The 72,089-nt window shown below is 33.5% G+C and overlaps 5 protein-coding genes and 1 pseudogene across 12 annotated transcripts in view; 3 read left to right on the top strand and 3 right to left on the bottom strand.

The window, feature by feature from the left end:
• LOC114760002 (pentatricopeptide repeat-containing protein At1g62670, mitochondrial-like) overlaps positions 1-1,812 on the bottom strand; it is a 3,684-nt gene extending 1,872 nt beyond the window's left edge. For all 3 annotated transcript variants that reach the window (XM_028949239.1, XM_028949240.1, XM_028949241.1), the window contains exon 1: positions 40-1,812. In XM_028949239.1, the coding sequence (XP_028805072.1) occupies positions 46-1,362 (1,317 nt within the window). In that variant the 5' untranslated portion in view covers positions 1,363-1,812 and the 3' untranslated portion in view covers positions 40-45. The remainder of the gene's footprint in view (positions 1-39) is intronic.
• Positions 1,813-20,071: 18,259 nt separating this feature from the next.
• On the bottom strand, positions 20,072-31,096 carry LOC114760003 (pentatricopeptide repeat-containing protein At1g62930, chloroplastic-like). The gene is made up of 3 exons (XM_028949242.1): positions 29,440-31,096; positions 25,963-26,027; positions 20,072-21,274 (listed from the first exon to the last, which is right to left on the bottom strand). Exons 1-3 carry the CDS (start codon positions 31,094-31,096, stop codon positions 20,072-20,074), a joined length of 2,925 nt encoding a protein of 974 aa, XP_028805075.1.
• Positions 31,097-40,920: 9,824 nt separating this feature from the next.
• Positions 40,921-43,787, bottom strand: LOC114759999 (uncharacterized). Its single transcript, XM_028949236.1, has 2 exons — positions 43,635-43,787; positions 40,921-42,584 (listed from the first exon to the last, which is right to left on the bottom strand). Exon 2 carries the CDS (start codon positions 42,360-42,362, stop codon positions 41,172-41,174), a length of 1,191 nt encoding a protein of 396 aa, XP_028805069.1. The 5' UTR covers positions 42,363-42,584; positions 43,635-43,787; the 3' UTR covers positions 40,921-41,171.
• Positions 43,788-59,384: 15,597 nt separating this feature from the next.
• Positions 59,385-65,746, top strand: LOC114760009 (probable serine/threonine-protein kinase At1g09600). The gene is made up of 8 exons (XM_028949250.1): positions 59,385-60,884; positions 61,438-61,722; positions 62,169-62,486; positions 63,089-63,319; positions 63,491-63,591; positions 63,987-64,101; positions 64,210-64,677; positions 64,912-65,746. Exons 1-8 carry the CDS (start codon positions 60,414-60,416, stop codon positions 65,113-65,115), a joined length of 2,193 nt encoding a protein of 730 aa, XP_028805083.1. The 5' UTR covers positions 59,385-60,413; the 3' UTR covers positions 65,116-65,746.
• A 1,006-nt stretch (positions 65,747-66,752) lies between these two features.
• Positions 66,753-68,167, top strand: LOC114760001 (glucuronoxylan 4-O-methyltransferase 1-like; annotated as a pseudogene).
• Positions 68,168-69,954: 1,787 nt separating this feature from the next.
• LOC114760008 (pentatricopeptide repeat-containing protein At1g62670, mitochondrial) lies at positions 69,955-72,087 on the top strand. 6 transcript variants are annotated; one of them, XR_003742003.1, is made up of 3 exons: positions 69,955-71,674; positions 71,834-71,894; positions 72,001-72,081. XR_003742003.1 is itself a non-coding variant. In XM_028949248.1 (3 exons), the coding sequence occupies exon 1, from the start codon at positions 70,001-70,003 to the stop codon at positions 71,666-71,668; it is 1,668 nt and encodes a 555-aa protein (XP_028805081.1). In that variant the 5' UTR covers positions 69,955-70,000; the 3' UTR covers positions 71,669-71,674; positions 71,834-71,876; positions 72,001-72,087. The 6 variants fall into 6 exon arrangements, 4 of the variants coding, with proteins under 4 accessions (XP_028805081.1, XP_028805080.1, XP_028805082.1 ...); XR_003742004.1 differs by having other exon boundaries at positions 71,998-72,081; XM_028949248.1 differs by having other exon boundaries at positions 71,834-71,876; positions 72,001-72,087.
• Positions 72,088-72,089: the final 2 nt, after the last annotated feature.

Raw genomic sequence — 72,089 nt, 5'->3', positions numbered from 1 at the left:
TTAATATTTGTACAAATAAAAAGGACAAGAGTATCTAACCTTGTTTTATTGTTTCAAACTAGCAAACATTTCATGAAGAAGATTCTCTACTTTGTCATCCTCACGTTTTTCCAAAAAGGCTTGAAGAAGTATTTTATATGTTATGGAATCGGGGAGGAAGTCATTCTCTTTCATTTTTGGAAGCAAAGTCCTGGCTTCATCCAGCAATCCTTGTCTACATAGGCCACTGATCATAGAATTATACGTATAGACGTCAACATGATAGCCTTTGAACGAAAGGTATTCAAAAATCTCCCAAGCATCATTTACTCTATCAACTTTACACAAACCATTAAGAAGTATGTTATCTGTGTACAAACTAGGTTGAACTCCCTCAGCAACCATTTGCTGAAATAATACAACCCCTTGATCGATATTCCGGCTTTTGCAAAATGCATTTAACAAAATGTTATAAGTGACTACATTAGCGGCATGACCAGTATCACGCATATCATAAACAAGATCTCGCACACATGACATTCTTCCCAATTTGCACATGGCATCGATACGAGAATTGTAAGTCCTAGTATTAGGAGTGATGTTTTTGGCACACATTTCTTTAAAGAGACCTATAGCTTCATCAACCATTTTGATCTTACGTAACCTGTCAATCAAGATATTGAAACTTATTACATCGGGCACCAATCCACTTAGGACCATCTTATCAAATACATTTTTTGACTTGTTGACATTGCCCATCGAACAATACCCATCCATTAAAGAATTGTAAGTTACAAAATTAAGTTTCTCACCACATTTCATCATCCTGCCATGCACAGTTTCAGCTTCTATGATCTTTCCTTCTTGAAAAAATGCACCAATCAATATATTAAATATACAAACATCAGGTTCGATGCCTATCAATAGTACCATTTCATGGAGCAACCAGTTAGCTGCTTGCCATTGTCCCTTGCTGCAGTGACCATGGATTAGAGAGCAGTAAGTGCCAATATCTGGTAAAAATCCTTGATCAATCATTTTACAATACAATTCGTGGACCTCAATAACATGTCCACATTTGCAAAGGCTATCAATGATTGTGGTGTATATGACTACACCAGGCTTAACCGAATGCCTCTCCATCTTTTCGACCAATGTAATGGCAGACCTTAATTGGCCAAGTTTGCACAGCCCATTAACCAAAGTTCCATAACTAACTTCATTTAATTGAAATCCTTTGGTCATGAGGTCATCATACAAGTCCAATGCTTCTCCAACCCGGCTCCTAATGCAGAGTCCTTTTATCAGCGTATTCAAAGTCACAGTATCCGGTTGAAGACCCATCTTGTGAATCTTTCCCAATATTGAGAAAGCAGAATGCATGTCACCCAAATGGCATTAACAATTGAGCAAGATGTTCAGTGTAAATAAACAGGGTGTGAACCCCCTGAACTCAGCTTGTGCTAACAATGAGATGGCAGTGCGATGATGTTTGGACTTGGCAAGTGATCCTAAAATCTTATTAATTTGGCATATGGAAGGTGGGGGATACAGACGGAGTAAGCGATTGAATGAAGCTACCGAGTCGTGAATGCTATTCACATTTGGGGTTTGAGAATAAGCAAAGAACGTGTGGGTGAGGGAAAAAGGGAAAGAGAGAATGATGGAAGATGAAGAACATCGAATACAGAGAGGAAGTTGGGGGAAAGTGTACCTTCTAGCGGCACGCAGCGACATCTTCGCCGATAAGAAACCTCGCAGCACTCAACGCTGAATGGAGGCGGTGATTTCCTTCCAGCAGCCTTTCCCGGCGGCCGTGACCCTATTTGCTAAGGTGGAAAATGCTATTACAATTTACACAAAGTGGGAGAAAAAAGGGGGGATATGAATTACAATCAAATCCTACACGATCAAATCTCACAAAAAAATAATTATTAAAAAGTTTTAATAATAATATGAACAGTCTGTAATAATAAGTCCTTCTTACAGTAGAAAAAAGGGAAAATGACACTAAAATACCACTTGAATTCCAAAAAGACAAATAAGGCACATGAATAAGCAAAATGACAAAGAAGGCATCAGGTACCAATCTGGAATTTTAATTTTTGGCCTAAAGACTAAATTGCCCTTATTGTGTTTGAAAACTGAGGAGATAGAGAAAGGTAGAAATCGCCTCCTCCCAGCGAAAGCAATTCCCCCCACTCGGCGAAAGAGAAACTGCCCCCACTTGGCGAAACCAATCCATCTACTCGGTGAAACTAATCCCTCCCCTCAGTGAAACCGAATCCCTCTACTTGATAAAACCAATCCCTCCACTCCACGAAACCAAACCCCCTCCAGTTGACGAAACTAAATCCTTCGCATCACCATTCTGTAGAGATTGTTGATTTGGTGGGTTTTGGTTATGGGAAAGAGGATTTGTAGTGAGAGAGGGAGTGAACCGAAGCGGAAATCAGAAAACAATAGCAAGCAATTACGTAACGTAACTGCTGTCATATGCCTGCTGGTTTTTGGTAAATCCCATTACGTGAATGGTAAATTTCACTATACATGTAGTTAATTATGAATTTTACAAAATACATATTGTGATTTACAACTTTTTAGTGAAAGTGACTACTTTGTTAATGGGTTTTGCAACCTGTTTTCAGGAGATAAACAACTTGTTTGTAAAAACTAATAAAATTTCACGTTAAATTTGACAAAACGTATAGTGAGATTTACAACTTCCGTAGTAAAAATGACCACTTATTGAATGGGTTTTGTAACTTGTTTTCAAGAGATGGGCAGCTTGTTTCTAAAAACTAATAAATTTTCCTACTAAATTTGACAAAACACATTGTGAGATTTACAACTTTCGTAGTGAAAATGATCACTTCTTCAATGGGTTTTGTAACATGTTTTTAAGGGATTGACAACTTGTTTCTAAAAACCAATAAAATTTCATGCTGAATTTTACAAAACATAGAATGATATTTACAACTTTTGTAGTGAAAATTACCACTTCTTAAATGAGTTTTGCAACATCTTTTCAAGGGATTGGCAACTTGTTTCTAAAAACCAATAAAATTCCATGCTAAATTTTACAAAACATAGAGTGATATTTACAACTTTTGTAGTGAGAATTACCACTTCTTAAATGAGTTTTGCAATCTCTTTTCAGGGGATGAACAACTTGTTTCTAAAAATCAATAAAATTTGACGCTGAATTTTACAAAACACACAATGATATTTACAACTTTTATAGTGAAAATGACCACTTCTTAAATGGTTTTTGCAACCAGTTAATTCAACGTGACTACAAAAGTTGTCACTTTTATTAGTTTTTACAAACAAGTTGTTTATCTCCTGAAAACAGGTTGCAAAACCCATTAACAAAGTAGTCACTTTCACTACAAAAGTTGTAAATCACAATATGTATTTTGTAAAATTCATAATTAACTGCATGTATAGTGTGAAATTTACCATTCACGTAATGGGATTTACCAAAAACCAGCAGGCATATGACAGTAGTTACGTTACGTAATTGCTTGCCATTGTTTTCTGATTTCCGCTTCGGTTCACTCCCTCTCTCACTACAAATCCTCTTTCCCACAATCAAAACCCACCAAATCAACAATCTCTACAGAATGGTGATGCGAATGAGTAAGATAATAGCATTTCCAACATTCTTCTTTCCTTCTTCCCGCATTTCATCAGCGTCGGTCTTCCTCTCTCCTTTCTCTCACTACGTCGGTCTTCCTCTCTCCTTTCTCTCACTTTCAGCGTCGGTCTTCCAACATTTCATCAGGGCATTTTGGTCTTTTGGCCGAAAATATGAATTCCAGATTGGTACCCAGTGCCCTATTTGTCATTTTGCTTATTCAGGTGCCTTATTTGTCTTTTTGGAATTCAAGTGGTATTTTATTGTCATTTTCCCTAGAAAAAAACTTCTAAGATTTGTTTTATTAATTTTTTTAATGAGACTTGATTATAACTCTCTCTTAATTTTAATCATTAAGTAGTTGGGACTTTTTTTTTTCCCAAAAAACTGGTCACATATTGTTTAAGATCAGCGTAAGTATTGCTGGTAAATAAAAGAAAAGGGTCAGCGTGAATATCACAAAAATTCTTTGACAAGAGTAACCCATGGTCAGTTTAGTTTGGACTGGTAACGGGAAAAGTAATTTATTTTCAATTTGATTTTAAAAAAATTAGATTGGGTAAAAATAAAAAAAAATGAAGTATATATTTGGCCTTTTAATTTTACGTAAAGTTTTAGTTCGATCTCTTAACTTTAAAAAATATATTTTTAATACTTTAACTTTAAAATTGTTAGTTTTAAATAATATTTTTTGTAACTATCATTGTTGTTTTGAAAATTAAACTTAATATGTTAACATTTAGTAATGTTTTATCAATATTTAATAAGTTAATATCATCTTTTTTTGTTAACAGCAAAAAAAACAACATCTAGGACTTGTTTTGTTATTTTTTTCAAGAAAAATATATGCACGGGTTCTTATAGTTTAATTCAAGTTTGAGTCAGGTCCTCAAACTTTTTTTTCTTCTTTTTATTAAATCTTTATACTTTATGCAGTTAAAGCCATCCATCCTTAAACAAGCGGAAGTTATAACACCGTCTACTTTAGGTGAGGTGGCAGATGATTATTCACAGGTGGCTTCTCACTAAGCCATGACTGGACTCCTCCAGGGCTAGGCTGGCATATGTTAAGTAGAGGGTTCGAGTTCAATATCGGAGGAGACAAGCGGGTAGATAAAGAGAAGGTCTCCGAGCATCATACAAGGTGGTTCTTCAAGTCTTCAAGCTCGAACACGCTCTCATCTCTCGCATCATTGTTGTGGCTCTATTTGCTTGGTTCTCCAACACTCAAACCAGAGTTGGTCAAATCTTCTCCGTCTACTGCAACTCTTTCATCAACTCCTTGTATAATCAAATTATCCATGGTTTATTCTACAAAAGCAATTGGTTAGACAAACTCTAAGCTCTTTCATCTACCATCCCTTACTCCGCTAATTTTGCTTTCCTTCAAAAAAAACTACTCCCTTCCTTGAATTGTCTCTTTTGTGCTTCTCTTTTCTATTTTCTTTCTAGACAAAGTTGGAGTTAATGTCAAAGTTAAAACTCACAACATGAGTATATGCTGTTGGTGAATTGTGTTGAGTTGAGGGATTTACGAGGCAATATTAATCATCAATCAATTGCTTGGTATTTAATTTAACATAACAATGAGCCTCCATTTTCATCATCCGCCCAAACCCATTTCCCTCATCGAGAAGAAGAACAAGAAGAAATGACGCCATAAACATTGAAGGAACATGAATTGGAGACTCATCATATTGTGTGCTTTGATAGACACTTCAAAATCTACATCAGACCTCTCTACTGTCGAGACTTATGTTCGCTCGCTCATTCATATTTTGCTAAGGCCTGGGTGTTTGCTTTGCCGTTCTTTTTACTTGCTTCAAGTTTTTGCCTGCTCCTTTCAGCGTTGGTCCTGCATTTTGCTTGTTCACTCCCCACATATTGTCAAGTCTTGACTAGCTCAATTGTTCTTCCAGACGTTTGCTTGTTCATTTGCTTCGTCCTGCTTTCTTCCTTTTCTATTCTATGATGGGAAGAGAGGAGTCCAGTCACAGCCTAACTGGACTTAAATATCCACCTATGTATATAGTCATTCGCCATCTCATTCAAATATAAACGGAGTTATACACAGTTAGTGCTTTAATAACGGTTTTAAACTTGATGGATGGATGCCTCTAACTGTTTAAAATATAAGGACTTGATAAAAAGAAAATAAAGTTTAGGGACCTAATTCAAAAGTTAGTTAAACTATAAGCGCCTGCATATATATTTTCTTTTTTTTCATGGGACTTGATTATAATTCTCTCTTAATTTTAATTGTTAAGTAGTTGGGTTTTTTTTTCAAAAAACGTGTCACATATTGTTTAAGATCAGCGTAAGTATTGCTAGCAAATTATTTTTTTTAAAAAAAAAGGTGAGCGTGAGTATCACAAAAATACTGTGACAAGAGTAACCTGCAGTCAGTTTAATTTGGATTGGTAACGGGGAAAGTAATTTTTTTTCAATTTGATTTTAAAAAAAATTAGATTGGGTAAAAATAAAAAAATAAAGTATATATTTAGTCTTTTAACTTTATGTAAGATTTTAGTTTAGTCTCTTAATTTTAAAAAAAAATACTTTTAGTCATTTAACTCCAAAATTATTAGTCTTAAATAATATTTTTTGTAACCACCATTGTTGTTTTGAATATTAAACTCCATATGTTAATATTTAGTAATATTTTATCAGTATCCAACAACTTAATATCATCATTTTTTTGTCAACGGTTTTGGAGTTAGAGGACTAAAAGTTTATTTTTTATAGTTAAGAGACTAAAGAGAAACATCGTTTAAAATTAAAGGACGAAAAGTATACTTTAGCCCATATAAAATTAGGCAATCTGAATTATTTTTAGATTCGATTTTATAAAAGTTAGCTTATTTTATGCTAGGAGAAAAAATAAGGTGAATGTCATGTCTGATTTTCGCTCCAAATTTTTCTCCATATATAGAGGGATTTGGGGAAAAAAACAAGATTTTTGTGACTACACATTCTCTCTCTTTCATTCTATATTTATTTTCTTTTATTTTATTTAAAAAATATTCACCTTTTATTGGGAAAATAACATATAAAGAATGTGGAATATATGATATTCCAATTTGAAAAGCTAAGAAAATATAATGACAGAGAGAGGAGTCCTTCCCAAATTAGAATTTTGAAATTCAGTAAAATAACAAAAATATCCTTTTTAAAAAAACAAAAACTCAGGCCACCGGTTCAGTGTGGTGGCTACCGTTGGAGTTCTTTTGTCACAGTACTTTTTTTTTTTTGCATGGAAAAATATTGGTTCAAAATGGTGGGATAGGATTTGATCCCATAACCCCTTGCCTATTTAGACCAACAAAAAAGAAGATGACTATTGGGCCATCAAAAACTTCTTAATCTTATAATGCAAACAAAAATATAAGTTGATTCTTTTACTGTGACTCCAACCTGTGATAACAATTTACTTGAGAATGAAAAGTCTTAATTGAGAAATAATAAATCTAAATTTGATATTAACAAAGTATTTTTTCCCGATATATAACAAGAAGTTTAGACTTGTCATTTTTCAGTAAAGACGTGTCATTTTCAAATAAATTATGATCGTTTTTAATTAATGTACATGCTACTTCTTGTTATGTATCAGGAAAAGACATATTATTAATCTCAAGTTTAGACTTGTCATTTTCTAGTAAAGACATGTCATTTTCAAATAAATTATGGTCATTTTTAATTAATGTACATACTACTTCTTGTTATACATCAGGAAAAGACACATTGTTAATATCAAGTTTAGACTTGTTATTTTCCAGTAAAAACCTATCATTTTCAAATAAATTAGGATCATTTTTAATTAATGTACATGCTACTTCTCGTTATATTTGAGAAAAGTTGTTTTGTTAATATCAAATTTAGACTTGTTATTTCTCAATTAAAACTTGTCATCCTTAGGTAAATATTGTTGTCACGGGCTGGAGTCATAATAAAAGAGTCAACTTATATTTTTGTTTGCACTATAAGGTTAAGAAGTTTTTGATGGCTCAATGGTCATCTTTTTTTTTTGTTGGCCCAAATGGCCAAGAGGTTGTAGGATCAAATCCTACCCCCGACACTTTGAACCAATATTCTTCCATACAAAAAAAAAACTGCAGGTGCCTGGGAGTGGCTGCCGGCCACTGGTGAGGGGCTGAGGTTTTTAAAAAAAAAAAAACAAAGGGCACTTTTATTATTTCACTGAATTTTAAAATTCTAATTTGGGAAGGACTCCCTTCTCTGTCATTACATTTCCTTAGCTTCCCAAATTGAAATATCATATATTCCACCTTCTTTATCTATCATTTTCCCCTTTTTATTTCTTATCTTAAAATAATATTTTTATTAAATAATTTGGTTTTACAATATAATAATCTGAAAAAATATATAAATCAAATAACTTGATTTTAAATTATTTGATGATGCTAATATTAGTATAATGTTTTTTTCCAGATTACAAGTATAATGTTCCTATTACAATTTGTAATTTGATTTAATTTTAAATATGATATATTTTGATAAGAATATTTTAATCATTTTGATATTCATTTTCTTTCTTTCCTATTTTCTCTGGTCTATCTAAGCAAAAAAGATGATAATAATATCTTCTGTTTAGTTTTTCCTTCTCTTTATTTTCCCTCTTCTTATTTTATTTCCTCTTAACTTTTGAGAGCATAAAAGTTAGATTAGGCAAAAAATTGTTTGGATTATGATTGAATAAAATTAAGTATAGTTTGTAAAATTATCAAAATGAGTATGATTTTGATTAAATAATAAAAAATAAATTTACATAATACTATCTCCGATCCTAATTATAAGATTTCGTTTGTAAACTACGAATGAGGTTTTATAATTAGGACTCGAGGCAATATAACAAGTTTAGCAAGGCAAATAACAACTTCTGATAAACAATTCATAGAAATTTGAGTTTCTGTGTTAAAATGACAGCATTTTCAGATTTCTTTAGCAGATGACAAGTTCTGATACACAATTCATGACAAGTTCAGTAAAGCGAATGACAAGTTTAGTAAGGCGAATGATAACTTCTGATAAGCAATTCATAGAAATTTGAGTTTCTGTGTTAAAATGACAGGTTCCCATTAGGTTTTCATACTTTTTCTGTTAAAATGACTGAATTTCCACATTGATTTATGAAATAACAGGTTCACAATAGAAAATGACAAGTTCCCATAAGATTTTCATACATTTTCACACTTTTTTTGCTGGAATTACAGTTTGTACATTTCTGACAGTAACTACTTCTGATAAACACGAAATGACAAGTTCACAATGAAAAATGCCAAGTTAAGTATGGCAAATGACAAGTTCCCATAATGTTTTTATAAAATTTCATACTTATTCTGTTGCAATTATAATTTGCACATTTCTGATAGCACCCACTTTTGATAAACACGAAATGATAAGTTCATAATGGAAAATGACAAGTTAAGTATGGCAAATGAAAAGTTCCCATAACGTTTTCATACATTTTCATACTTTTCTGCTGGGATTACAATTTGCACATTGTTGATAGCAACCACTTTTGATCAACAGTAAATGACAAGTCCACAATAGCGAATGACAAGTTAAGTATGTAAAGTGACAAGTTCTCATAACGTTTTCATACAATTGTAAATTTCTCTGTTAAAATAACAATGTACAGATTTCTGATAGCAAATACTTCTAATAAACAATAAATTACAAGTCCATAATAGCGAATAACAAGTTAAGTGTGTAAAATGACAAGTTCCCATCACGTTTTCATACAATTGTAAATTTCTCTGCTGAAATAGCAATGTGTAGATTTCTGACAGCAACTACTTCTGATTAACATCTTTCATCATCAACTTCACCTCTCATTTCCTCCTAATATATAAAACTATAGCACCAGAACTCTCATAAGCCCCTCAAGAAGCATGCTCATATCAACACCAGTGGCAAATGCACTACGATGATCATATCCACTCACAAGTGCATCTTCAACCATGAAATCTCAAATGTAAATTTTCATATCATTTGAACAAAAAACTATCAAATTCTACATATAAGGCGAGAACTTTATTCGTTTAGCACTGTATTTAGGGCTCGTTTGTTCCTCACATCCCACACCTTGATTGATTTATCCACTGAAATATAACATCATACTTGATTTCCACAATTTAGAACTTGTTTGCAATTGTCAGAAGTGGGTGCTATCAGAAATGTGTAAATTGTAATTCCAGCAGAAAAAATATGAAAATGTTATGGGAACTTGTCATTTGCCATATTTAACTTGGCATTTTTCATTGTGAACTTGTTATTTCGTGTTTATCAGAAGTGGTTGCTGTCAGAAATGTATAAACTGTAATTCCAGCAAAAAAAGTGTGAAAATGTATGAAAATATTATGGGAACTTATCATTTTCTATTGTGAACCTGTTATTTCATAAATCAATGTGGAAATTCAGTCATTTTAACAGAAAAAGTATGGAAACCTAATGGGAACTTGTCATTTTAACACAGAAACTCAAATTTCTATGAATTGCTTATCAGAAGTTGTCATTCGCCTTACTAAACTTGTCATTCACCTTACTGAACTTGTCATGAATTGTGTATCAGAACTTGTCATCTGCTAAAGAAATATGAAAATGCTGTCATTTTAACACATAAACTCAAATTTATATGAATTGCTTATCAGAAGTTGTTATTTGCCTTGCTAAACTTGTTATTCACATTACTGAACTTGTCGTGAAGTGGGTATCAGAACTTGTCAACTTGTTATTTTCAACAACTTATCAAACTTGTTATTTTCAATTATGAACACAAGCTGAAAATCAAAATAGAAATAAAGAATAAAAATCCAAATTTGTTGGATGTTGTCTCAGCACCAAGCAATCATCGCACACATTGGAAGCAAACATTACAAGCATTGTAAATGGCTGTCACTCTCCCTCAAACTCCCAGAATTGCAAATGACTGTCACTCTCCCTCAAACTCCCCGACTCTCCTCTCCTTCCACAGCAACAGAGATAATGATGGAAGATGCTTCATTGTAGACGAAAGAGCAGCTAAGCAAGATAAGAAGAAAGTGACGAGGGATGACAATAAAGAGAGGATTACCAAAAGATATTGTAAATTCCATATACTTTGGAAAAGAGTGAGGAGATGAAAAGAAATTTGGAGAGGAAAGAGAGAACGAAGAGAGAGAGGAAAAGGAGGAGGAAAGGTCGGGAAGAAGATCTGGAGAGGAAGAAGGAGAAAAACACAAAAGGGCATTTTGGACATTCCTCCACCATTTCATATTTGCAATTTGGGATCGGGTCCTTTGAAGCTATTTTCCAAATTCAGGGTCCCTAATAGCTATTTTATATATTGGAGGGTCTTTATTTGCAATTTTCCCTTCATTGTATTATAACAAGGTTAAACGAAATAATATTATATAATTAATTCATTGATAAGCTATGGACAATTTAGTCTCTGATCATGTCATGGATGGGATTCATATGATGAAGACTGTAATATTATATTTGAAGATGATACTTAACCGGTTTTAGGGTGATTGTTTTCCTCAACTATAATATCAGTTGCAGCTTTTAGGAAATAGTTGTCAGAGTTCGATTTTCTCCTTATAAGATTATAAAGGACCATTATTGCACAAACTACATACACTTGTGTTTGAACTCGTAACTACACATATTTCATAAATGAAAAGTATGATTAAGATTTAGAGGTAGCTTTGCAAAATTAAATTGAGGCCAAAATTTTGATGAAGAGTCATCAATTAAAAAAAAAAAAAGTAACTACAAAACATATCCGATGCAAATTCCCACAGAAATCAAATATAACTTCCCTATACAGTAATCCACTTAAGTTTGGAAATAATCCGGATTTAAGAACAATGCTCAAAACATCATTTTAAAGTCTCCAAGCTTGATTCAACCATCCAAAATTATTGTTCAGCATTTAGAACATAAATAAAAAATTTTAAATTAGTTTCAATTTTCCAAATTCGAAAAGCTCCCAGGGGGAAAACTCCAGATTCGAGCATCACTTTGACACAACAATGACCAATGACTAATCCATCAAACAACCTATATATTTTGTCTATTATAACTTGTGCGCATTTCCTTGCAAGTTTCAAAGAAAAAATTAGATGAATTCCTCTTAAGCATAAAGTTTTGGATTAGAAATGCTACCCCTAATTTCAGATTAAAAATGCTACCTCTTATCATTAGAGCTTAATATTTAAAATTTTTTACACAAATGTTTCCTTTATGCACAAACTCAATATGTTATTACAATTTATACATACTAAAAAAATTACTTTTAAAAAAGTGTCGCATTGTTTAAGACCGGCATGAGTATAGCAAAATAAATATACTTTGACAAGAGCAACTTACCAATCCGTGACAGGAAAAGCAGCTTATTTTTAATTTAATTTTTAAAAAAATTAAATTAGATAATATGATTTTTTTTAGATTTTGAATTTTATAAAAGTTAGCTTATTTTATGCTGGGAGAGAAAATAAGGTGGACCTCATGCTTCATTCTCTCTCCAAGTTTTCTCTCCATATATAAAGAGATTTGGAAAAGAAAATAAAATTTCCTTGACTATCCCTCCTCTGTCTTTCTCTCTATATTTATTTTCTTTTATTATATTAAAAATATACTTTTTATTTTTATCTTAAAATAATATTTTTATTAAATAATTTGGTTTTAAAATATAATAATCTGAAAAAATATATATAAACCAAATAATTTGATTTTAAATTATTTAATGATGCTAATATTAGTATAATGTTCCTATTGCAATTTGATTTAATTTTAAATATGATGTATTTTGATAATGGTATTTTAATCATTTTGATATTTGCTCATTTTCTTTCTTTCTTATTTTCTCTGGTCAGTCCAAGCAAGATGAATGTTAATATCTTCTCTCTAGTTTTTTTCCCTGTATTTTCTCTCTTCTTATTTTCTTTCCTCTCAATTTTTCTTTCCATCCAAGAAGGCATAAAAGTTAGATTAGGTAAAAAGTTGTTTGAATTATGATTGAATAAAATTAAATTTAGTTTGTAAAATTATCAAAATAGGTATGAACTTTATTAAATAATGAAAAACGATAAAAAATAAATTTACATAATATAATAAATTTAAATTATTTTAATATAAAGAAGTGAAATTTAATAACCGAAATCAATTTCAAAAAATTAGAGATACCATAAAATAATTTTGTAAATATATAGGTTAACATAATTTTAAAAAATTAAAAATTATTTATGTCAAATTCCCATAGAAATCAAATATAACTTCCCTATACAGCAACCCACTCAAGTCTGGAAATAATCCGGATTTAAGAACAATGCTCAAAACATCATTTTAATGTCTCCAAGCTTGATTCAACCATCCAAAATAATTGTTCGGCATTTGGGAACATAAAAAAAAAATTTTTAAATCAGTTTCTGGTTTCCAAATTCGAAAAGCTCCCCATGGGAAAATTCCAGATTCCAGCATCCCTCTAACACAACAATGACCAATGACAAATCCTTCAAACAACCTCTATACTTTATCTATTATAACCTGTGCGCATTTTTACACAAATGTCTCCCTTTTGCACAAGCACAATATGTGAAACAAGAGAACCAAACAGGGGAGACCAGAGACACAAACCACAAAAGGGGTTCTTCATAATCAACAGCCATCAATCAATAAATATCCTATAGTCCTTTTCAAAAGCAAAAAAGCATTATCATAAATGGGTAGGATCCATTAACTAAAACCAGATGGGGACCTAGGGTAAAGAACAATATCAACGACACAGATCAGCCAAAACAGAGGACAAAAAACGTTGAATAAATCAGCAAAGACACAGACGAACAACGCAAACAACTCCACATAGAAGGAACAATCAGATTGAATCGAAACTTCAGGGACTCTAATGGAAAGGGCAAGGGAAAAAAGTTTCTACAAACTTGAACCAAGTCATTGACAATGAACGCTGACAGAAGTGGATCAGAGAGTGTATTACAATGAGAGGCCAAGATATCTACGCACAACTCACATGCACAGGTCAGACGGCGGCGACCGCGACTTGGAGGCGGCGACTGCAAATTTGACAAAGGAAGAAGAAAGGGTAGAAAAAGTCAGTTAAACACTGTTTAGTAACGCACCAACTTGAGCTTGGCTTGTAGTTTATAGTAGGTTTTTTTTTGTTTTAGCCTGAACCTGGGTTGTATAAAAGCCTGGCCTGACCTGAGCTTGTTAGAAAAGCTTGTAATTTTAAAATACATAGTAAAAAATGCATAAGTTAATAAAAAAAAAATAAAATATACATACTACATAATAATTATTTTTGTTATTATCTTTTATTTAAATTTTAATGTCATAAGCAATATTTTAAATCTTAATTACAATTAATATTATTGGAAGCAAGTTATAATTATATATTAAAATTTAAAATAAGACTAAATATAAGAACAAAATAAAAATAAAAAATAAGATAAAAACAGGTCAGGCCAGACCTGATAGGCCTAATAGGCTTTTTTAAAAGCCTATGCCTGGCCTATTAGACTAAATAGACTATTAAAAAGGTTTGAGTCTTTTTCTATTTTAAAATAGGCTAGACCAGGCCAAATACAGGCCAGGTACAAGCTCATGACAGGCCGTCTAGTCTATTTTCACTTCTATCTACCAACCATAAGAATAATTTTCCAAAAATAATGGGCCCAAAGCTAAAAAAAGCGCTCAAAATAACTCAAGCGAATCAAATCCCACTTTTGACCCGTAAATATGATAGGCCCAAAGCTCAATCAAACAGGCTCTAATATTTCAAACATGTTTCTAGTGAAAATTAAGTCACTTATTGGCCTTCAACCGGTGAGCGAAACAGGCTCTTGGTAACTCATATTCTACAAATAGTATACTTTTAACTCGTTTTTCAGAAGGGGGAAAAACATTTCTCTCCTCAAGAATTTATGGATTTTCGTTGCTTTAAATATTGAATTTTATTTCTCAATTTTGCGTGCCACTCCAACCACCCAAATTTTGTGGGTTTTATTTCTCAATTTTGCTTTTCTTATAATAATTGATAATTTAATTTGAGAATGGATGATCTGCTTGATTTTGTCTTAGGATTGTGTAGATTGACTTTTAAAGGAATTGTTATTTGTTATGACACCATTTTATTTTATTTTATTTTTTGCTTGTTTTGTGAGTAAAAGATAAATTTGAAATCGTGTTAAAAAATTATTTTCTACTTGTGTGTGAGTTTTTCCAGTTTTTAATTTCAACCATATAATTTGAAATTTTATAATGTAGTTCTTAAAATTTGAATAATATCTCATATAATTCTTATAGTTAAAAATTTTATCAATATCTATAGAAGGTTAATGTTCATCAATCATCCTAAAGTATTTTCTCCTGTGCACCTAATTTCTTAAAGTATTTTATGATTCATTCAATATACTGAAGTATTTTTTTTTTTATATGGATGCAGTAATCCTAAAGTAGCTTTTCAGTTGTATCTGGTATGATAAAATAATTTGTGGTTCAATTTTATCCTTAAAATATTTTTAGAAACAATTTTAACCACGCTTTTAACTTTCGAAAAGCCTATTAAGTCTTGATTCTTATCCTCCACGTTATGTGATGATTCTTATCCTCCACGTTATGTGATGATTCTTATCCTCCACGTTATGTGATGATTCTTATCTTTCATGTTTTCAGTACTGAAAATAATTAAGGATAGTTGACTATCGAGGCACCAATAATTTCTTAACATTATAATACAAATATATATAAATTAACTCCTTTACTCTAACTTAAATTCGTGATAAGAATTTATCTGAGAATAACAAGTCTTGATTGTGAAATGATAAGTCTAGATTTAATATTAACAAAGTATTTTTTTTATATATAATATGTGAAATAACATGTGAATCAATCAAAAATGATAATATTTCATTTATGAATGATAAACTTCAGTTAGAATTCACAACACGTTTTTTCATCATATAATTAATAAAAAAAGCAATTTATAAATGCTTTTTAATCTATATATCTATATAACTTATTGACTATACTTTTGTTTATGATTTATAATTAGTTATTTATCATTTATAATTTATATACTTTTACTTATATATTTATTTAATGAGTTATATAGGTATATAGATTAAAAGTATCTATAAATTATGTTTTTTACTAATTATATAATGAAAAAACATGTTAATCCCAACTTGAAACTTATTATTTGCAGACGAAATGTTATCATTTTTAATTGATTCACATGTTATTTCACATATTATGAATAGAAAAGAAAGTCTTGTTAATATCAAATCTTGACTTGTCATTTCACAAGACTTGTTATTCCCAAATAAATTATTGTTATTCTTGATTAATTTGCATGTTATTTCATGTGTTATGTATAAGGAAAATTTTTTTTTGTTAATATCAAATTTAGACTTGTTATTCCCAAATAAATTATTGTTACGAGCTGAAGCCAGGGTAAATAATTTAACTTATATTTTGTTTTGCATTCTAATATTAAGAAATTATTAGCAGCCTAATACTTATCTATTTTTTTATTAGCCCAAATGACCATGAGGTGGTGGGATTAAATCCCACCTCCACCACTTTCCTCAAATAATTTCCCATTGGCAAAAAAACAAATTTTGCCAACAAATAAAAAGCCTCTACCACCAACCAGTCAACCACCAGCCACCAATGTGGTCTCAAGCGAGGAGTTGAACTCTTTTGTTTTTTGTTTTTTTTTTCAAAAAAAGACATTTTTATCATTTTCTTTAAATTTCAAAATTTTAATTTAGGTTTATTTTTCTCTCTGTCATTCCTAATGGGAAGTGACAATTTCAAGGGTTTTTTGTCATTTTCACTCTAAGTTGAACCCATAAATTGAATTAAGTGAAAAAAATTTAATAAAATATTTGCAAAATGTAAATAGTGGAGATTAAATAAAATTTTTTTTATACGCTATAATTTTTAATTACAGAGATATATTTAAAAAATAAATAAAATTAACATTTTCAACATGGGAGAAATTCATCGTGCTTTTGGATAATCTGCTTATTAAAATCAAATCAAAACATTTGAAGTGATTTGAATTATATATAAAGTTCTTGCTTGATTCTCATATCAAGAGATCATAATATAATCCACATATCGGTGAACCACAAATAAAATATTTGTCTCTTGATCTTCAAAATATTGTAATATTAATATATGTTTTATTTATTTTAACAAAATATTTGAAAAGTTTGTTCATGATATTAGACTTTGTGGACCTGAAGATGTTAGCTGATGTTGGCAGGATGGAGAATTAATACACATTGTGCTCTTTTTTCCTTGTTTATGGTCTTGTCCTGCTAGGTTTTTCTAGCAAGGTATTTAATAAGGCAACACTCGATGATATATCAATGAATTCTATGATGTACTCTTTTTCTTTTATTAAGATTTTGTTCCACAGGATTTTTTTTAGTTGAAATTTTTTGAATATAATAATATCTGTATGGATGTTCATATCTCCCCATCATTTCCAATATCTTATACTATTTACATGATTCTATTATTATCTCTTATTATTATGTAATCAATAAATTTTGTTAAAGTTATGAAATTGTGTTAATAAATAGAGGGTATGTACGTTGTATTTAGGACTTTAAATTGAATGAGAAATACTCACCATGTTAGAAATTATAGTCACACGATCATAGTTTTGCAGGAAAAAATCATGATTTTATGAAAAACCATCCAAACACCTTATGAAATTCAATAACCGATTAGGTATACCGAAACCATGGTTCAAAGGATAGCCCAATGAATCAGGTAAAAAAAAAACACAAAATAAACCCATGGTTTTTTAAGAAGTCAGTTTGTTCTGCTTTTTTGAGGGGAAAACCATGATTTATCAAAATATTTATACATATTATTGTAACGAAAAAAAATATTTATACATATTACTGACTAATTAATTATGTAAAAAAATATTGATCTTGTATATGTATATTTATTATTTAATTATGTATATTTTCAAGTAATTTGTAGCTGAAAAAGTGACTCTGATAACAATCATCAAATCTAAACACTTACAATTTTTTAAAATTACTTTTTTAACAAAATCTATTATTCTACTCAAAATATATTCTCTAAAATCAATCTTATTACTTTTTTCAAGAAGTTATTTTCCAGAAACTAATCCAAACACCTTTAAGAAGTATCCAAACACCCCCTAAAGTCACAAGCAATATCAATTCTAGAAATTAAAACGAGGTACGATTTCCAAACACAAAATCATAAATCATAGAGCCAAGAAGTGAGAGTTGCTGAGTGAAGCACCAGAATGCATGAATTCAGCCATGGTAGCTAGAAAATGATAAACTATAATGCAAAGACAATAAACAGGAAGAAGCCTACACACACAAACACAACAGCTCAAAGGGCGGGCAAGTTACAGGTATTTATGGCCCGGGTACAATTAGCTATGGCGGGCTAGTTACAGATATTTATGGCCCAGGTGCAATTAGCTATGGCTACATATGCATCCATCTAGCTCCTTAATATGCATGTAAAATCTACCAAAACATGCAAGCTGTTTTTTCAGCTGCGGGGCTAATGAGAACTTTAATGAGTTCCTAAATCCAGAGTGGTCAAAATATTAAGGAATATTTTTTGTATCCTTGATCAACCTCCACCTTGGCTTGAACAGGTGGATCTTGATGAAGGAAGCTAGTCCTTGTAATGCTTTGTTTGGTTGAATAGATAGGAATCCGGTTCTTATTCCAAAAAAAATATTAAGGAATAGAGCCTCAATTTCACACAATCCAAAACTCTGCAATTATGATGTAACACTTTCCAAGCGTCTATTAATCCACAGGATAGGGTGCTATAAACCCAAAAACCGAATACAGAATAAGACTATTAATTATAAAAATGACACAAATGATAACAGATGTCCTTGTGAATGACACCGATGTCATCTTGTGATGGTTGGATTGACCATGGCGTCATTCTCTCCTTGATAACAAAAATACAGTAAGAATTAGAGAACAAGTCTAAACATAAGGGAATACAAAAAACATTGGATACATAACAGTGAGATAAAAGAAAAAACTGTGCTTCCCTGAGAGCGGAAAGCTGTAAGTTCTAGACCCTTCATTCGAAATGGCAGTTGAAATGTCCAGTTGTAAAAAGTTCGATGATTCCAAAAGATGGAGATATGGATTGCTGGCCATCTGTTTTTGGTCTTGTTTAATTTAAAATCAAATATCCCGCATATTGCCTATGAAGTAATAATGTGGCCTCCCTCACTGATCTGTGATTGCTTGCTGAGTTGCAAAGATGCCGTTGAAGGTTGAAGGCCCTCTTCAGTTTCAACAATAGTTAAAGCTCTCCAAGTGGCTTTGCTGGTGACTTCATTTTGTGTAGTATGGATAACTGCAAAACGACTTCATTTTGTGTAACATGGATACCTGCAAAACAAGTCTGATTTCGAAGGAACCGCAAAGAATCCAGGAGGGCGCAAAAAAAAAAAAAAAAGAGCCCAGAAGTTACAACTAGGTAGCTTATGCATTGTCTAGCAAGGACAAACCTTCTGGTCACAAGTTTCCAATAGGTTTTAGGCTTAAACAATTTGGACATCGTTTGAACCAAAAACATATTGAATTAGGTCTAAATTCGGACCTTCCTGACATAGACCAAATATGTATCCTTTGAGTATTACCTAACAATTGCAAATGCAACCTACCTTTTCTTCTTAGTGCCCATATTTTTTAGTCGGTGAAGACAATTCCCACGTTTTCAAAGACAAAAATGCCAATGTTTTCCAAACAAACAAACACAATTCCTGCCCAGTTATATGTATTGCCTATTTCACTAGACAGGTTAAATCAGCCAAATGGTCCAAAGGAGCTGTAACTACATTGTTTACGGAGGCTACAACAGAGCTTAAATATAGGTAGACATATGAGCAATTTTCTGGTCTAGAAACATATTTAAAGCACCATATTTAAAGAAACTCATGGGCAAATACCATAAGCACAATTGTTTTTTTTTGGCCACATACCATAAGCACAATGAATCTATTAAAGATATGACTTGAACATTAACACATCAAGTCCATTCAGCCAATCAAATAATCCAACAATTTAACCAAATAGAAACCATCACTAGATAACCATTGAGGACAAATTTAAAAATTTGAACAAGTATAAGTAAATAGGATGAGAGTATCTAACCTTGTTTGTTTGAGAAGACCAATATCAATCATTTCATGAAGAATATTCTCTACTTTATCATTCTCTCTTTTTCCCAAAAGAGCTCGAAGAAGTATTCTATATGTTATTGAATCAGGCAGGCAGTCATTCTCTTTCATTTTTGAAAGCAAAGTCATGGCTTCACCAAGCAACCCTTGCCGACAAAGGCCATTGATCATATTGCTATATGTGTAGACATCTAAATGATAACCTTTGCTCAAAAGGTATTCAAAATCTCCCAAGCATCATTTACTCTATCACCTTTACACAAACCATAAATAAGTATGTTAAGTGTGCGCAAATTAGGCTGAACTCCCAAGGCAACCATTTGCTGAAATAATGCAATCCCTTGATCGATATTCCAGCTTTTGCAAAATGCATTTAACAAAATGTTATAAGTGACTACATCTGGGGCAACACCACTATCATGCATATCATCAACAAGGTCCTGCACAGATGACTTTTTTCCTAATCTGCACATGCCATGAATAGGAGAGTTGTAAGTCCAGGCATTGGGATCTACGCTTTTGTGACCCATCTCTTTAAACGGAACCTTAGCTTCTTCAACCATGTTGCTCTTACATAATCCGTCAATCAAGATATTAAAACTAACTACAGTAGGTGCCAGCCCACTACGAATCATCTTATTAAATACTTCTTTTGACTCATTAACATTGTCCATTGAACAATACCCATCCATTAATGAATTGTAAGTTACAACAGTAGGTATCTCGCCACATTTCATCATCCTGCCAAGAACAACTTCAGCTTCTATGATCTTTCCTTCTTTACAAAATGCACCAATCAATATATTAAACATATAAACATCAGGCTCGATGGCTATCAATAGTACCATTTCATGGAGCAACCAGTTAGCTTCTTGCCATTGTCCCTTGCTGCAGTGACCATGGATTAGAGAGCCATAAGTGACAATATCGGGTAAAAGTCCTTGATCAATCATTTTAGAATACAATGCATGGGCCTCAACAATTTGTCCACATTTGCAAAGGCTATCAATGATTGTATTGTATATGACTACATCAGGCTTAACTGAATGCCTCCCCATCTTTCGGAACAATTTAATGGCAGACCTTAATTTGCCCAGTTTACATAGCCCATTAACCAAAGTTCCATAACTAACTTCATTTAACTGAAATCCTTTGGCCATGATGTCATCATAAAAGTCCAATGCTTCTCCAACCTGGTTCCTAATGCACAGTCCTTTTATCAGCGTATTGACAGTCACAGTACTCGGTTGAAGACCCATCTTGTGAATCTTTCCCAATATTGAGAAAGCAGAATACATGTCACCCAAATGGCAGTAACAATTGAGCAAGATGTTGAGTGTAAATAAATCGGGTGTGAATCCCCTGAACTCAGCTTGTGCAAGCAATGAGATGGCAGTGCGATGATGTTTAGACTAGGCAAGTGATCCTAAAATCTTATTAATTTGGAGTATGGAAGGTGAGGGATGCCGATGGAGTAAGCGATTGAATGAAGCTACGGAGTCGTGAATGCTATTCACATTTGGGGTTTGAGAATGAGCAAAGAACTTGGGGGTGAGGGAAAAAGGGAAAGCGAGAATGACGGAAGATGAAGAAAATCGAACACAAAGAGGAAGTTGGGGGAAAAGCGTACCTCCTAGCGGCACACAACGACATACTCCCCGATATGAAATCTCGCCCTGGAGCACTTGACCGTGAAATGGGAGCAATGTGCCAGCGTCCGCTAAAGTTTTAAAAAAAAAAAATCGTTAAAATTATACAAACGGGGAAAAAAAGAAGAAGAAAGGGACAGTTGCTGTGTAGAATAAGAATATATCCCAGAAATTATTATTGATAAAATAATTCTTTCCAAACGAAATTATATAAGATCCAAAGTCAGGTATGAGAAAGCTTGTTTTTAAAGCAAGTAATTTCTTAAATCATTTTAATTTATAATTTAAAAATTTTAAACAAAATTTTTGTTGCAAACATTTATAACTTTGTGATCGACTATATATTTATTTAAAGAATTAATCAATTTTTCATTCAATTTTTTTATAGTAATATTAACTAAATTATTTAATTTTCTGTCCCGATATGATAAAGACATTAAACAAATAATTATTTATAAAAATAAAAAATAAAATTAAAGTAAAAGAAAAATTCTTAAAATTTTTAAAATAGTTTTAGCCAAAATTTAAGGATTTAGTATTATGAAAGGTAAATCAGTAAATAAAAAATAGTTTAACATAAATTTTAATTAAAAAAACATCTTTTTAAAATATTCTTAATGAAGTTAATAATTTAGACTTAAATTTATATTTTCAGAATAAAAGAGAGATCTATGTAATTAGAATAAAATATTAGGGAGGTTAGAATATTTTACTCTAAAGTAAAATAATGAGTGTTTTTCTATATATATGTGCAAACATATATATTGCAAACATATATATTGGGTGTCTTTTGTTTTTTAATTTTGTATTTATTAAAAGTATCAGATATTATATGATTTACTGGAAAAAAAATCAGATATCACATGATTAATCATTTAAAAACAATAATAAAATTGTTCTCATAAAATTATGTCACAGCAAACTTATGATGTGTTCCGTTAAAAATTTTCCCCGTCAAAATTTTAAATTTAAACAAATTATAGTAGAACAAATTGAGAACATTCGCATAGAAGGGGAAAAAAAATACTCTGCAACATATATATTTACTATTTTCTCAATATTAAATTTGCTAAAAGAAACAGGTATGAGAATATTGGCTAAGAAGGATGAAGTATCACTAGTAACAAGCACAAAGTCAACATACAATTATAGATATATTAAAAGATAAGAGGAAAACATTATTATTGGATCCTCAACCATTTTAATTGGAAACAAATCAATAAGCATTTGCTAACTACTCAAGAAAACCTTCATCATTTGTAAAGGCATAACACCAATTGAAGAAATTCATTGCTTCATTGTCATTGATAATCTTAACCTTATGAATCATCCATTAGGGTACTTTAAAGCATGATAAGTTATAACATTAGGTCGGTCTCCCACCACATTTCATCAACTAAAAAACAAATACATTCTCTCCGGTCCTAAATGTATTATTTTGTTGTTATTTATAAGTCTCTATTTATAAGTTTACTTGCACTCAAAACCCGCAAATCAAGAAATGCATTAAATTGATAATTTGTTCACATTTGCTCTTATTAAAAAAAGTATTAAAAATAATGGAGTATTTTATATTTTCTCTCACTTATTTCCTTTATCTCTATATGCATTTATGAAGTTAACAGGAACAAAATTGAAAAACATTCATTAATTACCCTGCAAATGATTTATGTTTAGAAATAAACTTTTCTAAATTGGGACAAAATGGTATAAACTACTACTTCTGGTCCTTAACATAGACCTCATTTAACTTTTATTTTGGTCTTAAATATAAGACTCTAATCCACTTTTTCTCTAATATTTATGTATTTTTTTCAAAATAACCCTTCTAATAATGGTAGTTCTAGCCAACAAACTTGATTAGCAAGGATATTTTAAGAAAAACAACATATATTTATTACAAATAACTAACTTAACTTCTTTCTTTAATTTTCTCAAATTAGTCAACTGGCTCTTATAATTAAGACCGGAGGTAGTAATAACTAATTTGTAGAAAAGATTTAGTTATTTTTATAAATCATGTGTTGATTTTCTTAGAATACATGTTCCAATCATTTGCATGAAAAACTACTCTCTTAATGAATAGTCCTCATCAATAGAGAGAGTGTGGGGGAAAAATATTAAATTTGGGAGGATTAAAGCAAATTCTTCAACTAGTTTTTCTTTTTTATATATTTAGAACCGGAGGAGTGTAAAAATTTCTCACAAACAAATAATTTTGAGAACTTCAATTATTTTTTTTGGCGTAAAACCTATGAAATTTCATTCAGCAACAAAACTATGTACGAAGTTTGAGAACTTCAACTAAGGGTATGTTTGGATGAAACCAAACCGTGGTTTGGAAAAGTGATTCTGGAGAATAGATTCTGGGAAGAATAGATTTTGGAAAAAATAGATTTTATGAAAAAGCGATTTTGAGAAGTGAGAGTGTTTGGATAGTTGTTATTAGAAACACTTTTTATATATACAAATTACTAAAAAAAATACATAAGTTAATATGATAATTACAGAAAAAATAGATTTTATGATATATTTTAATTTGAAGGAATAAAATTGTTAATAATATATTTTTTATTAACATAATTAATAATACATAAGATAATATAATTAATAAATAATTAATATGTATGTATATTTATAAAATATAAGATTAAATATGTTTATAAAAAAAATAACAAGATACATATCCTATAGGCTCTCATACTCCCTTTTTTCTCCAAAAGCAAATTTTTTTTGCTTTTTCTAAAACCATGCTTTTGGAGCCAAAACCATGGTTTTGGTTTTTGGGTGGGTGTTTGGATGATTTATTCTCCAAACCATGGTTTGGAGTGTCACCCAAACACAGTCTAAGTGAATCTAAATTATGCTACATTTGTACTCGAGCACACTAAGTTACTATTTTGGTATGAGGAAAAGGGAGCAAAGGAAAGGGGAAGAAAAATTTTAATGTGCTGCATTTAAAATAGTGGGGTTTTAAATTTAATAAAAAAATTAATATAAAAGAGGAATAAAAATTAATTAAAAACTTTTAACCCTATTTTTTTAATTTTTTAAATCAAGCTTATTAAAAAATTTTCTTTCCTCCCCTCCTCTTATTTTCTGTCATACCAAACACATCCTAATTATGAAGCAGAGGAGGCGGCATCACTTGATTCAAAATTAAAGAATAATGCACTCTGTAACCTAAAGAAAAATAAAGAAAGAAAAAGGAAGAAGAATCCATTGCTTTTTTTTTTCCCCCTTCTGAAAAGGCAAGGCAAGAAATTACTTTTCCGGTTCTTAATATAAAACATATTTAACTAATTTGATTAGATTAAGAAAGTTAACTAATTTAGTTAATTATAAAAAATATGACATGTTTTTTCTAAAACACCATAATTATTTTCCTTAATATTCTTTCTCTCTCTTCTACTTGATTAGGTTCAAGGAGTATCCATAGAGGTAATTTAGTAAAAACTGATAAATATAATAAATATATTTTATATTTAGGATTAAAATTAACTCAACAATTAAGTTTTATATTAAAAACTGAAAGAATATATTGCAAGTATTATCCCCAGGTTGCAACAACCTACCAAACTAAGCCAGAGGCCACGTTTAGATGGCTACAGTCTATCAAAAGCTGAACTATGCAATAAGTTGGGGGATCTCGTAATAGAAACAATGTGTTGCACATCTCGTGAGCATTCCAAGCAAAATGATCATCATATTGCTGAATCTCAAGATCCCAACTAGAATACATCAGAGACTGAGACTTGTATTAAAAGATAAGACCAAAACAATATTATTGGATCTTCAACAATTTTAATTGGAAACAACCTATTCAAGAAACTTTCAGCACTTGTACAGATAACACTAAATGAAGAGATTCATTGCTTCATTCATAATATTGACCATATGAATTCACCATCAGGTACTTTAAAGGCCTGTCTGGTAGAAAGAATTGATTGGAATGGAATGGAATGAGAAACTTCTATGCTGTAGCATATTTGGTAAGCACTGAAATAAAACATGGGTTGATGAAAAATTTTATGTTTGGTTGGATAAAAATGGATTGAAAAATTGTGCAATTTACCATGTTACCCCTAATAAAAAATATAATATTGTTAATAAAATGCTTTTTAACGTTAAAGAATAATATTATTATCAAAAAAATTCAATAATGCAAAAAGTTAAATTATAATAAATTATAATTTAAATAAATAAATATAAATACTCAATATAAATATAAAAATCATCATAGATTTTCATAAAAAATACGGAAAAACTAATTTGGAAATCCTTATGATTTATACTGGTTTTGAATTAGGTCCTTAAGGTTTTTTTATTTTTTTTATTGGATCCTTAAATTTTTAACCATTAAAGCCGTTAGTCCTTCCGTTAAATTAGAATGTGCAATGTTAAAAAGTTTTGTTACAGTTTATTCCCCGTTGTTCTCCAGAGGACCAGACCTCATCATTCCTTCTCCCCGCTTCAGCCATGTCCCATTTCCTCAGAAGCAAGAAGGCCCATGATTCTGAGAACGCAAGTCCAAGCACAAGCTCATTCATCGAATTCCTAAAAACTTCTAATTCCAGCTACATCCCCATTTGTGCATCTTAGGGCTGCATATGGATAGGGTTGGATAGGGCAAGCACCCTGCCCGATGCTCAGCTCGAAAGATAAGCGAGCTACAAAAACCAGCCCAACCCGATAGAAACCCTAACCATTTTGGAGTGGCCTTGGGCAAGTTTTCTTGCCCAACTTAGTGACATCTTGCCCATATCATTTATAGAAAAAAAATTCAATTACCATGCTTTGAGACAAGGTGAGAGGAAAAAATTTATCACAAATGACTCAATCACTCATATATGCAAGGCTTATGTAGTCTTGTTCTTCAGCCTTCGATTTCTTATGGGAGGTAAAAAATTATTTAATAATTAAAACATTTAATAATTGAGCTAATTCTATAGTTTAATTCTTTAGTTCTTCATATAGTTGGCGCATTCTTATAGTCATGTGAAAACACAAAATTTGAAAGGCGGTTTTCCTTTTTTTTTTTTTTTTTTTTTGAAATTGGGGGTAAGAGGAAAAGAAGGAAATTTGACTAAGAGCAATTTAGCACATTTAATCTTATATTTTGATATTTGGTTCTTTTACATAATTATAATTTTTATGTTCCTTTCATTTTTTTCTAATGTTTCCTAATTTTTGTAGCAAAAATAAAAAGGGATAATTGTTCAAAATAATATAATATTATGTATTATAATATACATAATTATTTTTTTTTCCTGGCATGGCCAAATGGGTAGGGCAGCATACTAGCCCACGGCGCCCTGCCCATGAATTAGCCCTGCTCAAAAATGTCCTTTTTTGTTTGGACAGTTTTTTTTTCAGTTGGGCTGGGCGTTTTTTTCACGGGCTCGGATAGACATATTAAGCATGCGAGCCTAATACACACCCCTAATCTCATATACTTGTCCTCACCTCCATATCACCCATTTGCCTTCATCCATGAAATATCTCGTGGCCTCTCTCATTGCTCTGCCATTCTGATAACACAATCTTGCTTCTCCAGATCATCACCTCGCTTTGATATTTTAGTCCTCCGCGCTACTACTAAATGGCTCTTAGAAGGGTCATTGGCACATCCCTCACTCCTCTCTAGTAGGGGTGTTCATGGGTATGTACGATAAATTTAGGACTTTAAATTGAATGAGAAATACTCACCATGTTAGAAATTATGGCCCAGGAGGAATTAGCTACGGCTACAATATGCATCCATCTAGCTCCTTAACATGCATGTAAAATCTACCAAAAGATGCAAGCTGTTTTTTCAGCTGCGGGGCTAACGAGAACTTTAATGAGTTCCTAAATCCCAACTCGTCAAAATATTAAGGAATAGACCCTCAATTTCACACAATCCAAAACTCTGCAATTATGATGTAACGCTCTCCAAGTGTCTATTAATCCACAGGATAGGGTACTATAAACCCAAAAACTGAATACAGAATAAGACTATTAATTATAAAAATGAAACAAATGATAACAGATGCCCTTGTGAATGACACCGATGTCATCTTGTGATGGTTGGATTGACCATGGCGTCATTCTCTCCTTGATAACAAAAATACAGTAAGAATTAGAGAACAAGTCTAAACATAAGGGAATACAAAAAACATTGGATACGTAACAGTGAGATAAAAGAAAAAACTGTGCTTCCCTGAGAGCGGAAAGCTGAAGCTCTAGACCCTTCATTCGAACTGGCAGTTGAAATGTCCAGTTGTAAAAAGTTTGATGATTCCAAAAGATGGAGATATGGATTGCTGGCCATCTGTTTTTGGTCTTGTTTAATTTAAAATCAAATATCCCGCATATTGGGTATGAAGTAATAATGTGGCCTCCCTCACTGATCTGTGATTGCTTGCTGAGTTGCAAAGATGCTGTTGAAGGTTGAAGGCCCTCTTCAGTTTTAACAATAGTTAAAGTTCTCCAAGTGGCTTTGCTGATCACTTCCTTGTGTGTAACATGGATACCTGCAAAAAAAGTCTGATTTCGAAGCAACCACAAAGAATCCAGGAGGGAGAAGAAGAATAAAAAACCCAGAAGTTACAGCTAAGCAGCTTATGCATCGTCTAGCAAGGACAAACCTTCTGGTCACAAGTTTCCGATAGTTTTAGGCTCAAACAATCTGGACATCGTTTGAACCAAAAACATATTGAATTAGGTCTAAATTCGGACCTTCCTGACATAGACCAAATATGTATCCTTTGAGTATTACCTAATAATTGGAAATGCAACCTAATTTTTCTTCTTAGTGCCCATATTTTTTAGCCAGTGAAGACAATTCCTACGTTTTCAAAGACAAAAATTCCAATGTTTTCCAAACAAACAGACACAATTCCTCCCCAGTTACATGTACCGCCTATTTCACTAGAAAGATTACAATCAGCCAAATGGTCAAAAGGAGCTGTAACTTTATTGTTTACGGAGACTACAACAGAGCTTATATATAGGTAGACATATGAGCAATTTTCCGGTCTAAAAGCATAATTAAAGCACCATATTGCATCAAACATACAATTTCAATTCATTACCAGCATCAATTTCTAGCAAACGTCACGTTCCCATCTTTAAAGTAAGAAGAAAAAATTAGGCAAGAGATTTTCACGGGCTCAAGCATCACGTGATTAGTTCACCTCACGCCCTGTTCAATAAATGAGAAAGCATCAACAAGGACTATGACGCAAGAGGAAAATAAACAATATTTATTCCATTTGCCAGATACAAGGAGAAAGTATCATCAAGCAAATGCAAGGTTAACACTAGTGTACTGGCCACTCCTAAACCTTTATTTATGCTTAGGCAACCAAATACGTCGAGACATCAATTTCCTTATTCTTAAAACAACCTAACGAACAATCTTTGTTGGCCATAATGTCCTGAAGGGAACTATTACATTAGATTACAAACTCTATAGAACAACATTTAAGCTATAATTAAAACAGTGAAAAGTGCTAATACTTGTGCAAGAACCTAGATGCGTCTTAGAGTTATGAAAGACACCTTACTGTGAAACAAAACCCTCCACCAAAAGCCTTTTTCTATTGGAGGAGTTAGATGCCAATGAAGGTGATAAATTGATGCAGAAATAAACCATAAATAAAGAAAGAACAATGTCATGTTCAGACCAAAACGAAACTCATAGGTACATACAATAAGCACAATCGTTTTTTTTTTTTTGGGCCAAATACCATAATCACAATGAATCTATTAAAGATATGACTTGAACATTAACACATCAAGTCCATTCAGCCCATCACATAATCCAACAATTTAACCAAATAGAAACCATCACTAGATAACCATTGAGGGAAAATTTAAAAATTTGAACACGTATAAGTAAATAGGATGAGAGTATCTAACCTTGTTTTATTGTTTGACAAGACCACTATCAATCATTTCATGAAGAAGATTCTCTACTCTATCATTCTCACTTTTTCCCAAAAGAGCTCGAAGAAGTATTCTATATGTCATTGAGTTAGGCAGGCATTCATTCTCTTTCATTTTTGAAAGCAAAGTCATGGCTTCATCAAAAAGCCCTTGTCGACAGAGGCCATTGATCATAATGCTATATATGTAGACATTTACACGATAGCCTTTGCTCAAAAGGTATTCAAAAATCTCCCAAGCATCATTTAGTCTATAACCTTTACACAAACCATCAATAAGTACGTTAAGTGTGTGCAAATCAGGCTGAGCTCCCAAGGCAACCATTTGCTGAAATAATGCAATCCCGTGTTCGACATGCTGGCTTTTGCAAACTGCATGTAACAAAATGTTACAAGTGACTACATCTGGGGCAACACCACTATCATGCATATCATCAACAAGGTCCTGCACATATGACATTTTTCCTAATCTGCACATGCCATGAATAAGAGAGTTGTAAGCCCAGGTATTGGGATCTACGTTTTTGTGACGCATTTCTTTAAACAGAACCGTAGCTTCTTCAACCATTTTGATCTTACATAATCCGGCAATCAAGATATTAAAACTAACTACATCAGGTGCCAGCCCACTACGAATCATCTTATTAAATACTTGTTTTGACTCCTTAACATTGTCCATTGAACAATACCCATCCATTAACGAAGTGTAAGTTACAACAGTAGGTCTCTCGCCACATTTCATCATCCTGCCAAGAATAACTTCAGCTTCTATGATCTTTCCTTCTTTACAGAACACATCAATCAATATATTAAATGTATAAACATTAGGCTCGATGCCTTTCAGCATCATTTCATGGAGAAACCAATTAGCTTCTTCCCATTGTCCCTTGCTGCAGTGACCGTGGATTAAAGAGCTATAAGTGACAATATCCGGTAAAAGTCCTTGATCAATCATTTCAGAATACAATGCATGGGCCTCAACAATATGTCCATATTTGCAAAGCCTATCAATGATTGTACTGTATATGACTACATTAGGCTTAATTGAATGCCTCTCCATCTTTCGGATCAATTTAATGGCAGACCTTAATTTGCCAAGTTTACATAGCCCATTAACCAAAGTTCCATGACTAATTTCATCTAATTGGAATCCTTTGGCCGTTAGCTCGTCATAGAAGTCCCATGCTTCCCCAACCTGGTTCCCAATGCACAGTCCTTTAATCAGCGTATTTAAAGTTACAGTATCCGGTTGAAGACCCATCTTGTGAATCTTTCCCAATATTGAGAAAGCAGAATACATGTCATCCAAATGGCAGTAACAATTGAGCAAGATGTTGATTGTAAATAAATCGGGTGTGAATCCTCTGAACTCAGCTTGTGCAAACAATGAGATGGCAGTGCGGTGATGCTGAGCCTTGGCAAGTGATCCTAAAATCTTATTAATTTGGAGTATGGAAGGTGGGGGATGCTGATGGAGTAAGCGAATGAATGAAGCTATGGAGTCGTGAAAGCTATTCACATCTCGGGTTTGAGAATGAGCAAAGAACTTGGGGGTGAGGGGAGAAGGGGAAGAGAGAATGATGGAAGATGAAGAACATCGAATACAGAGAGGAAGATGGGGAAAAGCGCACCTTCTAGTGGCACAAGAGCGCATCTTCGTTGCAAAACAGTGATGAAAATCCAACCATGATTTCAGAAGTGCTTTTACGATTTACGAAGTAAATATGTGAAGGAATTTGTCTCGTTTTCCAGAGTTACCAAACACCCCAAAAATGACCAAATTTTAGAATTTTGATCAACAAATTAATATTTATCAAAAATTTTCAAGTACGTAGTTAATTTTTTTTTTATTTTTATATCTTTGTCTCTTTTGATGGTATGATTCTGCAAATTTAAATCACAAAAACAATGTATATTTACTTAAAGCAACGAAATTCAATGAAATATTTGTCTAAATACTAATAATGGGCATTAAATAAAAAAATATTGTACATTATAAAAATTCAATTATAATTTTTTATTTGATCAAACTATGTTAGCTTGGTCCAGTGTATCAGAGCCCGCATAAACTTGACAGAAGTGAGATATTATTTGTGAATGTGAGTAAGAAAACACCATCACATCATGAGTGAAACCTCAAATAGCCTTGAACCCGTTCATCTTTTTTCTTCCTTCATCCCAAAAAGACTTCCTTCCTCTGTTCGTAGAACTCTTTCTAGAAAAATAGAGAACTTTGTTGAGATAGATCATCTTCCTGAAGATGCTAGAGTTCAGGAAACAGATCTACTACTTCTCAGCCCTTACAGCCTTTATCACTGTACTAATTGTGTCACCAGAAATGTTAGAAACCTGATCTCCACTCGAAGACCCAATGTGAAAGAAGTGGTCCAGTCTACCAGACTAGAAAATGTGGTCTTCCTGCCTCTTCCTCTGAACAATATGTCAATATTGACATACCTTAACCCTTGATCAATGAGTGGATAGTTCAAGGTTATACCCATCTCCATATTGGTGCTGTACGCCTTATTTTTACACTCTATGGGAGAAAAGAAATTCCAGCCATTGCTAAAGTTGCTCTAGTTGATACTACCTACAGTATTGCTTTGATTGATGCTGTCCTAACCACTCTTAGCAACGGTAGTGTTATCCTTACCATAGCCCCAGACTTCAACATCAAGCTTTCATATCCAATTTTGACAGATAGACTTAAAATCCAAGTCCAGATAGTTGGAGTAGAACAAGATCCCAGAGCTATCGTAGCAACTCTTCATCATCAAGTCAACTATAGACTCCAGAATCATGCTCTTGATCTTCATTTTCCAAATTCCATTAAAGATGCTCTATATGTGGTTTCCGATAGAGTTGATGATACCTCCATCATCCAGATTCCTCGACAGATCCCAAAAGAGGAACTTGCTTAGTTGATGCCTCTTGAGTGGATCACCAACTATGAGAAACATTTTCATGGTGTTCAAAGGGATGTCCATACTTCTACTCTTCTTGAAATAAAAAGGCTTCTAGATGGCACAATCAAAAGAGTGTTCACCAAGCCAGGCCAAGAAGATTCTTCTGCACCTTATGGACGTATTCTGACCATCACCCCAGCCTATGTTCCATCCAAGCGAGACCCTCTAATTGCTTGGGTAGATCAGAATGCCAAGCCATGTTATGTGTCTCACATAGATGGCCATTTTATTTGGGATCATGCACCAGAAGAATGTGATCCTAACTGTGAATGTGATACCCCTTACTGGTGGGAAGCATCAGACGATGAAGATGAAGATGGATGGTCTTACCCCATCAGATATGCCATAAAAAAGAAAAAGGAGAAGAACATATCTCCTTGTTCCCACAGGCATTACCATCATCACCATGATGATGATGATCATGGTCCGAAGCAGAAAGCTAGAAACTGGAAGGCTCATGTCCCTACTGTCCCTTCTAGCAGATTATCTCTGTATGATTTGCTAAAAAAAAAAAAACAGGTCATGAAGACTTCCTACCTAAACAAAGGCCAGATCTAGTGATTCCTGTCATCCAACAATCCATCTTGTGTATAGCAATGATGGAGCCTTATGAGTAGGATTTTACTCCCCTTGAAAGAAGAACCAACAGAGAAACAAAGGTTCCAACAAGACCTTTCTTTGTTCCAACAGAAATCTCTCCTACTGGTGAAGCTAGACTAGTCTCAGCAGCAGAAGAAGTTCTTAACTGGCAGACCCAGAATGCGATCGGCCAGAATAGAGCCTTGACAAAGATTGATTCAAAGCTTGACTTGCTGACTCTTAGAATTGATACTCTAACAAGCAGGCTTGACCAAGTCTCTGATCAAGTCAAATAGCTTTATATGACTCTGTCTTCTCAGGCTTATCAACTAGATGTAGATCTGAAGCGATTTATCGAAAAAGGGTATATTGGACTAGAGTTTACTAGGAAAGAGCAAGAACTGTCACAAATCCGAAAGGATTTGCAAAGAATTGAGTCAGACATCGCAAAGGATCATTCACAAACCATCTATGACCCTTATCCATCTTACTCCTCTAGTTTTCAACTTCCTACATATCCAACATCACCTCCTTCTTACCCTAGAGAATCTGATTACAGTAAGGTTTTCAAAATATCTTATCCTATTTTAAGACAATTGAGAAAATCTTGACAACCAACTTTTTCACCTGTCCAACCAAATCCTCCTCCTAGACCTTCAATAAAACCACCTCACTTCCCTTCATCTGAAAGAATTTTCTACCCATCACCCTCATACACTAAACCTATTGAACCAACACCATCCTCTCAAGGAGTTGTAATAAGAACTCCACCATCATCTCCACCAAAACAAACTTCTCTTCCAGATAGAGAAAAAGGAAAAGAAGTTGTTGATCCAAGTAAAACCATAGCCACTTTCCAATCCTTGAATAAAGATCAATCATCAACAGATAGAACCTCTGAAACTGAGTTTGATTCCTCTATTGAATACAGTTCTAACTCTGATTCTGAGACATATCATGCTGACATCTCTAAAGTAGCAATGGTCTAACCAGATCCTACAATTGAAGATCCTATTGATGAGGAACCAACTATTCCTCACATGTTTGAGCCAAGAAGAGCAGACTATAAACCTACTACAGGTCCGTGGCTCACTTTTGATGACCTCCCTCGGGAAAAATAGAGAGACAGACTCAATGAGTTCAGAGCATAGATTGACCTGCAGCTTGCCAGGCATGATGCAACTCTTGAGGAAGTTCTCACAGAATTTCTCTCAAGACTAACGGGAACATTAAGAGAATGGTATCAAAGTCTCAATGATTACCAGAAGATAGCAGCAGCCAGAGTTGATAATGCAGAAACTCTTCTAGGACTCATTCACAAGGAATTCATTGGTGATTTCCATATCATTGACAAAAGGTATCGCCAGGAATACTTTGAGATGAAATGTTGTTCTCTGGACAAAAGAGACTTGTAGAAACATTTCCAGAGAATGTCTGAAAAATATTACATGCTTGGAGGAGCTAATGATGTCAATCTCAGGCATACTTTTATTGTCTCTTTTCCAGATGAACTGCAACCAGAACTTCATAGAGCTATCAATGCACTCTATAGAAATATGTCTGACATTTCTATCGGAGAAATATATCAGTTGGCATTAGCAGCTGTGGATAAGCTCTGTGAACAACAAAAGTTCTTCAAAGGAATGCTGAAAGGACAGTCAAAGCTCAGGCATGCTTGCAAGAAACCGCACCTGAAGATAAAGTGCAAAGATGAAAAAGATTGCTCTTGTTCTACCAAGAAAAAATATCATTATTGTCGATTCAGATATCCAAAAGGTTCTTACTCCAGAAGAAGATCTAGAAAGCCTTTCCTGAGATACTTTAAGAGGCGCAGGCCTTATTCAAACAAATCTGATAGGTGCTACATATGCAAGAAAAAAGAACATTTTGCAAAAAATTGTCACAACAAGACAAAAAAGGATGTGAAGATGCTAGAACACTTGTAGACTATTCTGATGATCAACAAAGATGAAGATGTTGAATCTGTCATTGAAGAACAAGATGCTCAGGATGAAGAAACACAATATGTTCTTCCTTTCTCTGAAGACGAGGAAACTGATTCTGAATCCTTATCCCAAGAAGATGATTCTCAAGGGTATTTATATTCCCTTGAACAACCCATGCATCCGTCTTTCCTTGGTTCCCTGGCTTCTCAGCCAAATCACAACAAAGTCACTCCTAAGCCAAATGTCAAAATTCATATCTTTCCAGGAAGGGATGAAAGCCAATCCCTGTTATTTCTTTTATTGATATTGGAGCATGCAGAACCATCATGAATCCTGATATTCTTCCTTCTGAAGCATGGATCCCTTGTGACCAATCCTTCCTTACTGCTGATTCAAAAACATTCAAGATTGAATGGATTACTAGAAGGAAGATTGGTATTCAATTCTTTCCAGGATGTGTTCTATGGATAAAAGTTCTTGGTAGTGATCTCCCGGGGAAAGATATTCTTATTGGATTTGATGCTTATTATCATACTAGGAGTCTTCAAGTACTGCCTAAAGGAATTAGATATAAAAATTTCGTTAGTGCATATACTGAAATTCCTAATCTTTTTGAAATCCAACAAGCACCACCAGGATATGAAGATATTTGAGATCATCTTCTTAAGTTTTGCGCTGATAGTCATCAACAGTTCTCTCATCCATTTCCATTATGGAAAAATCAAGAGTTTTTCATAAAACTCCCCTTTAAGAAAAATGAAGATATCAGTCCTACAAAAGCCTCTCATCCAGGAATGAATCCAGAAGATCTCAAGCTCGCCAAAGAAGAATGTGCTGCCCTACTCAAGCAAGGCCTTATTGAACCAACAAAATCTAATTGGGCTTGCCAGGCATTCTATGTTGAAAAAAGGTCAGAAATCAAAAGAGGGAAGAAAAGGTTAGTCATTGACTATAAGCCTCTTAACGTTTTCCTTCAAGATGACAAATTCTCTTTACCAAAACCTAGTTCACTTACAGTCCATCTTAGAGATGCAAAAATATTTTCTAAGTTTGACCTCAAAGCAGGATTTTGGCAATTGGGTATCCACCCAGAAGATCGACCCAAGACTGCTTTCTGTATTCCAAATGCCCAGTACCAATAGACCGTTATGTCATTTGGGCTTAAAGTCGTCCCATCACTGTTCCAAAAGGCCATGACCAGAATCTTTGAACCTATGCTTGATAACCTCCTCATTTACATTGATGACCTTTTACTTTTCTCAAAAGATGAGGATTCCCATAAAATTTTATTGACCCAGTTTGGGAAAATAATTGAAAAATATGGGGTTATGTTGTCAGCAAAGAAAGGAGAAATAGGTGTCAAAAGCATAGAGTTTCTTGGAATGCATTTTGAAAATGGCCAGTATTATCCTAGACCACATATTGCAGAAGAATTGTTCAAATTCTCAGACGATAATCTGACAACAAAGCAAATCCAACAATTTCTGGGGATTATTAATTATCTTCGGGATTTTATCCCTCATGTGTCAAATCATACCAGCCAGCTGTTCAAACTTCTCAAAAGGAATCCTCCTGCGTGGGGAACAGAGCAGACCTCAGCTGTCAAGACCCTCAAAAGAATTGCACAACAACCACCTCCTTTAAAAATTCCTGACAGAGGGCTACGAATCCTCCAGAATGATGCCGGTGATGACTTTTGGGGAGCTGTCTTATTTGAAGAGATAGATGGAAAGAGATTTTACTGTGGACATGCAAGTAGACAATTCAAGGAGTCAGAAAAACATTATCATGCTACCTACAAGGAGATCCTTACAGTCAAAAGAGGAATCGAGAAGTTCAGTTTCCATCTCAGTCCTTATCAACTCAGCGTAAAAATGGACAATACGTCTTTTCCCAGAATGCTTAATCCCAAGGGAAAGACTTTGCTAGACAGCCAGTTACTCCGATGGAAAGACTGGTTCTCTCGCTATAAATTCACCGTCCATCATCTCAAAGGTCATCAGAACATCATAGCAGATTTCCTCACAAGACCTCAGAAAGTTTCCCAACCTCCAAAACTCCTGTCACTCTCTAGACATCAACCTCTTTTCATCCTAACCATCTTTGAACCAGAAATGCCTCACAAAATGAGAGCCACCATTTTCCCTCCTGGATCCCGTCCTGAATCTTCATCAGATGTCCAGAACCTTGCCAGAAGCACTATATTCTACTAGCTCCACCGTGTTTTTGTAGATACTGGAATTCACCCTTACCCTCAGCACTTTGATGCCGATGCTCCCTACCTCACTGTTCCCATCATCAAAGGACCTATACCAGAGGAACTTTTATGGTACATCTGGTCTGTCTCAGCCAATTATACCTGTGCCATAGCCTTCTCAGCTGCAGTTGTCTATGATCACCTGAATGATTTCAGAAATGAAAATTCTCCTCTTACCACACTCTTTGAGATGCTTGTTCCTCTTCCCTACTGGAGAGGAAAACTTCAGAAAATTCTCAAGGACATAATATCTGGGACTTACCAACTCCCAAACAAAAAAGATTCTATTTGTATACCTTTTTCAAGAACTATGGTATAAGTGTTGACCAGAGGCTTTACACAGACAACCGTCTGATCCTTCAAGTCACCACCCCCTCATGGCCAAGAAAGGAAGCATTATTAATGAAAAAAATTGGGAAGACATTAACTACACTTAACCAGCCTGACACGGGAGAAGACACTTCATGTCTATCTCTTGGACCTTTCCCTCCAAGCTCACTGTCAACCACAGCACAACACTTGAAGAATTCCAGAGAGATTTCATCATGAGTGCTGTCAGACCTCCACCAAACAGGTCATAGGTCCCTCCACAGACAGAAGCCTCTGAAGATCCTTATGACGAAGACTCACAGATTCAACTCACTCAGCCTGAAGGACTCTATCTCCCTCAACCAAGTTTCCAGTCACAACTCCCATTCCTTGCAGGAGAATCCTAAGATCCTAACCAAGATGACCCTGACCCAGAGCTCGAAGACTACTACTGCACAAGGAGACACTATGACTCAGATGACCCTGACCCAGACCCAGAAGGCATCATGAACCTATCCCCTATCCATGAGCCTATCTATAAAGACTAGAGAACATCATCATCAGAAAATCTCCTTTTAGGATACTCTGAAGATAAAGTGGAACCCACCAAAATCCTACTTTATGTGGCCATCTACTTTTACTTTGTTAAAGAAGTTTGTCCTGTAGTCTATTTCGTCCTCTTATAATAAATGGAGTGGTTGTCATTATTAGGTATCATTATGAGAGTAATTGGTAGTTGTGAGTAGTTGTGATTATTAAATGTCAAGTCATAATGACGTCTACTATTACATCTACCCGTCATAATGACATGTACTATTAGGACTTTGTCATGTAGTGATCCCGAGCCTCTATATAAACCCCACTCTGCTATCAGTTACGGGCAGAAGGAGTTGTATCGACTTCCTTGTATAATACTAGTGTGATTTCCTCATGAGTTCTCTCTAAATTTCTCTCTTCTTCTGAAAGCCTCACTTATAATGTCTTTCTTCTGTCGCCAGAGATTCTAAGTATGCTCTACACTTGCCTCTTTAAGAGGATCCTGTGCATCAGAAAATAGAATCTGACCATGATCCATGAAGGAGTGTTTAGTGACAATCTTTCCAGTTATCCTAGATCTGGTATTCAAAGCTGAGTGTCCTAACATGGCCCGTCGATGAGTTGAGAATGAGTGGCCTTACCTGGACTAAAGCCTTGGATATCAGATTATGTTAGCTTGGTCCGGTTCAGCTAACACCCCCTCAGTGGAAAAGCCATAAAGAAAATCAATTCTAGAAATTAAAATGAGATAAGACTTTTAAACACAAATCATAAATCATAGATGAAGCACCTGGAAGCTGAGATTAAATGAAGCCTATATACGAACAGCATGAATTCAGTCATAGTAGCTAAAAAATGATAAGCTACTAGCTCTGATCCTTAATATAAGAACTTGTTTGACTTTTATTTTGGTCCTAAATATAAGACCTCAATTTATTTTGTCTCTCGAATTTATCTTTTTTTGTTAAGATAATCTTTGTAATAATAATAGTTCTAGCAAATATATTTAATTAGTAATGATATTTTAGAAAAGACAATACCTATTTATTACAAATAACTAATTTAACTAATTTTATTAATCTACTCAAATTAGTTAATCAACTTTTATATTAAGTACCGGAGGTAGCATATTGCAAAAAAATATATAAGGGAGAGGCCGACACACAAAAACACAACAGCTGAAAAGGTGGGCATGTTACACGTATTTATGGCCCAGGTGCCACTAGCTATGGCTACCACAAGCATCTGTCTAACAATCCACAGGCTAGGGTATTATAAACTCAAAAATCGAATGTAGAATATCACAAGACTATTAATGACAAATTTGAAACAAATGATAACAAAAGTCCTTGTGAATGACACGGATGTCACCTTGTGATGGTACGGATTAACCATGGAGTCAGTCTCTGCTTTATGACAAAAGCACTGATACATAATACTGAGATAAAAGGGAAAAAAAGCGCCTCCCTGAGAGCGGAAAGCTGAAGTTGTAGACCCTTCATTCGAACTGGCAGTCGAATAAATTGTCCAGTTGTAAAAAGTTTGATGATTCCAAAAGATGGAGATATGGATTGCTGGCCATCTGTTTTTGGTCTTGTTTAATTTAAAATCAAATGTCCAGCATATTGGGTATGAAGTAATAATTTGGCTTTCCTCCACACTGATTTGCGATTGCTTGCTTAGTTGCAAAGATGCTGTTGAAGGTTGAAGGCCCTCTTCAGTTTTAAGAGTAGTTAAAGCTATCCAAGTGGCTTTGCTGACGACAACTTCATCAGGTGTAAAATCGACACCTGCAAAACAAATCTGATTTCGAAGAGTGATTTGTTGGAATAAGAAACAGAGACAGGGCAAGAAGATCTGAAAGAGAAGGAGATGCACTGTCACATATTATTGTTCAAGTAACAAATTTTTCCCATTCTTCGGGCGAATTTAGTCGTTGCAATAGTTGGTGGCATTGGGAAATACGCAGCATATGCGTATTGGCCAATATTTACAGCAATTAGCCATATGATTATGCTGAGGATTGGATTTATTTCCGGATTTGAAGAAAGAGAAATTGTAAAGAATATTCCAACTAAGCCGCGAATGTTAGCCGCTGATTTAAAATTGAATATATAAATGACAAAGTAAGGCGGCACAAATTCAAATTTTATAAATATAAATAGATCTATGCATATATTTCTTCCTCTTTTTTTTGGGTAAATTCAAGATATCCCTAAAGTACTTTAGACTTGAGACTAACTTTTGTCGGATCATGAGCGTCAAGGTTAAAATTCTCTTAACAAATACATTTTCCGAGATTCAAACATATGTTCTTTCTTAGAGGAATGAGACCACTTATCATATCCTATGCATGCATTTCAAATGCAATTAACAGAAATTACTGCTCAAAAAATAATTTTCCCAACAATTATACAAGGGAAAATGACTGTGCAGGGGACTTATTAACACTAACTTTTATCCTAACTTAAATTTACAAAAATAAGAAAATAAAAACTAATTTTGTGACTACTAATCCAATCGCACCCTAGGTAGCTAGGAAGATAGAGATTCCTTTTCCTATACTTTTTGCCACGAAAACTAGGTTCTTCCTTCTTTTCTTTTCATTCAGTCCGTTTCCTAGCAGTCTCGTAAACTTCACATTCGTTTTACTACATAACTCGAAAATACTCGCCAAATTTCAAAGAAAAGCCACGACGATACCACAATAAAAACCGAACAATCATTGACAAAAATTAAACCAATGCAATTTGTTTTTTTCCTTTGGGGTATCTAAAACCCAAGAATATCAAAACTTCTTGTTTTTTAGGCCTATTTTCGAACAACTAAACAAACCAACTTAGAATTATGCACCAAACTACCGATCACTAGTCATCAACACCTATTGAAAAATATTACCATGTACAAGCAGTCTTCAAATATATGAAATATGAATTCAGAATAAGAAGAGAAGAGGTAGAGATGGCATGGGAAAATATGGAAAGTACTCAACAAATTCAAAAGCAAGACCATTAGACCTAATGTGGGGAAAACAGAACAAGAATAAAAGCATTATTGAAGCTAAATCCTTTACAATCAGTTTTTCTTCTCCACAAAATTGACATTCACTCGTAGTAATTAGTTTCTAGCCTGGTTTCATGGTCCAACAACTTGTGTGGGGGGTCGCATTGGCCAACCAAGAGGGGGAGACGATCCTGAAGTGGTAGCATCTCGGCTGGGAGAGAAAAGGCTTAACTCAACAAATGCCCCACTTGAAGTTCCATCTTTTTCCAATGTCCGAAAGGAAATTGACCCCTGCTTTGTCGATGCATCCGAATCAGGACTGGACCTGACATTTTCTTCAACACCATCCAAATGACTCTGGTTAGCAATAAGAGACATCGTATCATTCTGATCAACATTAGACCCTCTTCTAGGTTCTAAGTCATGTAAATTTCCCAGAGCTAAAGAATCTGCAACTGGGAGATACACAAGCACACATATACACACCCCAGCACAACATACAAGGGCAAGAAACGCCAAGAAAGTAAGGGCCTCAAACGTAAACTGCTCAGGTCTATATAAAACAGACAAACCAAGGAAAAGAACCCTCAATGGAACGAAAATGGAAACTGAGAGTATTAACGTGTAAACCCTCTTCTGCAAACCCTTATTGATGACCAATTTTAAAATCCGACTTCCAAGCCAAAATAGGTAGAAAGTCAGGATGACGGCAAAAAAACCAAGGAGAATTGTACTGAGTAAAGGGTAAGTACAAATGGAAACCTCATTCTCCCCTAGTGTAGTGATAGCGGCTGCACTTGTAAAATAATGAGGCAAATGTTTCCCAGAACCTTTATTCTTGTCTAACTGAGGTGCAATCAAGATAACAAGTAGCTGGAGAACAAACATCGGGAAGCAGTAAAGAAGAATCCTTCCCACTGTTCTCAAGTTCCAGTTCTGGCTCATAATTCCAGTCTCCACTCTCTGTAACGGTGCCCGAAGGAGAAACACAATGGTTAGAAAGAGGCATGGTTCTGCTAACCCCAAATTTGATACGATGTAGCTTTTGCAAACAGGTTCCTGCCATTTTAAGTGAAGCGCGCGTCTTATCAAACTCAACCGGATAATTTCACCAATGCCCCACCAGATAGCAAACACGATGATTGTAATTCTGATGATCCAAGGACCACTAAAATAATTAAGTTGAACATAACCTTGATGATGACTACGAGACCGGAAGTAAAATGTGTACACAATGCACAGCAAGCCAAGAATAACCAAGATAACTACTAGACAAATTGTCACCACACCGAACGCATCGGCAGCAAATCTTGTCAGGGGCATTACCCGTGGTACAGATTCCACACATGCTATCTGACAGCATGGATACGAGAAATCCTTAGGTGTTTGCCCGTTTGTTCCAGAATTATGGTATATGACAAAGTTCCAAATTTAATAATAGGATGGGATAGCTCAATTTAGAATTGCATAACCACTCAAGGTTGACGTTACTTCACCATGCCCATCAATCAATTTGCATACTTCAGAAACACAAAGGATTTGTCCCTGTGGGAAATAGACCAACCTCAGAACATAACCATGGAAACAAAAAGGAAAACATAAGCTACAATAGAAGTCAAATACTTGAATGCAAACATAACTGATTCAGACTTGAATACGATAATAAAATTACACAGTCAAAATACTTCAGACAATACAAAGATGGGAATGTTGATAACAATGCAAGACAACCAAGGGTACAGAAAAAATGTATCACAACAGCAGAATAAGCAATTATGTGAATCATATAAAAAAGGAAGCGAATCCAGAGACAAACTAATTGCCCTAATTAAGTGATGAGACAATATTAAATCCTAGAACTTGTCTGACTCCTAATATAAGTTACAGGGACAAAATAGTACTTAGAGGGTAGATTTCTAGCCGGCTGTGTCCTCAGCATTTGAGCATTAACATACAATTGTAATGAGGCTCCTAGCAATCACAAAAAGCAATATATAGAACAAAATAACAAACAAAAGAAAAAGAAATGTCCCATCAGTTCTGCTTCCGGCAGGTTCTAATTAATTATTCTGAAAACATCATTGCTGGTTCTTTTCAAGCTTTTAATAACCTCCGGGCAAAAGGCCTGATATCCAAAGAAATAAATGAACAGCTAACTGGCTAAAATTTCCCAAATAAAAAATTCGAAATACATAGACTTCGTCCGCACGATACTAGCTCGAAAGTAGTTAAATAATGCAAATTAACTGAAACGTAATTAAAAAAATAATCCGAAATTACGTTTCATTATCTCTCCAACGCTTTCTCAAAAACCAGATAAATTATCCGTCAAATTTCAAGTCAAAATGTAATAAACAAACATACAAGGAAACTCAAACAAGACAGCAAATCGGCAATAACCTGAACATTCATGAATATCCATTACCGTCAACCCCCGAAAACAGACAATATCAAACCAAAGACAACAAAGCCAATTGAAAATGCCAAATGAGGAAATACCAACACAAGGCAGGGAAGAAAACCCTACAAAGAGGGAAGGAAACCAGCAGCAAAACGGAGAATACAAAGGGAAAGGAAAATCAAGAGAAAACTTACAGTGCAGAGAATCTTGATCTAACAAAGTTGATACGTTTCCAACAGCCACCGAATAAGATCGACCAGCGAAGGAAACGAAACCCTAATTCGCACCGAGAGCCCAAGAGAGGAAGAAGAAGAAAAAAAGAGGGAGAGAGAAGGGGGGAAGGAGGGAGGGAGGGAGATGGATCGCAGTTCCGGGGAATAGATGAGTGGGACTTGGTTGGTGACAGGCTGTCTACAGCTGTGCTTCCCGCACCTAGAGGTTCGTTGGTCAGGAGTTAGCTGCGGGGTATCTCCGAACCTACGTGGCAACAGAGTGGCGGCGTTTGCGGTGGGTTTTTTCCATTCTTTATTTTCATTCTGTTTCCGGTCTGTTTATTTTATATGTGTGTCTTTGTCTTCATTTCCTTTCCTTCAACAAATCCAAATTTTTATAACAGTTGCTTTGTCGTATTCTTGTGACGGAGACAGTTATTTTTTAAAAACTTTTTTATTTTTCTAAATGATACTTAAATTAAAAAACTACTTATGGTTATGTTGATGGATTAATTATATTAAGTTTTCCAATCACACATAATGATGTGTTTATAAATAGGACATATGATTACATGTGTTTAAAATTTAACACAATGAATATAAAAAATTTACTTAATTATTATGCTTAATTAAATTATTGTGGTAAATATTAAATAAATTATATCATATAAATATTAACTTAAATATAATTATTTTAGAAACGACTCTCTTTTTTAAAATGATTATAAAATATTTTTGAATTTGATTGAAAATATTTAAATGTTTTTTTAACATTCTAAATTATAAAAAAAAATTTTAAAATTCTAAAACATAAAAAAAAATTGTTACAAATAGAAACTGAATGTGTCAATAAAAATTAAAAGCCATGGATGGTTGACTCTTTTTTAGGGGATGATAGTATGTTATTGTTGTTCTAAAAAAGTAAAAGAAAATGTTACCAAAAAAATTAGTAATTAAGGATATAAAATTTAGATAGTTCATTCTATATATATTTTGGGATAGCTTTATCAAGCTTAAAAATTAATACATTTATAAAATTTAGTGAAATTCTTAGAAAGTTTCAACAATTTACTCGAAAATTTAACTGATTATATATATTTTAAAAAGTTCAAATTAATTAAAAGGAACTTCACTCAAAATTTTTAAGTTTAATTTTTGATAATTTAAATTTGTATTCAAATAGTTTCTCGAATCATTTAAAATAAAGATTTAATTTAAGTTCTATATTTTATTTTTTTTATTTATTTTAAGTTTTAAATTCTCACGGGAAGTCATCTATCCCAAAGTAAAATTTTGCGCCCGTAGATAACGGCTAAAATAGGACATAGAAAAACAAATACTAGTATTAATTTTATTTATTTTTAGTGGCAAGTTTAGACCTGCTTCCAAGGCAGACTTTCCAATTGCTGAATATATGCCAACAAAGAGTCGCCTGTAAAAATCTAACTCGAATATTCTGATTTTACAGCTCACCCGTATTAATTCATTCATTTAAGTAACACTTAATTTTTTGTTAATTTCTAATAATAATAATAATAATATCTATTTTCTGGGAAAAAATAATACTACCTCCGGTCCTAATTAGAAGAGCCAGTTGACTATTTTGAAAAAAATTAAGAAAAGAAGTTAAGTTAGTTATTTGTAATAAATAGGTGTTGTTTTTCCTAAAATATTTTTACTAATCAAGTATTGACAAACTCAATTATTTTTATATATTTTGGTATCTTTTATATGAGTTTTGTCAGCTTAATTGGTCCCTCTTTGCCTTAATTGATTTATTTTGTTTTATTTTGAATTATTATTTTATAGGGGCAAAATTGTCATGTTTTGATTTAATTATAATTAATTGATTTTTAAGGACAATTAATGCTACCTTATCCTTAAATTTTGCTTGCAGGTTCTTAGAAGATTCAAAAATAAAAAAATAAATAAATTAAAAGAAAAAAATATAATAATAAGGTGCGTTTTGCCCCAACCTAATAATCATCATCTCCAGAAGCAGGAGCTGGACGCCGAACACACGGAGGCAGAACGAGCTGAACGGCGGTGAATACGAAACAGAGCAAGCTGAACACAGAAGCGAGCTAGCAGCTGGAGAAGGAGATACACCAGCTGATACACGCACAGAGGCGAACACGAGCGAGCTGAGACGCACACACGCGAGGCGGAAGAGAGGAGCTGAGGGAGCTGGCGCTGAAACACGACAGCACGAGCGACGAACAGAGTGACAGCAGCGTGAACAGAGAAGCTCGACGGTTCTCTTCACTCCTCCTTCAATATCCTTCATGGCTAGATATGGTGGATTGTTGGTGGTAGCGAATTTGATGGCAAACCAAGCCTAGATTTCATAATCTTCCAATTCAACAATAATGGCAGGAGTTTGGATCATCAAAGGGGAGTTTTAGTTGCTTTAATTTCTTGTCTAATAATTGTTTAACAATTCCTAGGTCTTAGGATAGTTATTCTAATTATTAGAAAATTTTGTATTGTTAAATCTGATTATCTGTGGAAATTATTGTGGCTGGATTATTATTTAGCATTTGACATTGGGCTGTTTATAGCTTTGATTTCAATTATAATGTTGTGGTTATGACATTTGTATTGATGTTAGAGTTAATATATTGTGATTTTCTAAGGTGGCTTGGAATTTTGGATCATATTGTCTCTTGCTAGCTTTAATTATGTTATTTTGGATTTAAGAGTTCTAATTAAGCATTGGTTTTTAGCATCCTTAATCCCATTTTACTATTCTGGTTGCAGTTAGTAAGTTGGGATTTTAGGAAAATATTTTGTGGCAACTCGAGGTGGCTCAATTGTTGGATTAAAAGCTTAATTATAATTCTTAATTCATTGTTTTAACTCCCACATCTAGGGCTGTTCAAAAAATACCCGGTCTAGGTAAACCCGGTCCAACCCGAAGGAACCCGGTCTAGTGCAGCCTGAAAAAAAGTAACCCGAAAAAATAAAAAAAACTAGACCAGACCGGGTTGATCATCGGGTCAGACCGGGTTCCAGACTGACCCTTCAGACCAAATGGTCTGGTCTGACCCGATGTGCAGATTTAATTCTTATTAAAAAATTCAATTCCTCTACCAATAATGAACCCTATTTGTTCAACTCTTCCTCACGTCTCCGCCTCCTAGTCCTCCTGCTCGTCTCTTCTTGTTTTTTTTTCCTGGTCATATCCTCTTCAGGTCTTCTTCTTCAATGCCGTGTCGTGACGTTGCCCATTTTACCATTCATATCTCCGAACCCGTAAGCAGTCCCTTCAAGTTCAATCCTCCTCAGTTGCTGTTCTGCAGTTTCTACCAGTCTTTTCCTATCTTCTTAGTCTGTGACGCTAAGCATATCGGCTTGGGTTTCTCAGATCTTGGCTTTTCTTCAACTTCATCTCAGATCTAAAATAAATGTCAGCGTAATGGAAGAAGAGAGGAGATGTAGTTGTGCCTTTGGAAAAGAGAGGATGATGTGGGTTCAATTCAAATAAATCAAACCTTGCTTCTTAGATCTTGCCGCAAGGATGAAGAAGAGAGAGGATATGGGTTCACCGCTTTCCATATTCATCCAGCCACGATGAAGAATGAGAATGTGTGTTAATGACACGGCACAAATAGGTTTTTAGTTTTTAGTTTGGGTTGGGCTATTGCGTTTTTTAAAATTTTTGCTTTGTCATATTTTTACCTGGACCAACCCGAAAGTCTATATAACCCGGTCTGGTCTAGATAAGGACCGGGTTGTATTCGGGTCAGACTAGACCATGGACCAGTTTTTTAAACCCGGTATTATTTTAGACTAGACATCGGGTTGGGATGAAACCCAGTTCAACCCGGTCTTTGTGCACCCCTACTCACATCTTTTAGAGTGATGATTGCCTACATTGTTGAATTAGAAGATTTCTTATTATCATTGTTATTCGTGTGTTCATTTTTATTTCTTTAATCTTCTTTCATTTTAATCATTTTTATATAAAAACAAAAAAAAAGTATTTTAATTTCAATTTAATTCAAGGTGTTTACTTAGCAACTATCAAATCAAAAATCCTTTTTTTATAGTTTAGGTACTTGCATTTATTTACTAGGATTTAATTTCGTTTCCAGCTCCTCAAAGTGAAACGATCCAAGTTTTGCACTATATTGCATTAATTCGGTTAATTTTTGGAGTAACCCCAAAGCGACAATTAAAGGAAGTTATCTTCAAGTATGTTGGCTAAAACTATAATTATTAGAAGGACTATCTTAGAAAAGAAATTGAGTAAATATGAGAGACAAAATATATTAGGGTCATGTATTTAGGATCAACACAAAAGTCAAACGTGATCTTATATTAAGGATCGGAGGTAGTAATATTTTTAGTTTACGGCTCAACCAAATTTAACTTTATCTTTGCCTGCCAAAAAAATATTTAACTGCATATCACTCCGTCTTATTTTTTGTGTTCTTGAGGCCACAGTTTCTTGACGATTAAGCAAAAGTTTTGAAAAACAAAGGTAAAATGCATATCTTGATGAGCTCCTCAAACTTAATTCCACGTTAAATGGGCAGTTTCATTTGGTAATCAACTATGTTCCGTTAACTGACACATGCAGCGAAATCACTGAATTTTCACTGCGTTTGCGTCCAATGATCTGTTATGGCGCGTGCGATCATCTTCCCGTGTGCTTCCACATCTTTTAGTGATGTAGGACTTTTTCATTAGGGCACATCCGTGACAACGAAATTTGTAATTCTTTGAATTTATCAATATTAGAAAGCTAACCATGCAGAAAAGAAACTTTGTAAAATATTTAAAAATATTATCATGATTATCTAAGCAACCTAAATCACAAAAAAAGTTAGAAAAAAGTTAAATCAATCCATAAATATATCTATCATAATTAAAAGAGTTTTTCTAAATTAACTACATGACGCTTAGGGCATTATGAAACTTAAAATATCATATTTAACCATAAGCTCATGACACAATATTATTGAAAAGTGCCTTTCATGACTTTCTAAAAACAAAAGTTATCAAGTATCTCAAAGGTAATTGTGAATCCACAATTTTAAATAACAACCACATGCAAATACCTAGAGACCTTCGATCTTCTACCAGCACACAATCCAATAACAATTAATCAAAAGTACAAAATCAATACAACTAGTTTCAATACAAATCAAAGTATGCAGAATGTGTCCTATTATGACAATATACATCTAACACAATCAAAAGGGTGCAGGCACTACAATTTTGCAATAATAACTCAAACTTCCCGGAGCCTTCCCTGATAGACCCGAACGGGAACTATCACCTGGAAAAGTATTAAATTAATAGGGTGAGACAAAAGTCTCAATAACCAACAATCCTACTGATCAAGTGTACAAGTAAGTACTTGTGAGGTGTCAGGTAAGACAATTGTAAATTCATAATATTCAAACAAATTTCATATTATCAGAGTATATAACAAAGTACAATTAATAGTCCTCTCACTTCCCTTATACCTATCCACGTTATATCTTGTGACTGAATTCATAGGCTAAATCTTTATCCATGTGATTGGGAATTAAACAAGTTTACCAATCAAGTGATATCGTGTCAAATGAGACAATTACAAATTCATAATATTCAAACAAATTTCATATTGTGAAAGCATATAACAAAGTACAATTAATAGTCCTCTCACTTTCCTTATATTCATCCACCTTATATCCTTTGACTGAATTCATGGGCTAAATCTTTATCTATGTGACTGGTAATTAAACAAGCTCATCAATCAAGTGGTATGAACTGGCCAAAATCCATAGAGCACAAGATTAAACCATGGGTTCCCTCTCTAATCCACTGACAGGGTCTCAATGCCCTACAATGAGTAATTGGGCTAAATGACTAATCAGTGTACACCTTATGAACCTGTCACCTTATGTCATTAAATGAACATGATTCATCTCCTTATATCCTCTTTAGTATAACTCCCATTATCAACATCCGTTACCCCTCTCATGCCAATACTCAAAAGATTATATTCATAATAAATCGTCAACATGCCAAAATAAATTCAAATTTTCAATTTCTGATAATCCATAAACACACGAGATCTTTATAGTCATATATATATTTTATAAAGAAAGTTTGACAAGATCATTTCAATAACAGCATAGTTTCATAACTCATATCATAATTCAATAGTGCTTTATAAATTTCATATAATTTAAAATCTATCACAAACAACATACAAGTATACATAATAAGTTAAAAGTGGTTACCTCTCGTCCACTAGAAAAAGGATTACCATAAGCTTGACTCCATGCTCAAACCAATAATCCAATAATTTAATCTACATAATCAATATATTTACATATCAATACATAAGCTATTTAATCAATTACTTGAACTAATATATATAAGTTAAAGTTTCTAATTCTATGCTAAAGTCTCATACCTCTCGTACCCCATAATTAAATTTTTTAGCACAAAATTATAATATCCTAACAATCCATATTTTTCATTTAAGGCTTTCAAAATATTTACTTTAATAAAGACTTTTCTCAAATTTTTTTAAAATCTCAAATTATCATATTTAAAATTCAAAAAAAATTCTATCTCAAATTTAAATATTACCTCCGTTCCTTAATATAGAACCTCGTTTGACTTTTATTTTGGTCCTAAATATAAGACCTCAATCCACTTTGTCTCTAATATTTATGTATTTTTTTAAAGATAGTTTTTCTAACAATAATAATTCTAGCTGATACATTTGATTAGTAAGGATGTTTTAAAAAAGATAACACCTATTTATAACAAATAACTAACTTAACTCACTTCCTTAATCTTCTCAAATTAATCAACTAGGTTTTATAATTAGAACAGGAGATAATATAAAAAATAAACCATTAGAAATTCAATATACATCAAATACACTTAAGTTAATAATTTAATCAAAAGTTCTATAGTAGAAATATCATATTTTCCACAAATAAATATCTATCTAACTAAAATAATTAAATTACAAAATATTAGGTCAATCAATAAATAAAACTAAATTGATAAAAATAATATACTAAAATAGTTATATAATACTAAGTTTATCTGTCATCAAAACTCAATACTTGTTTTAAACTTTAGGTCCAAAATTTTTTTTCTAAACTTGAGGAAAAGAAGTTATTTCACTTATCAAAATGATTGCAAAGTAGAATTTTGGACTGGACAAGAAAGAAAACGCAGAGTCGCAGAGGCGGGCAGAAGAATACGCGTCAAAAAAAAATTCCTTACTTTTTTTCTTTTTACCCAAAGGCCCCAAGGGTAAAAAGATATTTTTTAGGATAAATTCAAGTTAAAGAGCCTATATTAAAAATCAGGTAAAATTACAATTCATGACCCCTTTTCTCTCTTTTTTTCTTTTTTTCCCATTATACGTTTATTATTATTATTTAGTAATTTCATTTACTTTTAATTTTTTTTATTCTCATCAATTCTATTTTAATTAGATTTTCTTTACTTATCTAATTAGAGAATAAATCTCATTTATTAAACATTAATCTTCTTTTAAAATTATTTAAATGCTAGAAATAAAAGCTAGGATGCTACAACATCCACAATAAACTACAGTTACCACATATTTTCACTTAAGTCTACATATGGAACGTGGTATATTATTATAGCAGTAGAATGTGAATCAAAATGACTAAATGAGAATGAAAATTACTATAAAATTTGATAAAATATAAAATCATAGGTTTTATAGGTCATGAAAAAAATGAATCATTGTGTTTTTGGGTTATACTATAATAATTCTCTTAATATATTGAAATATTTGTGCTAAAATTTTTATCAAACATTTTTTTTAATTACCACAAATAGAAGAAAATGAAAAAATATTTATTATTTTTCATCATTGTCATTTTTAAAGTACTGCGTGAAAAGTATGTTGAATTATTAATTTTTGAATAATTTTTTGTCCTATTGAAAAGGCAAGATATCATTTTTATTTTTCATCTTAAAATAATTATAATTTATACAAAAATAAAGACATTATACACGAAATTTGTTTTTCACTTTTCAATAGGAAAGTGCCAAACCATTCCATCTTTATTTTACTTTTCTTTTCCTCTTCTTATAAATAGAATGGTTTATAGTCGAATCGACTTAGGTCTACTTGGCATATTGAGGGGTCATACTTGTTTCTGCTTCCTAGAAGTATTTTCATGCAATTTGAAATGAAATTTTTTCACATATTTATATATTGTGTTGTAAAATCATTCTTAAAAAACTCATCCAAACACTTTCTAAAGAGTTGATCCGTGTAATCATGTCAAGCTGGCTGTTAAGTTGATGTCATTTTAATATATTTTCTTGCTTCATTAGGAATATTGGAATATCAATTAACTTGATACATTTGTTTCTTAAACATGTATTAAATTGACTTTATGATTACTTCACCAAAAAAAAAAAGGCTTTATGATTACGGTAAAGAATTGAACTCCGTCTTGTATAGATTTAACTTTGACCAATGGCATACCATTCTAAGTTTCTAATCCACTCCAGCAATCAAATTGTGAGTAGTAAGAAATTGTACAAACCAAAAATGGCATAATGGTCTTGATGCTGCGCTTTCCACAGAAGAGATATGACAAGCTTTTTTTTTTTTTTTTTTTTTTTGCTTAAACGTTTTCTTTTTCTTTTTCTTTATTAATTTGGGATTGTAAATACGTGAATATTTCACATGAATACATGAATAAGGGGCAAATAAAGAAAGGAAGTTCACTTATTGATCCCTATATTTCTTATCTATTCACAAAGTTATCTTTAAAAATTGTAAAATAAAATAAAATGGATATTTTTTGTATTAAAAAAATATTATGTTTATTCAAAAAATAATCAGACTTCCTAAAAACTTTAAATTTTAAAATGAAGTCATGAATGTATTAAAAAAGGAGTTTCTAAGAGTGTGTTTAAATTAGCGGTAGGAGAACTAACTTTTTTTCATCCTGACTTTTACAAAAGTCAAATTGAATAAAAATCAAATAGTATAGTATGATTTATATTTAGATTAGATTTTGTAAAAAAGTCAATTTGAGAAACTAAAACTTGTTTTGATGACTAATGAAAAATTTAGTTTATATATAAAATGAATAAAAAGGATATAAATTTTATTAAGTAATACTATCTTCGGTCTTTAATATAAGAGTTAGTTTAACATTAAATTTGATTCTAAATATAAAAAAATATATTAATTTATTATAAATAACTAATTTAATTAACTTTCTTAATCTTCTCAAATTAATTAAATACTCTTATACTAATAACCGGAGATAATATATATTTAATATTAAATGTATCATGTATGTAATGTGACAATTGTAAAACAAATATTAAAAATAAAATCATTAAAAATAAAGAAATTAATTTATTATTAGGAAGAAATTGAAAAATACTACCTTTCCACCACACCGTTACTTCCTACTGGTAAAAGCAGGATTGATTAGCTTCTTCCATAAGTCCATTTAAGATCCAAAAGTTAGATTGTATAAACGTTAAACCGAACACTACTTTTTTTTAAAAAAGCACCCTTCGCTATTTGAATCGTATCTTTTGATGTTAAAATGTGGATACAAACACACTCTAAGAAGCTAAATTTTTGATAAGTTAACTGATTTGAACCAAATGACCCCTTTTTTAGTGTTTTTTTCCCCCCTTACCAGCAACGCATTTTTTCGTTTTGCTCATTAGATATTATTTCATTTTAATATTTGTAGAAAATAAATGGGGTTTTGCAAAGTGTTTTAGGCAAAAATTTGAAGGAAAAAAGTTTCATTCCTCTTGTTATTTTCATTCCTTCAAATCAGTTTGGTTTTTTTTAAGTTTATCTTTCTATATTTAAGAAATGCCGGAAAAAAATCTTTGTCTTGCACATTGATTCTCAAAATAAAATAAAATAAAATTTTATTAAAATCTGTTTCTCAATATTTAAGAATTCAAATTTCAAACTTACTTTGTTGGACGTAATTTCTAAAATACAAAATTTGTCATTTATGTTAACTTTTTTTTTTTGCCAACAGTCATTTATGTTAACTAATTTGGTTAGATTAAATACCTTAAATAAATTAGTTAATTGTAAAAAATATAATATGTTTTTTCTAAAACACTATAATCATTTTTTTAATAATCTTCCTCTCTCTTCTATATGATTATGCATTATATATATTAAATTGGTTTTATGATCATAGTAAATGTAACATCCTGAGTTTTATCGAGTTCTTAATAGCCTCTTTTGGTTAATTTTGAGAATAGATTAGTGATTTAATCTTGATCTGGGTGTTTGGGTTGAATTTGAGGTTTGTTGGAGGAATAGGTGAACGTACCCCTCTCAGGGTATGTTCGCCGCGGCGCACCGGGAGTTTCAGAGGAGAGTGTCTTCTCGGGAAGGTTTGGCCGCGGCGAAGTTACTCTAGTGAGCGAGGCTTCCCTTTCGGGAAGGTTTCGCCGCGGCGAAGGTAGGGGTATGCCGCGGCGAATGTTCGCTGGGCGAGCGACAGTTTCCTCTCGGGAAGCTTTCACCGCGGTGAAGATTGGGGTTCGCTACGGCGAAGTCGGGTTTTCAGGCGAGTAATCCCTCTCGGGATTAGTTCACCACGGCGAAGATGGAGTTTGCCGTGGCGAAAGGTCGCGAATCTATATATTCGCGGGAGGAGTTTAGCGTGCAGAAAATTAGAAAATCGGAGGTAGAGAGAGAGGCTCTGCTAGGGTTTCGAACTTTTGGCTTGGAGGGGGCATTTCTAAGGATCCATTACCTCAAGTAAGTGATTTTAACCTCTAATCTATCTTTTTGATTGGAATTTATAAGGATTTATGGTGAAACCCTAGGATTTTCTAGGCTGTGTTGGAATTGAGGTTTTTGACCGATTGTTTTGGGTTTAATTGATTGCATTGGGTTAGTTTAAGTATTTAATCGGTGTAGTTTCCTTGGATTTAAAGAATCTTGAAATTTTAGAGCTAGGGTTTATGGAAATGGGAGGTTTGTGATTGAGGATGATAATGTAGAGGTTGATTTTGAGTTTTGTGAATTGGGTTATGTTAAGGAGGGTTAAATTGGATGTTTAATCGGTTTAGAATTGTTGTTGGAACCTTAATTGCTCAAATGGGATGTTTGGGTGTAGAATTCCATAGTGGGTCCTTGAGGTTTGAACTCTAATTGATGCTTGGAAGGAGACTTGATGTTTTAATAGACTTTGAGGACTTTGGAGTGTTGTTTTGATAGTTATACCCTTTGAGTTGGGTAGAGTTTTGATGGGAGATAGGAATTTTGTGTCCCCAAGTGTTGTTTTTGGCCACATTATTAGTCTGAAAGCTAATATATGATGGTTGTGTGTTTGTGTGCTTGTGTAGACTGGTTGTGAGTCTTGGTGGTGCACGGGGCCACATTGTCGGTTTGTTATTCCTTGCTCAGGCGAGAGGTAACCACTTTCCAATCCTTAGTACTTGCTTTTGTGGTATTGTGAGTAGATTTATGTTTTGTGCTCTAAGTAGTGATTATGTTCAAACTGTATGTTGTGTATAAAACAGAAAACCGTCTTGTGGGGTTTTGACTAATGATGAATGAATTTTGGAATTGTGAAAGATATGCCACTGAATGAGGTTAATTGTGAAATGATTATTACTCTTTGATTATGATTTGAGCATGATGCATTGATTGGGAATTTGGTGAGAGTTTGTCTGTTACTACCACGTGGTAAGGCCTCCATTAATGCATGATGGTTGGCTTAGTACGTCCCCCATAGTGAGGGATAGGCTTTCTGGCTCCCTACGTCCCCTAGAGTGAGGGATAAGCCTTTTATGGCTCCTTACGTCCCCCATAGTGAGGGATAGGCCGGCTTCGGCTCCTAAAAATCCCCCAAAGTGAGGGATTTGGTTGATGGGATTGCATCATTGCACTTGCATGAATTGTTGTGGCTATCATTATATATTATTTGCGAACTGCCCCACTTGACACCTCACGAGCACCTATTTAATAGTACCTAGTATTGGAAAGGTTGGTTACTGGGACTTTGTCTCATCCCGTGGTTTACAATGTTTTCAGGTGAAGGTTCCGGGCGTGCGCCTTCGGGAAGAGACGCAGAGGCTTGAGCTTGGTTAGCTTTAGGCCTCTAGCATTTGTATATGTATGACTAGTATATATTGCCACATTTAGGACTGCTTTTTGATATATTTGATTACCCGGCCTTGTTGTAAATTGGAGAGAATGTATCTCCTTATTTTGGTTGGCCGGAGGCCATTGCTAGTGTTTGATGAACTCTGGATTATATGGTTGAAAACTATTTAGATGGGCTGATTTTGATGTATGTGTTACCCGGGCCGAAGGTTCGGAGGCCCAGTATATATGAATGAATGATTTCAGTTGCAGGCAACGGTCTTTGAGTTGGAACCGCGTTTACATGTTAATTCAAAATTATGCAAATTTCTTCCTACTATGGTAGTTCTTTTAATAGATTTCCTTTTCTACCGTAGTAGTGATTTTATGATGAGTAATGTTGTTTTTAAGGTTGAGGGTCTTACAGTAAACAATTTAAGAATTTAATAATAAGTTAAGATGTATCTAGCACTTCGAAGTGTTTTTTTTATTCAATACTGAAACTCAATACAGGTGCCAAAGTCAAAGACCCTAATCCCCTTTTACAACCTCCCCTTCACTCGTGGAAGGTAGTTGGTCTAGGATACAAAAAGTACTTTCCATGGAATGAGAGAACCTCAAAGTGTTTTTTTAGGTACATCTAGCACTTTAAAGTATTTTATGGTGTGGATGGATCAAAAAATATTTTAGGGTGCTGGATATACGTAAAAAAAATATTTTAATGTACTAGATGCACAAAAAAATACTTTAAAAAGCTAGACGCACTTAAAAAAAATATTTCAAGGTATTGGATGCATCATAAAAAATTTTCGGCTACAGGTACTGGATGCACTCAGGACAATACTCCAAGGTGTAGATGCACTCATGCACATTAACTGTTTAATAATTTAATGTTTTTAATTTTAAAAATTCATTTCGTAGTGTAATATTATATAAAATAAAACTAAATTATTAGATATTTATTAGTTTAGCAAATACTTCTTTTCATCCCTATATTATTTTTTTTCATGGGAATATATCTGGGATATTATTTTTTTTTTCATGGGAATATGTCTGGGATGAAAGTCATTATATTTTTATCAATATATAAAATTAATTTATTATTTTCTTTTAACCAAATCCGATCTTGTATAAGTTTAGCTTTTATGAGTGGCATAAAATTCTAAGTTTTTAACCAATTCCAAGAATGAAACTGTGGGTAATAAAAAAAAATCGCAAACTAAAGGTGATATAATGATTTTGATATTACATTTTCTGCGGGAGAGCTAAGATGTTAATTTTTTTTGTTATTTTTCCATTTTTTAAATTTTTATTTTGAGATTGTAAATATGTGAATACTTCACATGCATAGGTGCCTAGGTAGATAGTGGCTATGTGTTGGCATGTTGCTTGATCAAAGGTAAGTAGAGGAATGAAGTTACCTTTGATGTTTATTGTATACTTACAAACTTATTTTCAAAAAATTGTAAAATAAAATGAGATTTAACAGATATTTTTGTCTTTTTATATTAACAACATTATACTAGTAATTGTTTTAAAAAATATTTAGACTTCTATAAACTTAAAAAGCAAATAAGTAATTGTTTATAAACTTCAAAAAAGAAATTTCAAAGAAGTTAAGACTTAAGTATTGTTTGGGATCATAATTGGACACTACAAAAGTACTTATTGATATAATTTTAAATAATTTTTTTTTCATACACTTGCTTTATATTCTATAAAGGCACAGATTATTATCTAAAAACTATTTTTGAGAAATAGTACTACCATTCTAAATAAGCACTAACTAAATTCAATCCAACCACTCTATGCCTCTTCCAGTTTTGCTAGATTAGTTCATTTTAATATATGCACAAAATAAATGAGGTTTTTCTTTCTTTTTGTTAAAATCATTCTTTCAAATCTGTTCTTAAAAAAAATGCAAAAGAAACCTTTTCCACATACCGTTTCTCAAAATAAAATAAAATTTCCAGAATAATTTTTTTTTACTGGAAGAATAAATCTTTTTCTTAATCTTTAAGAATCCAAATTTCAAAATTGCTTTCATCCAGGTAATTTCTAAAGACTAAAATGCAAAATTTGCCATTTTGTTTGTATAGACAAGATTTAAAAAGTTTGGTTCAAATTTCGCTTTCCTCCTTTGAGAAATAATGACAAAATTGTTTCTAATTTAAAATACATCCATGAATTTTGAAAATTTTTACTTGCAACATTCATTATCTCGCTTTTAAAAAATAATAAAAAGCACCAACCAAATTTGTCGTAATACCTGCAACTATAGGATACATTTGTCTTTGTAAATTAATCTTTTTTTACTTTTATTTATTTTTTCCTTTTAATTTTACTTTTACATGCTTTTAATTAGAATTAGATAGATTAGACTAGACTTAAAAGAGAATGATTGGAATAGATTTCAGCTCATTATTATTTTACCTAATTGATTTAAGATAACTTCATAATCCTTGCCATTTTTATGAAAGATTTTCAAAGATTAATCTTTTGAAATTTGGCAGTGCCTTTATTTTATTTGGTTTTTGTTTCTAACATTAATATCCTTTTTCATGTCATTCTCGTTTCCGTGGCATTTCAAATGTAACAGTTTTGCTGATTTTTATCTAGAAAAATTTGCTGATTTTTTTAATGCAGAAACAAAGATTGGTGATAAAGAAAAGAAAAAAATATAAAAAAATATATCTCTTAAATTTTAAAATTCTAAACTAGTTTTGTGCATTATACTTTAATAACAATTAACTACGTTTGAAAAACAAATATCAACATATTTTTGTAAAAATTTAAAAGATATTTTTTGACATTTTTTTCTTAAAAAAATATTATTTAAAGCAACAAATAAAATATCAATAATGCATACAATACTGAATTGGTTAATAAACCAATTAAGGGAGTAGATCAACAAATTACATATAATTCAATGAAATAGAGATACCAAAATGTAAATATTATAGATTGTTATTTTTTAACTCAAAACAATGTTATTTTAGACTCTAATTAAAAAATATAAAATATAATCTAATCAACTTATTTGAAATTCTTAATCGAACCAGTTTAAAAAATTGTTCATCAGACCTGGGCGAGGTTTTAATAGGATGAAGCAATGAAAGTAGTGTTTGGATTAACTGTTCAAAAGTAACTTTACTGCATTTAAAATAAAGCAATCAAAATATACTACTTCCGGTCATAATTATAAGAGCTAGTTGACTAATTTGAGGAGATTAAGAAAAGACGTTGGATTAGTTATTTGTAATAAATATGTGTTGTCTTTCCTAAAATATCCTTACTAATCAAGTGTATTGGCTAAAATTACTATTATTAGAAGGATTACTTTAGGAAAAAATATAAATATGAGAGATAAAGTGAATTTGAATCTTATATTTAAAATTAAAATAAAAATTAAATAAGATCTTATATTAAGTAATTAGTAGGTTTTTTTGGATGGAATTTATGTGGGCTCCACACGCTTACACGTGGTTGAATCTCCACCGTTCATTTCTTCCAGTTAATGAATCCTTCTCGTTCAAATGCCCAAGAAAAATAAATTCCCAGTTCATCCGATCTATTTCTATTGTCTTCACTCAAAAGGCTCACTGTTTCCGTTTTCGGTTTCGGTTTCGGTTTCCTTTTCGTTTTCATTCCTTCCTTCTTCAGTTCAACTCACGCCCGTAAGCCTCCATGTCCTCTTCGTCCGTTACTCCTCGCCATTCTCTCCAGAACTCGTTCCATTACAACGCTATGCTCTTTCTCTCTTCTTCTTCTTCTTCTCTCTCTTCTTCTTCTTCTTCTTCCTCGCAGTTCTGCTCAGTTCACTTACTTTCTTCTTCCGTTACTCCAACGAAGCATAATTGGGTCAATCTCCCTATCATATTGCATTAACATGTCTGAACCGTTTCTTAACAGATAATTCCTAATTCATAGGCTATTCGGTTTTTCCGCGTGACCCAGATCCGAAAACTTCTTATTCTCTCTCTTTCTCTTCCTAATTCTGGAATATTTTCTCCGTAGGATCTCTACTTCCTTATCCTTTCTTTTGCTTTACAGCTCACATTCCAAATCCAGAAAGGTAAAAAGTGCAATTCTTGTCTTTCTGGTTGAGATAGTTGTTTCGCTTAGTTGGGGCGCCTGCTTCGTTGGTGGCATTGACACGTTTGTTGCAGAAAAACATTGGAGGGCAACCATTTTAGAGCGTTCGTAATTATGAAGGCGAGATTTCCATGATCCACATTTACCAATTGTGGTTTGGTTTCGCAACTGCTCACAACTGACACGGCTGTAGTAGTGTTCACCTTTAAACCATCTTCTTCCAAAGTGGGTGCTCGTGATTTGGATTCTCGCTGACGTAAGGAATTTTGATTTGGGGCACACTTTTTCCTTGATTTTATTCTCCATTGGAGTCAACCGTCAGAATTCCTACGAATTTCTCAGGATATGCGTATTCGTGATTTGGGGATCTGGCTCTCGTTCCACTGAAGCAACAGAGAAGCATTGGGTCTAGTTCATTTTATTGGTCATAACTCGGAGATATAGCATGCTGAGGCGGACCAAGGCATCAATTCTAGCATAGAACGTTAATATTTGTTTGTGTGAAAGTGACAATATTGATTGATTGGAGTGTATTTGAGAAATTTTGTGGCCTCTAAACTTGTGTTATGGGTTGTATGTGCTCGAAACCGAAATCTTCAAATGATTACGTTGCTGAGAACCTGGCCAGAGACAAGGATACGAAGGCAAATAGAATCTCAAAACATTTGACTTTGGGAGAGAAGGTCGCAATAGAGGCTGATGGTAGTGGTAATGATGCGACTACACGGTTGATATCTAATCCGTCTCGGGATGGAACTTCAGGGTCCGCTTCCGTGTCATCAGATGAGGGGGAGAAGAGCGGAGAACCAGAAACTACCGCAAAGCCGGCAAAACAGCTGGTTCATATGGCCTCAAACATGGGAATTGGAAATGGAGGACAAGGACAACCTAAGATGGCTAGGATAGTTACCGTACCTAAAGGGGAAAGAGGAGCTCAAGTTCTTGCTGGCTGGCCTTCTTGGCTTACTGCAGTTGCAGGGGAAGCCATTAATGGTTGGATACCTCGCAGAGCAGACTCATATGAGAAGTTGGAGAAGGTATGTTGGGTCACTTGGTACATTTATTGTTAATATGATTATTTATTTATTGATTTCTTTGATAGATAAATAGATTAGCAATCCTTTAAGCCTATGATTTGTATTTGAAATCTTATTATTGGCTCTCAGATGTGGAAGCATCCTCTGCCTGATGATCATAGTGTTCAAAGACATGCCTCTTGATTGAAGAGATTCAGCGAACCATGTTTTAGCTATAATGTAACTTATGGCGGTCACCATTTAAAATTTAGAAGAATGTTGCAAAGTACTTTTTTCTTTTCAAATAATTTGTTAAGTTGTTGTATGCTCGGAAGCGTTTATTGCTGGGGAGAAACTTGTTTTCTTCCGTACTTGAAGCATGAAATATTATTTTTGTTTCAGTTGATAAGGTTTTAACCCTCTCGAGGTTCTTAAGAATAACCATTTGGCTCGAGTGCAGCTTTGATGTCTATTTATAGTTCTTCCTTGGCCGATTCTTTTGTCTTTTATTCAAGGAGAATTTATCCTATGTTTTTCTTAAAATAGGAAAATAAAGTTTCCCGTCATTCTGCAGATTGGGCAAGGAACTTACAGCAGTGTTTACCGAGCTCGTGATCTAGAAACAAACAAAATTGTTGCGTTGAAGAAGGTTCGATTTGCTAATATGGATCCAGAAAGTGTTCGTTTTATGGCAAGAGAAATCATTGTACTGCGAAGGCTTGATCATCCAAATGTCATGAAACTTGACGGCATCATTACTTCACGGGTCTCCGGTAGCTTGTATCTTGTTTTCGAATATATGGAGCATGATCTTGCGGGGCTTGCAGCAACACCTGGCATCAAGTTCACTGAAGGGCAGGTAGTTGATTTTTCCTTCTGATTGTGTCCATCCATTGTTCAGACAAAAACCTGTTTTTGTTTTTTGTTGCTCTAAATCTAACACCAACCTTTTGGTCAAATCAATTTTATTAGCGTCTTTTTAGATATATTTAATTTAATTTAATGTGAGTTTTTTAATATAAATTTGCTTAATGCTTAATTATGGTCATTACGAGTCTTGTAAGATTTTGGAAGTCACTGCATGATTACAGCAGAATTGTCTGATACAAGCCAAAAACTATCAAGCTAGAAATAGAATCTTGAGCTAAACTCACGTTTCTATAAATATTTTCTCTTAAACTAAATATTATAGGCCAAACATATTAGTATTGTAGAAATTTAAGTTTCTACAACAGAATTTTCCTCATTCATGTCTTTTATTTCTTCAGTTTGCACAAGGGGCTCATATTTTCTGTGATACTGCAGATCAAATGTTATATGCAACAGTTGCTTCGTGGTATTGAGCATTGCCACAGTCATGGTGTTCTACATCGAGACATCAAGGGCTCAAATCTTCTGATTGACAAGAATGGCAATCTAAAGATTGGTGATTTTGGGCTAGCAACTTTCTTTGAGCCTTCTAAGGCTCAGGTTTTGACAAGTCGTGTGGTAACCTTGTGGTACCGACCACCTGAACTCCTACTGGGAGCCACAAATTATGGAGTTGCAGTGGACTTGTGGAGTGCTGGTTGCATTCTTGCGGAGTTGTTTGCTGGAAAGCCTATAATGCCTGGACGAACAGAGGTAGTGCCTTCTTACATTCTATATTTTATTGGACATACTGAAACCTAACCATCCATTTTTCTGAGCAGAATCAAGTCTGAAGTAGACAAATTTCTCTTCTTTCTTCTTAGCATCCTTACATGAGTGTTGGAAGATGAATCATCCATGGAAGTAGAATGGAATTATTCTTAAGAAAATTGTCACGTTTCTAGCCTAAAATCCATGAGCATATTATTGCATCTGCTTGTTTAATCTGCAACCATCATAACGATTGAAAATGCTCTTACACGTTTAGCTGCTCCTCTATTGGAAACTGTATAAGCCCAAAAGTTTGCTAGTTAATCTTTTGCCAAATACTTAATTTCAGATTGTCTCCATTAATTGAAATATCCTGTAATAATTAAAGGCCATTGTTATGCAGACTTCAACTCTGTCATTGATATTAATCAATATCAATATATCTATCAAAGTTGTGAAAAGCCATACTGTTTACAAGCTGTGAATAGTGCAACATATCTCAAACTCTGTGCAAATACATGGGGGTCCACTCTAGTCTTTGAACATGTGGAACTTTTTAGGACTTAACTGGGCAACAAGATAAGGTCTTGCTATCTATTTTCTAGGTGGAGCAACTTCACAAAATCTTTAAACTCTGTGGATCACCATCTGAAGAATACTGGAAGAAGTCAAAGCTACCACATGCAACAATTTTCAAACCTCAACATCCCTACAAACGTGTTGTTGCTGAGACATTTAAGGATTTTCCTCCATCAGCATTAAGCCTTTTGGAAGTCCTCCTTGCTATTGAACCTGACGATCGAGGAACTGCTTCTTTAGCACTTCACACGAGCGAGGTAGCTATAAGTTCTACTTAAGTTGAAGCACAAGTTCGAATGGAGTGGGATTAGTCTGTCCTATACTCCTATTCTACCATTATATTTTTCACGGTGCAATCTCATGGCATTGTTAGTATATGCCTTTTGAACTTTATTTTTCCTTTCTAACTAACAGTTCTCTTTGTGTAGTTCTTTACCACAAAGCCTCTTCCATGTGATCCTTCTACTTTGCCAAGATATCCACCAAGCAAGGAGTTTGATGTCAAGTTTCGACAAGAAGAAGCCAGAAGGTATTCCATTGGAAATTCTAATAATTTGGTCACATCTGATATTAGCATAGTCAATAATTGTAAAAACAGAAAATGCTGCTGCTACATTTTTTGATATTTATTTTTAATGAAAAAAATTATCTGGTGAGCTAGCACTCTTTTGATACCATTGTTCTATAATATTATATGAACTTGCTTCTGAATAATGATAAAGTGGCTTTTTTACTTGCCCTTCTCTTTGAGATATCAACTTTCAAATCCTCTAATTAATCTTTGTAATTGAGATCAAAGTTTTTTCTCCTTCTTTTAGCTTAATGGTATGGGCATGATTTGCAATTGAAAGACGCTCAACTTTCTATACCTTTTCTTTCTCCATGCATGTTACTTTTGTTACCCATTTGTTCGTTTGAATACAGACGAAGAGCTGCAAATAATAAAGGAAATGCAGAGGAATTCTCTAGCAAGGTTTCCAAAGATTCTAAAGCTGTTCCAGCACCTGATGCTAAGGCTGAGTTACGGTCATCAATTGAGGTACCTCACTTCATAGATTAAAAAGTTTGTGGATCTCCTGTTCATAAGAACTTTATGAGAATTGTCTAATACGCATTGTTCCATGTCTTGTCCTCCCCTTTCCTTCAGAAAAGACAAGGACAAGCTAACCCTAAATGTATTAGCGAGAAGTTCAATCCTGATGAGGATGGTGGTTCTGGCTTCCCTATTGAACCTTCAAAGACACGAGCACTCAATGCCTTCTCTCATTCTGGTCAGTCAATGCATCCAAGTGTGTATGGATCTTCACGTAATATGAATTTAAACAAGGAAGAGTCTATTGCTGGCCCTGGCCGTGTGTATAATTCAGGAAATCCTGCAGAATTAAGAAAACAAAGATCCTACATGAACAGGAATGCTGCTCAATTGTCGAGGTTTTCTAATTCAGTTGCCAATGGAGGTGGTTTAAAGCTTGATATGAGTGGAGATGCTAGTTCACAGTGGCCTGATGATTGCTTTGGCACACGATATGACCATCTTGTTGATGACGAATCCAACCAATTGCTCAAGTCTATGCACAAGAAGGAAATGCATCCTTGCGCAAAGGAGTCTTCCAAGGTAGAGAAAATACATGTATTTGTGCAATTGATCCTTTTTTTTTTTAATCCCCATTTAAAATTTTGTCTCTATTAATTACTGAACCACCAGGTAAAAAAAGAGGAATGAAAGATGATTATGCTGTGACTGACTGATGGTTTATAATCAATATGATTATGGAGCTACCTACTAATACCTTGATTTTTTAACCCAGAAAAACAGATGTAATACCTTGATCTTCTTTTTGTGATGCAGGCCTTTGCCCCAAAAAATGGTCAAATGTACTATTCAGGGCCTCTAGTCCCTGGAGGTGAAAATCTCGATGAAATGCTTAAGGAGCATGAAAGGCAAATCCTACAAGCTGTCCGCAAGGCACGGTCAGATAAGGTCAAGATCAGTAAATGCTGCAATGACACTGGCCAAACTGAATCCCTACTTCACCATGTGGGAAATCGCTAGCGAGACTTTCAATAGGATGGCTATGATGCTTCAACTTGGGATGTGGATGCCTGCATCTTTCTTCTGGAATTTTGACAAACGTTGATGCTGAGAAATAATTTCAGGAATCATGGAGCCTTATCAAGGGTTCTCGGAACATCAATGATTATGGTTTCTGTCTCAGTTCTAACCACCAAACCGTAGTTATTTTGAAGGTGGATGGCGTGGAGAGCAATTGAAATCGATGGCAAATGGGAGTCCGACTGTACAAGATTTGATAGTTTTTTAAATTTACTCACCAGAAAATTGTTTTGTTTCTAGATGGTGAGGTCATTTTCTGCTGACAATGATCGGTTACTCAATATTTAACTTGTACAGGTGAAGTTGATTTTGCTGAACCAGATTACACTTATTCGAAATGCAAAGTGCATTAAGCTTATCATCTTTAATCGAAATGCAATGGCTCTCTCAGCAACCTGTCAGAGAAAAAGCTGGCAATATTGTGAATTTGTAATGCATTTCATAACTTTATTTTTCTCTAGGCTAAAGGTCAAAATTGTATAGCGATTTTTTCGTGAGAATGATTTACTTGTATTCAATGTCCAGTATGCAGATCATTTTCTGTAAAATTATAAAGGAATTCTATTATTTATTTATTCTTTCAAAATATGATAAACCTTGTTTTTTCTCAAAAAGAGTAATACTTAATGAAATTGCGATGCTCTATTATGCATTGCACGAAACATCCTAGTTTGTTACTTGATCGTTGATTAAATGTTTTCCTTGTATTAAGAAAAGGCTGTAATAATGTGGAGAGGTAAAGGGGGGCAAAACAAAAGACGTGCAGTGAAGATACTTCTTTTCTTGCGGGAATCAATGGAAAATGACAAAAAAAAAAAATCCTCAAAAGAAACAAAAAATCTCGACTGAATCCATGTTAAGTCATTCTCTTCAAAATTAGAGAGGAAAAAAAAGGTGAAAATTCATATGCTCCCAACTATTTTCCTTGTTATCTAGAACTTGATTATTTTCAATAATAACCACAAGGACATTACTCTAACATTATCAATAAAAAACAATGAATAAAGAAACCTACCTCACTCAGGATTTGGACTCATTTAGCACAAACCCCATGTAGTAGTAGTAGTAATAATAATAATAATAATATATATTATTTATTATTATTATTATTATATTGTTAAATTAGCAAGAACTCATGAAGCATATGAATTGCTCTCCCACTCCATTTTTGGTCTTAAGTAATACGATGCTGAATTAAGGAAATGTATATATGGTCACTGTCACATAAAAAGGAGGGAACAAGTAAGACGAAGGTTTAGATGAAAAGGTGGTTGTTTTATAGGCTTTGCCAGGACTCCAGTTATTGTGCCCTTGAGAAAAGAGATCTCACCAAACTTAGCAGATCCACCAACAAGCACTGTAATGTTTTTGATTCATTTAGAATTCTTTCAGCTCTTTTGTCCTCATCGAATATTCCCTTCTTCTTCAAGCATCAAACACTAATCACTCTCTCCATACCTTCATTCATTCACCTCTCTTCCTCTTGAAATTCTCACCTTCTTCTTCTACTTCTCCCTCCAAACATCACACCAAGTAAAACCACAATTGTTGATTCTTCTGCAATTTCCGACGTAACTATGAGGCCCAAAGCTAATCAAACCCTGAACTTGAAGCTCCTCATTCTGGGGCTTCTGGTTTCTGTTTTGCTCATCTTTTTGCTGAGATCAAACTTCTCTTCTTCAAACCAAGACCTGTCTAATCCAAGTTCTTCACATACAGCAGTAGCCATGGATTCTTCAAATGGTGAGAAAGAGAAGAGTACTGAGACAAGAGATTGTCCACTTGTTTGCAACAAGATCCCAGCTTCTCTAGCTCAAGCTCTGATCCATTACTCAACCACAACCATAACCCCACAACACACGCTGAAAGAGATATCAGTGACAGCAAGAGTTTTGGAGAAGAGATCTCCATGCAATTTCTTAGTCATTGGCTTAGGCCATGACAGCCTCATGTGGAGTTCTCTCAACTATGGTGGCAGAGGTCGAGTCCTACTTGATTTAATAACCTCCCCCTCCTAAAAATATGGAGGACTTTTGAAGGATTTGGTAGAAGCCAGGGACTGGGGGAGATCTAATGATTTGTTAGGATTTAGAAATATTTTCTAATAGAGATATGTATATAAGGAGATCTGTTAGGATTTTGAAATTATTTTGATCCTCCTAATCATGTAGTCTATGTATAGCAAGTTTTATCTATCAAATATGATTTATCATTGTATCTAACTCTTCTTATAGGGTGCTTGGTTACCTTCAAAAACATTTTTTTTTTAAAAAAAGTTTTTTTATATAAGTTGAGACAAAACTTCTCTCACATACTTATTTTGAACTCTATAGAATAATTTCTAAAAAGCTAATCCAAACACCCCTTAATTAGTCACATGAAATGTATCATTGGTTTAGACCTGTACTAAGAAAAACATACATCCATTGCTTAAAACTTCAAGATATTATGTGCATATGTGCTTTTTGCCATATATATTAGCACAATTATACTTAATTTGAGATTTTCCCTCTCATTTACTTGCATTTGATATCTCATGTGACAAAAAATTTGAATTTGCCATTGTAGGTTCCCCATGTTAGAGTCCTACCTTGTGAGCTATGAGAGCAATGTGAATGAAGCAGATAAGCTAATGGAGGTTGGAAGAGGAAGAGAGTGTAGAGAAGTTTGGGGTCCAAGAGAGTCCAAATGCCAACTTGCACTGCCAGGGTTTCCAAGTGAAGTTTATGAGACACAGTGGGATTTGATAATGGTGGATGCACCTACAGGGTACCATGATGATGCCCAGGACAGCTGGCCTCGTGGCTAGGACAAGGGACAATGGAGAGACTCTTGTGTTTGTGCATGATGTGAATGGGGAGGTGGAAGATAAGTTCTCCAAGGAATTTCTATGTGACAATTACATGAGGAAGCAAGAAAGGAGATTGAGACACTTCATTATTCCTTCTTACACGGATGACTTTGATAGATCATTTTGTTCTCCATAGAATTTTTGATTTTTTTTTTAAAGGTAGACTCTTTTTTAATCATAATAGGAGAAAAATGAAGTCAGATTGTGAAAGTAGAAAATACATTTGGAGAAAGAAGAACAAAGGATAATGTGATTGTAAATGGGGTCATATGATAAGCAGGTGTACACTTATTACTATACTTTCTTCTCTTCATCCTACTTTTTTGCCACCTTTTGATTTGTCTATTTTTTGTCAATCTCCTATGAGTTTTCTCTTTTGATTTGTCTCTCGTTTGTAGGTTTCTAGTGGTATGAAAAGATTAGAGTGAATTTTCTTGCTTCGTCTTTTTCATTCGTCACATTTGAAAAACAAAAGATTTATCAATCTTTTAACGCCTCTTTTTCTTTATTCTATTATGCACTAAAATAAAGCATATAATTTACAAAAAAATAAAAAGAAGATAAATTTTAGGAAAAATCAGTGAAAAGTTCCTATTTGAAATTTTTTGTTGGTCAAACAGATCTACCATGTTTTTATGCATAAAAAGTACTCGTACCCCGAATGATTTCAAGCAAAAAAAGCATAAGTACTTGAATTCAGGTCTTTGTGGCAAATACAATTTTCGAACCGTATTCTTTTTTATTGATTTTCCTATTATATGATTTGTTTCATCCATTCAAACATTAGAGGGCGTAAATCGAACTTCGGCTTCTATTTATAACTCTCTTCTCTCTTTTTTTTTTTTTTTTTTTTTTTTTTTTTTCAATTTTTGCCCTTGTAGACTTACCAAGGCTTTCAAAAAGAAAAAGTCCTGTGCACATATTTTCACATATACTTTTCCTGGTTTATATAATATTAACTTCGATTTTTAATATAAAAGTTACTTTGAGTTTTAATTTGATTTTAAATATAAGATTCTAATCCACTTTTTTTTTTACAATATTTATCTATTTTGTCCTCAACTAATTCATATAATAGTTACATATGTTAATGAGTTACTATTAATATGTAATTCAAATATACATGATTAGTAAAAATATTTTAGGAAACACAATATTTATTTACTATAAATAACTAATTTAATTAACTTCTTTAATTTTCTCAAATTAGTCAACTAGACCTTGTATTAAGAACTGGAAGTAGTTCTACCTCCACCATCCCTTAATATAAGAGTTATTTTGATTTTTAATTTGGTCATAGATATAAGACCCCAATCTACTTTGTCTTTTGTATTTTTTTTTATAAGTTAGTTCTTATAATAGTTACACATGTATTCCTCCGATCCTTAATATAGAACCTATTTATTGAGTTGTGTTTTGGTTTAAATATAAAACCTATTTCTCAAATTTATTAATTTTTCCTAAATTACCTCCTATGGATACTCCCTCAATTATAATCAATATAAAGAAAGAGAGAGGATATTAAAAAAGATGTATGGTTATTTAGGAAAAACATGTCATATTTTTTATAATTAACTAATTTACCTAACTTCATTAAGTTAATCAAATTAGTTAAATAGGTTTTATATTAAGGACGAGAGGAGTATATGTTAAAGATTTTATCAGATGGTAGCTTTAGTTAATACATATGATTAACAAGATTATTTTTTAAAAAATAATACCTATTTATTACAAATAATTATTTAATTAATTTTTTAATCGATTATTGAACTAGTTAGTTTAACCTATGTCTTTTTTTTTGTGTTGAGCAAATACCGGTTGTTATGTCAAGACCCGGAGACAATGTGCCCGTTAATGTCTATTCAACTCTCTGCTCTTCATTCAACTAGCTTTTCGCTGACGAAGTCATAGGGTGGGTGCCTGCGCTCTCAACGGGGCTAGCGGTGGCCGTTCTAAGACGGCTTCAAGGTGAACATGTATTCGGCTTCAAGGTATGCCCTCCCCAGAATTGCTCGCTTTCTTCCACCTTCTTCATCTTTTATCCTCCCAGCTTTCCCTTATTCCTTCAACCTCAATTTCTTTGCTCATTCCCAAACCCCAAATGCAAATAACATTCCCGAGAGCGTAGCTTCATTCAATCGCTTGCTCCATCTGCATCCCCCACCTTCCATCCGCCAAATTAATAAGATTTTAGGATCACTTGCCAAGGCTGGACATCATCGCACTGCCATATCATTGTGTGCACAAGCTGAGTTCAGGGGATTCACACCCGATTTATTTACACTGAGCATCTTGATCAATTGTTACTGCCATTTGGGTCAGCTGTATTCTGCTTTCTCAATATTTGGGAGTATTCACAAGATGGGTCTTCAACCGAGTATTGTAACTGTCACTACGCTGATAAAAGGACTGTGCATTAGGAACCAGGTTGGAGAAGCATTGGACTTTTATGATGACCTCATGGCCAAGGGATTTCAATTAAATGAAGTTAGTTATGGAACTTTGGTTAACGGGCTGTGTAAACTTGGCAAATTAAGGTCTGCCATTAAATTGGTCGAAAAGATGGAGAGCCAGTTATTTAAGCCTAATGTAGTCATCTACACCACAATCATTGACAGTCTTTGCAAAGGTGGACATGTTGTTGAGGCCTATGAATGGTATTTAAAAGTGATTGATCAAGGAATTTTACCAGATATTGTCACTTATAACTCTCTAATCCATGGTCACTGTAGCAAGGGACAATGGCAAGAAGCAAATCGGTTTCTCCATGATATGGTTCTGAAAGGCATCAAACCTAATATTTGTACATTTAATATATTGATTAATGTGTTCTGTAAAGAACGAAAGATCATAGAAGCTGAAGTAGTGCTTGCCAGGATGATGAAATGTGGTGAGAGACCTACTGTTGTAACTTACAGTTCTTTAATGGTTGGGTATTTTTTGATGAACGATGCTAATGAGTCAAAAGAAGTATTTGATAAGATGGTCCGAATTGGATTGAAACCCGATGTGGTTAGTTTTAATGCACTGATTGATGGATTATGTAAGATCAAGATGGTCGATGAAGCTATGGCTCTGTTTAAAGAAATGCGTAGTAAAAACGTTCATCCTGATGCATGGACGTACAACTGTCTTATTGATGGCATGTGCAAATCAGGAAAAATGTCATGTGTGCGAGATCTTGTTTATGATATGCGTGATAGTGGCCATGCCCCTGGTGTAGTCACCTATAATATTTTGTTAGATGCGTTTTGTAAAGGCCAACATCTTGATGAGGGCATTGCATTATTTCAACAAATGGTTGCTCAAGGAGTCCAGCCTGATTTGCGCACATACACTATACTTATTCATGGTTTGTGTAAAGGTGGTAGACTAAATGATGCTCGAGAGATTTTTGAATATCTGTTGATCAGTGGCTTCTGCCTTGATGCCTTCGCATATAACATTATCATCATGAGCCTTTGCAGACATGGTTTAGTTGAAGAAGCTATGACTTTGGTTTCAAGAATGACAGAGAATGGCTGCCTCCCTGATTCTGTATCTTATAAAGCACTTATTGGTCGTCTTTTGGAAAAATGTAGGAATGATGAAGGAGAGAATCTTCTTCATGTGATGATGGGTAGTGGTCTTCTGAAAAAATGAAACAAGGTTAGAGACTCTTGTACAAGTGTTGATTTTGTCTTAGCCAAAGCTTGTTTCTTTTGAGTTAAATTTGTGGGATTATATGACGGCTTGATTGATGCTGAACACAACTTTGTTCCTTGATTCATTATTGTTCGTTTGTAATTTAATTTATTAACTTGATAGGCTGCTAAGGGAGGTGGAGAACCCTCTACCGAGAGAAGATGAGGTTAACTATCATGAACATGTGATTCTTTAACGCTTGAATTTCCATAGTTCGATTTTTATTTATTAGAAATATAGTAAATTGATGAACGGTGGAAGATTATTTTTTTTCCTTGCCAATTCAGCAGCAGATATGCGGTCCTTGGAAAATATAGATCAGATCATGACTGCAAAATTCATTTGGAACATTTCACGTGCATTTTAAAGGTCTATGACA

Source organism: Neltuma alba, unplaced genomic scaffold, assembly GCF_004799145.2.
Source record: "Neltuma alba isolate B1F8T4 unplaced genomic scaffold, ASM479914v2 tig00010926_pilon, whole genome shotgun sequence".
Lineage (NCBI taxonomy): Eukaryota > Viridiplantae > Streptophyta > Magnoliopsida > Fabales > Fabaceae > Neltuma > Neltuma alba.
Note: the sequence above shows the minus strand (reverse complement) of the source record. Positions and strands in the feature narration are given on the sequence as shown.

Bases quoted from the DNA above. Each gene is read 5' to 3' on its own strand.
- LOC114760003 (XM_028949242.1), bottom strand. From the start codon at position 31,096: ATGCGCTCTTGTGCCACTAGAAGGTGCGCTTTTCCCCATCTTCCTCTC. The intron at 26,028-29,439 runs GTCTTGTCAAAC...TTGCGTTCTCAG, and splicing joins TCATGAAATGATTGATAGTG to AATCATGGGCCTTCTTGCTT. The intron at 21,275-25,962 runs GTCTGGTCCTCT...TCACTTGCCTAG, and splicing joins CGGGGAGAAGGAATGATGAG to TCTAAACATCATCGCACTGC.
- LOC114759999 (XM_028949236.1), bottom strand. From the start codon at position 42,362: ATGCCCCTGACAAGATTTGCTGCCGATGCGTTCGGTGTGGTGACAATT.
- LOC114760009 (XM_028949250.1), top strand. From the start codon at position 60,414: ATGGGTTGTATGTGCTCGAAACCGAAATCTTCAAATGATTACGTTGCT. The intron at 64,102-64,209 runs GTACCTCACTTC...CCTTTCCTTCAG, and splicing joins AGTTACGGTCATCAATTGAG to AAAAGACAAGGACAAGCTAA. The intron at 64,678-64,911 runs GTAGAGAAAATA...TTTGTGATGCAG, and splicing joins GCGCAAAGGAGTCTTCCAAG to GCCTTTGCCCCAAAAAATGG.
- LOC114760008 (XM_028949248.1), top strand. From the start codon at position 70,001: ATGTATTCGGCTTCAAGGTATGCCCTCCCCAGAATTGCTCGCTTTCTT.